General features: G+C 44.2%; 3 protein-coding genes across 3 annotated transcripts; 1 reads left to right on the top strand and 2 right to left on the bottom strand.

Annotated features, from left to right (window-relative positions):
- Positions 1-23,590: 23,590 nt before the first annotated feature.
- On the bottom strand, positions 23,591-23,983 carry LOC142663011 (histone H2A type 1-like). The gene has a single exon (XM_075841306.1). It carries the CDS (start codon positions 23,981-23,983, stop codon positions 23,591-23,593), a length of 393 nt encoding a protein of 130 aa, XP_075697421.1.
- A 1,530-nt stretch (positions 23,984-25,513) lies between these two features.
- On the bottom strand, positions 25,514-25,894 carry LOC142663786 (histone H2B 1.1). Its single transcript, XM_075842620.1, has one exon. The coding sequence runs from the start codon at positions 25,892-25,894 to the stop codon at positions 25,514-25,516; it is 381 nt and encodes a 126-aa protein (XP_075698735.1).
- Positions 25,895-51,043: 25,149 nt separating this feature from the next.
- LOC142663010 (uncharacterized) lies at positions 51,044-52,721 on the top strand. The gene is made up of 2 exons (XM_075841304.1): positions 51,044-51,239; positions 51,755-52,721. Exons 1-2 carry the CDS (start codon positions 51,044-51,046, stop codon positions 52,606-52,608), a joined length of 1,050 nt encoding a protein of 349 aa, XP_075697419.1. The 3' UTR covers positions 52,609-52,721.
- The last annotated feature ends 19,368 nt before the right edge of the window (positions 52,722-72,089 follow it).

Raw genomic sequence — 72,089 nt, 5'->3', positions numbered from 1 at the left:
GAAGGAACAGGGACAAAATGCCGGTAATATGAAGGAATAGGGACACAATGCCGGTAATAAGAAGGAACAGGGAAATAATGCCAGTAATAAGAAGGAACAGGGACATAATGCCTGTAATAAGAAGGAACAGGGACATAATGCCTGTAATATGAAGGAACAGGGACATAATGCCTGTAATAAGAAGGAATAGGGACATAATGACTGTAAGATGAAGGAATAGGGACATAATGCCTGTAAGATGAAGGAACAGGGACATAATGCCTGTAAGATGAAGGAATAGGGACATAATGCCGGTAATATGAAGGAACAGGGACATAATGCCGGTAATATGAAGGAACAGGGACATAATGCCTGTAATAAGAAGGAACAGGGACATAATGCCGGTAATATGAAGGAACAGGGAAATAATGCCTGTAATATGAAGGAACAGGGACATAATGGCTGTAAGATGAATGAACAGGGACATAATGCCGGTAATATGAAGGAATAGAGACATAATGCCGGTAATATGAAGGAACAGGGACATAATGCCGGTAATGTGAGGGAACAGGGACATAATGCCTGTAATAAGAAGGAACAGGGACATAATGCCGGTAATATGAAGGAACAGGGACATAATGCCTGTAATAAGAAGGAACAGGGACAAAATGCCGGTAATATGAAGGAATAGGGACATAAATCCTGTAATAAGAAGGAACAGGTACAAAATGCCTGTAATATAAAGGCACAGGGACATAATGCCTGTAAGATGAAGGAACAGGGACAAAATGCCGGTAATATGAAGGAATAGGGACACAATGCCGGTAATAAGAAGGAACAGGGAAATAATACCTGTAATAAGAAGGAACAGGGACATAATGCCTGTAATAAGAAGGAACAGGGACATAATGCCTGTAATATGAAAGAACAGGGACATAATGCCTGTAATAAGAAGGAATAGGGACATAATGCCTGTAAGATGAATGAACAGGGACATAATGCCTGTAAGATGAAGGAATAGGGACATAATGCCGGTAATATGAAGGAACAGGGACATAATGCCTGTAATAAGAATGAACAGGGACATAATGCCGGTAATATGAAGGAACAGGGACATAATGGCTGTAAGATGAATGAACAGGGACATAATGCCGTTAATATGAAGAAATAGAGACATAATGCCGGTAATATGAAGGAACAGGGACATAATGCCGGTAATGTGAAGGAACAGGGACATAATGCCTGTAATAAGAAGGAACAGGGACATAATGCCTGTAATAAGAAGGAACAGGGACATAATGCCTGTAAGATGAAGGAACAGGGACATAATGCATGTAAGATGAAGGAACAGGGACATAATGCCTGTAATAAGAAGGAACAGTTACAAAATGCCTGTAATAAGAAGGAACAGGGACATAATGCCTGTAAGATGAAGGAACAGGGACATAATGCCGGTAATATGAAGGAACAGGGACATAATGCCGGTAATATGAAGGAACAGGGACATAATGCCTGTAATAAGAAGGAACAGGGACATAATGCCGGTAATATGAAGGAACAGGGAAATAATGCCGGTAATATGAAGGAACAGGGACATAATGGCTGTAAGATGAATGAACAAGGACATAATGCCGGTAAGATGAAGGAACAGGGACATAATGCCGGTAATAAGAAGGAACAGGTACAAAATGCCTGTAAGATGAGGGAACAGGGACATAATGCCGGTAATATGAACGAACAGGGACAAAATTCCTGTAAGATGAAGGAACAGGGACATGATGCCGGTAATATGAAGGAACAGGGACATAATGCCTGTAAGATGAAGGAACAGGGACATAATGCCGGTAATATGAAGCAACAGGGACATAATGCCTGTAATAAGAAGGAACAGGTACAAAATGCCTGTAATATAAAGGAACAGGGACATAATGCCTGCAAGATGAAGGAACAGGGACATAATGCCTGTAATATGAAGGAACAGGGACATAATGGCTGTAAGATGAATGAACAGGGACATAATGCCGGTAATATGAAGGAATAGAGACATAATGCCGGTAATATGAAGGAACAGGGACATAATGCCGGTAATATGAAGGAACAGGGACATAATGCCTGTAAGATGAAGGAACAGGGACATAATGCCGGTAATATGAAGGAACAGGGACATAATGCCTGTAAGATGAGGGAACAGGGACATAATGCCGGTAATATGAAGGAACAGGGACATAATGCCTGTAATAAGAAGGAACAGGTACAAAATGCCTGTAATATTAAGGAACATGGACATAATGCCTGTAAGATGAAGGAACAGGGACATAATGGCTGTAAGATGAAGGAACAGGGACATAATGCCGGTAATATGAAGGAACAGGGACATAATGCCTGTAAGATGAGGGAACAGGGACATAATACTGGTAATAAGAAGGAACAGGTACAAAATGCCTGTAATATAAAGGAACAGGGACATAATGCCTGCAAGATGAAGGAACAGGGACATAATCCCATTAATATGAAGGAATAGGGACGTAATGCCGGTAAGATGAGGGAGCAGGGACATAATGCCGGTAACATGAAGGAACAGGGACATAATGCCTGTAAGATGAGGGAACAGGGACATAATGCCGGTAATATGAAGGAATAGGTACAAAATGCCTGTAATATAAAGGAACAGGGACATAATGCCTGTAAGATGAAGGAACAGGGACATAATGCCGGTAATATGAAGGAATAGGGAGGTAATGCCTGTAAGATGAGGGAGCGGGGACATAATGCCGGTAATATGAAGGAACAGGGAAATAATGCCTGTAAGATGAGGGAACAGGGACATAATGCCTGTAATATGAAGGAATAGGGACATAATGCCTGTTATATGAAGAAACAGGGACATGATGCCTGTAAGATGAGGGAACAGGGACATAATGCCTGTAATATGAAGGAATAGGGACATAATGCCTGTAAGATGAAGGAACAGGGACATAATGCCTGTAAGATGAATGAACAGGGACATAATGCTGGTAATATGAAGGAACAGGGACATAATGGCTGTAAGATGAAGGAACAGGGACATAATGCTGGTAATATGAAGGAACAGGGACATAATGCCTGTAAGATGAGGGAACAGGGACATAATGCCGGTAATATGAAGGAACAGGGACATAATGCCTGTAATAAGAAGGAACAGGTACAAAATGCCTGTAATATAAAGGAACAGGGACATAATGCCTGCAAGATGAAGGAACAGGGACATAATCCCATTAATATGTAGGAATAGGGACGTAATGTCGGTAAGATGAGGGAGCAGGGACATAATGCCGGTAATATGAAGGAACAGGGACATAATGCCTGTAAGATGAGGGAACAGGGACATAATGCCGGTAATATGAAGGAATAGGTACAAAATGCCTGTAATATAAAGGAACAGGGACATAAAGCCGGTAATATGAAGGAACAGGGACATAATGCCTGTAAGATGAAGGAACAGGGACATAATGCCGGTAATATGAAGGAATAGGGAGGTAATGGCTGTAAGATGAGGGAGCGGGGACATAATGCCGGTAATATGAAGGAACAGGGACATAATGCCTGTAAGATGAGGGAACAGGGACATAATGCCGGTAATATGAAGGAACAGGGACATAATGCCGGTAATATGAAGGAATAGGTACAAAATGCCTGTAATATAAAGGAACAGGGACATAATGCCTGTAAAATGAAGGAACAGGGACATAATGCCGGTAATATGAAGGAACAGGGACATAATGCCGGTAATATGAAGGAATAGGTACAAAATGCCTGTAATATAAAGGAACAGGGACATAATGCCTGTAAGATGAAGGAACAGGGCCATAATGCCGGTAATATGAAGGAATAGGGACATAATGCCTGTAAGATGAGGAAACAGGGACATAATGCCTGTAATATGAAGGAACAGGGACATAATGCCTGTAATAAGAAGGAACAGGTATAAAATGCCTGTAAGATGAAGGAACAGGGACATAATGGCTGTAAGATGAAGGAACAGGGACATAATGCCGGTAATATGAAGGAACAGGGACATAATGCCTGTAAGATGAGGGAACAGGGACATAATGCCGGTAATATGAAGGAACAGGGACATAATGCCTGTAATAAGAAGGAACAGGTACAAAATGCCTGTAATATAAAGGAACAGGGACATAATGCCTGCAAGATGAAGGAACAGGGACATAATCCCATTAATATGTAGGAATAGGGACGTAATGTCGGTAAGATGAGGGAGCAGGGACATAATGCCGGTAATATGAAGGAACAGGGACATAATGCCTGTAAGATGAGGGAACAGGGACATAATGCCGGTAATATGAAGGAATAGGTACAAAATGCCTGTAATATAAAGGAACAGGGACATAATGCCTGTAAGATGAAGGAACAGGGACATAATGCCGGTAATATGAAGGAATAGGGAGGTAATGCCTGTAAGATGAGGGAGCGGGGACATAATGCCGGTAATATGAAGGAACAGGGACATAATGCCTGTAAGATGAGGGAACAGGGACATAATGCCGGTAATATGAAGTAATAGGGACATAATGCCTGTTATATGAAGAAACAGGGACATGATGCCTGTAAGATGAGGGAACAGGGACATAATGCCTGTAATATGAAGGAATAGGGACATAATGCCTGTAAGATGAAGGAACAGGGACATAATGCCTGTAAGATGAAGGAATAGGGACATAATGCCGGTAATATGAAGGAACAGGGACATAATACCGGTAATATGAAGGAACAGGGACATAATGCCTGTAATAAGAAGGAACAGGGACATAATGCCTGTAATAAGAAGGAACAGGGACATAATGCCGGTAATATGAAGGAATAGGTACAAAATGCCTGTAATAAATAGGAACAGGGACATAATTCCTGTAAGATGAAGGAACAGGGACATAATGCCGGTAATATGAAGAAATAGGGACATAATGCCTGTAAGATGAGGAAACAGGGACATAATGCCTGTAATATGAAGGAACAGGGACATAATGCCTGTAATAAGAAGGAACAGGGACAAAATGCCGGTAATATGAAGGAATAGGGACATAAAGCCTGTAATAAGAAGGAACAGGTACAAAATTCCTGTAATATTAAGGAACAGGGACATAATGCCTGTAAGATGAAGGAGCAGGGACATAATGCCGGTAATATGAAGGAATAGGGACGTAATGCCGGTAAGATGAGGGAGCAAGGACATAATGCCGGAAATATGAAGGAACAGGGACATAATGCCTGTAAGATAAGGGAACAGGGACATAATGCCGGTAATATGAAGGAACAGGGACATAATGCCGGTAATATGAAGGAACAAGGACATAATGCCAGTAATAAGAAGGAACAGGGACATAATCCCAGTAATATGAAGGAATAGGGACGTAATGCCGGTAAGATGAGGGAGCAGGGACATAATGCCGGTAATATGAAGGAACAGGGACATAATGCCTGTAAGATGAAGGAACAGGGACATAATGCCGGTAATATGAAGGAATAGGGACGTAATGCCGGTAAGATGAGGGAGCAGGGACATAATGCCGGTAATATGAAGGAACAGGGACATAATGCCTGTAAGATGAGGGAACAGGGACATAATGCCGGTAATATGAAGGAGTAGGTACGAAATGCCTGTAATATAAAGGAACAGGGACATAATGCCGCTAATATGAAGGAATAGGGACATAATGCCTGTTATATGAAGAAACAGGGACATGATGCCTGTAAGATGAGGGAACAGGGACATAATGCCGGTAATAAGAAGGAACAGGGAAATAATGCCTGTAATAAGAAGGAACAGGGCCATAATGCCTGTAATAAGAAGGAACAGGGACATAATGCCTGTAATAAGAAGGAACAGGGACATAATGCCTGTAATAAGAAGGAACTGGGACATAATGCCTGTAAGATGAAGGAATAGGGACATAATGCCGGTAATATGAAGGAACAGGGACATAATGCCTGTAATAAGAAGGAACAGGGACAAAATGCCGGTGATATGAAGGAATAGGGACATAAAGCCTGTAATAAGAAGGAACAGGTACAAAATGCCTGTAATATAAAGGAACAGGGACATAATGCCTGTAAGATGAAGGAACAGGGACAAAATGCCGGTAATATGAAGGAATAGGGACACAATGCCGGTAATAAGAAGGAACAGGGAAATAATGCCAGTAATAAGAAGGAACAGGGACATAATGCCTGTAATAAGAAGGAACAGGGACATAATGCCTGTAATATGAAGGAACAGGGACATAATGCCTGTAATAAGAAGGAATAGGGACATAATGACTGTAAGATGAAGGAATAGGGACATAATGCCTGTAAGATGAAGGAACAGGGACATAATGCCTGTAAGATGAAGGAATAGGGACATAATGCCGGTAATATGAAGGAACAGGGACATAATGCCGGTAATATGAAGGAACAGGGACATAATGCCTGTAATAAGAAGGAACAGGGACATAATGCCGGTAATATGAAGGAACAGGGAAATAATGCCTGTAATATGAAGGAACAGGGACATAATGGCTGTAAGATGAATGAACAGGGACATAATGCCGGTAATATGAAGGAATAGAGACATAATGCCGGTAATATGAAGGAACAGGGACATAATGCCGGTAATGTGAGGGAACAGGGACATAATGCCTGTAATAAGAAGGAACAGGGACATAATGCCTGTAATATGAAGGAATAGGGACATAATCCCTGTAAGATGAAGGAACTGGGACATAATGCCTGTAAGATGAAGGAATAGGGACATAATGCCGGTAATATGAAGGAACAGGGACATAATGCCTGTAAGATGAGGAACAGGGACAAAATGCCGGTAATATGAAGGAATAGGGACACAATGCCGGTAATAAGAAGGAACAGGGAAATAATACCTGTAATAAGAAGGAACAGGGACATAATGCCTGTAATAAGAAGGAACAGGGACATAATGCCTGTAATATGAAAGAACAGGGACATAATGCCTGTAATAAGAAGGAATAGGGACATAATGCCTGTAAGATGAATGAACAGGGACATAATGCCTGTAAGATGAAGGAATAGGGACATAATGCCGGTAATATGAAGGAACAGGGACATAATGCCTGTAATAAGAATGAACAGGGACATAATGCCGGTAATATGAAGGAACAGGGACATAATGGCTGTAAGATGAATGAACAGGGACATAATGCCGTTAATATGAAGAAATAGAGACATAATGCCGGTAATATGAAGGAACAGGGACATAATGCCGGTAATGTGAAGGAACAGGGACATAATGCCTGTAATAAGAAGGAACAGGGACATAATGCCTGTAATAAGAAGGAACAGGGACATAATGCCTGTAAGATGAAGGAACAGGGACATAATGCATGTAAGATGAAGGAACAGGGACATAATGCCTGTAATAAGAAGGAACAGTTACAAAATGCCTGTAATAAGAAGGAACAGGGACATAATGCCTGTAAGATGAAGGAACAGGGACATAATGCCGGTAATATGAAGGAACAGGGACATAATGCCGGTAATATGAAGGAACAGGGACATAATGCCTGTAATAAGAAGGAACAGGGACATAATGCCGGTAATATGAAGGAACAGGGAAATAATGCCGGTAATATGAAGGAACAGGGACATAATGGCTGTAAGATGAATGAACAAGGACATAATGCCGGTAAGATGAAGGAACAGGGACATAATGCCGGTAATAAGAAGGAACAGGTACAAAATGCCTGTAAGATGAGGGAACAGGGACATAATGCCGGTAATATGAACGAACAGGGACAAAATTCCTGTAAGATGAAGGAACAGGGACATGATGCCGGTAATATGAAGGAACAGGGACATAATGCCTGTAAGATGAAGGAACAGGGACATAATGCCGGTAATATGAAGCAACAGGGACATAATGCCTGTAATAAGAAGGAACAGGTACAAAATGCCTGTAATATAAAGGAACAGGGACATAATGCCTGCAAGATGAAGGAACAGGGACATAATGCCTGTAATATGAAGGAACAGGGACATAATGGCTGTAAGATGAATGAACAGGGACATAATGCCGGTAATATGAAGGAATAGAGACATAATGCCGGTAATATGAAGGAACAGGGACATAATGCCGGTAATGTGAGGGAACAGGGACATAATGCCTGTAATAAGAAGGAACAGGGACATAATGCCTGTAATATGAAGGAATAGGGACATAATGCCTGTAAGATGAAGGAACTGGGACATAATGCCGGTAATAAGAAGGAACAGGTACAAAATGCCTGTAAGATGAGGGAACAGGGACATAATGCCGGTAATATGAACGAACAGGGACAAAATTCCTGTAAGATGAAGGAACAGGGACATGATGCCGGTAATATGAAGGAACAGGGACATAATGCCTGTAAGATGAAGGAACAGGGACATAATGCCGGTAATATGAAGGAACAGGGACATAATGCCTGTAAGATGAGGGAACAGGGACATAATGCCGGTAATATGAAGGAACAGGGACATAATGCCTGTAATAAGAAGGAACAGGTACAAAATGCCTGTAATATAAAGGAACAGGGACATAATGCCTGCAAGATGAAGGAACAGGGACATAATCCCAGTTACAGGGACATAATGCCTGTAATAAGAAGGAACAGGGACATAATGCCTGTAATAAGAAGGAACAGGGACATAATGCCGGTAATATGAAGGAACAGGGAAATAATGCCTGTATTAAGAAGGAACAGGGACATAATGGCTGTAAGATGAATGAACAGGGACATAATGCTGGTAATATGAAGGAATAGGGACATAATGCCTGTAAGATGAAGGAACAGGGACATAATGCCGGTAATAAGAAGGAACAGGTACAAAATGCCTGTAAGATGAGGGAAGAGGGACATAATGACGGTAATATGAACGAACAGGGACAAAATTCCTGTAAGATGAAGGAACAGGGACATAATGCCGGTAATATGAAGGAATAGGGACATAATGCCTGTAATATGAAGGAACAGGGACATAATGGCTGTATGATGAGCAAACAGGGTCATAATGCCTGTAATATGAAGGAACAGGGACATAATGCCTGTAATAAGAAGGAACAGGGACAAAATGCCGGTAATATGAAGGAATAGGGACATAAAGCCTGTAATAAGAAGGAACAGGTACAAAATGCCTGTAATATTAAGGAACAGGGACATAATGCCTGTAAGATGAAGGAGCAGGGACATAATGCCGGTAATATGAAGGAATAGGGACGTAATGCCGGTAAGATGAGGGAGCAAGGACATAATGCCGGAAATATGAAGGAACAGGGACATAATGCCTGTAAGATGAAGGAACAGGGACATAATGCCGGTAATATGAAGGAATAGGGACGTAATGCCGGTAAGATGAGGGAGCAGGGACATAATGCCGGTAATATGAAGGAACAGGGACATAATGCCTGTAAGATGAGGGAACAGAGACATAATGCCGGTAATATGAAGGAATAGGTACGAAATGCCTGTAATATAAAGGAACAGGGACATAATGCCTGTAAGATGAAGGAACAGGGACATAATGCCGCTAATATGAAGGAACAGGGACATAATGCCTGTTATATGAAGAAACAGGGATATGATGCCTGTAAGATGAGGGAACAGGGACATAATGCCGGTAATAAGAAGGAACAGGGAAATAATGCCTGTAATAAGAAGGAACAGGGCCATAATGCCTGTAATAAGAAGGAAACAGGGAAATAATGCCTGTAATAAGAAGGAACAGGGACATAATGGCTGTAATATGAAGGAATAGGGACATAATGCCTGTAAGATGAAGGAACTGGGACATGCCTGTAAGATGAAGGAATAGGGACATAATGCCGGTAATATGAAGGAACAGGGACATAATGCCTGTAATAAGAAGGAACAGGGACAAAATGCCGGTAATATGAAGGAATAGGGACATAAAGCCTGTAATAAGAAGGAACAGGTACAAAATGCTTGTAATATTAAGGAACAGGGACATAATGCCTGTAAGATGAAGGAACAGGGACATAATGCCTGTAAGATGAAGGAACAGGGACATAATGCCTGTAAGATGAGGGAACAGGGACATAATGCCTGTAAGATGAAGGAACTGGGACATAATGCCTGTAAGATGAAGGAATAGGGACATAATGCCGGTAATATGAAGGAACAGGGATATAATGCCGGTAATATGAAGGAACAGGGACATAATGCCTGTAGTTAGAAGGAACAGGGACATAATGCCGGTAATATGAAGGAACAAGGAAATAATGCCTGTAATATGAAGGAACAGGGACATAATGCCAGTAAGATGAAGGAACAGGGACATAATGCCGGTAATAAGAAGGAACAGGTACAAAATGCCTGTAAGATGAGGGAACAGGGACATAATGCCGGTAATATATAAGAACAGGGAAAAAAATTCCTGTAAGATGAAGGAACAGGGACATGATGCCGGTAATATGAAGGAACAGGGACATAATGCCGGTAATATGAAGGAATAGGTACAAAATGCCTGTAATATAAAGGAACAGGGACATAATGCCTGTAAGATGAAGGAACAGGGACATAATGCCGGTAATATGAAGGAATAGGGACATAATGCCTGTAAGATGAGGAAACAGGGACATAATGCCTGTAATATGAAGGAACAGGGACATAATGCCTGTAATAAGAAGGAACAGGTACAAAATGCCTGTAATATTAAAGAACATGGACATAATGCCTGTAAGATGAAGGAACAGGGACATAATGGCTGTAAGATGAAGGAACAGGGACATAATGCCGGTAATATGAAGGAACAGGGACATAATGCCTGTAAGATGAGGGAACAGGGACATAATGCCGGTAATATGAAGGAATAGGTACAAAATGCCTGTAATATAAAGGAACAGGGACATAATGCCTGTAAGATGAAGGAACAGGGACATAATGCCGGTAATATGAAGGAATAGGGAGGTAATGCCTGTAAGATGAGGGAGCGGGGACATAATGCCGGTAATATGAAGGAACAGGGAAATAATGCCTGTAAGATGAGGGAACAGGGACATAATGCCTGTAATATGAAGGAATAAGGACATAATGCCTGTTATATGAAGGAATAGGGACATGATGCCTGTAAGATGAGGGAACAGGGACATAATGCCTGTAATATGAAGGAATAGGGACATAATGCCTGTAAGATGAAGGAACAGGGACATAATGCCTGTAAGATGAATGAACAGGGACATAATGCTGGTAATATGAAGGAACAGGGACATAATGGCTGTAAGATGAAGGAACAGGGACATAATGCCGGTAATATGAAGGAACAGGGACATAATGCCTGTAATAAGAAGGAACAGGTACAAAATGCCTGTAATATAAAGGAACAGGGACATAATGCCTGCAAGATGAAGGAACAGGGACATAATCCCATTAATATGTAGGAATAGGGACGTAATGTCGGTAAGATGAGGGAGCAGGGACATAATGCCGGTAATATGAAGGAACAGGGACATAATGCCTTTAAGATGAGGGAACAGGGACATAATGCCGGTAATATGAAGGAATAGGTACAAAATGCCTGTAATATAAAGGAACAGGGACATAAAGCCGGTAATATGAAGGAACAGGGACAAAATGCCTGTAATATAAAGGAACAGGGACATAAAGCCGGTAATATGAAGGAACAGGGACATAATGCCTGTAAGATGAAGGAACAGGGACATAATGCCGGTAATATGAAGGAATAGGGAGGTAATGCCTGTAAGATGAGGGAACAGGGACATAATGCCGGTAATATGAAGGAATAGGGACATAATGCCTGTTATATGAAGAAACAGGGACATGATGCCTGTAAGATAAGGGAACAGGGACATAATGCCTGTAATATGAAGGAATAGGGACATAATGCCTGTAAGATGAAGGAACAGGGACATAATGCCTGTAAGATGAAGGAATAGGGACATAATGCCGGTAATATGAAGGAACAGGGACATAATACCGGTAATATGAAGGAACAGGGACATAATGCCTGTAATAAGAAGGAACAGGGACATAATGCCTGTAATAAGAAGGAACAGGGACATAATGCCGGTAATATGAAAGAACAGGGACAAAATGCCTGTAATATAAAGGAACAGGGACATAATGCCTGTAAGATGAAGGAACAGGGACATAATGCCGGTAATATGAAGGAACAGGGACATAATGCCGGTAATATGAAGGAATAGGTACAAAATGCCTGTAATATAAAGGAACAGGGACATAATGCCTGTAAGATGAAGGAACAGGGACATAATGCCGGTAATATGAAGGAACAGGGACATAATGCCGGTAATATGAAGGAATAGGTACAAAATGCCTGTAATATAAAGGAACAGGGACATAATGCCTGTAAGATGAAGGAACAGGGACATAATGCTGGTAATATGAAGGAATAGGGACATAATGCCTGTAAGATGAGGAAACAGGGACATAATGCCTGTAATATGAAGGAACAGGGACATAATGCCTGTAATAAGAAGGAACAGGTACAACATGCCTGTAATATTAAGGAACAGGGACATAATGCCTGTAAGATGAAGGAACAGGGACATAATGCTGGTAATATGAAGGAACAGGGACATAATGCCTGTAAGATGAGGGAACAGGGACATAATGCCGGTAATATGAAGGAACAGGGACATAATGCCTGTAATAAGAAGGAACAGGTACAAAATGCCTGTAATATAAAGGAACAGGGACATAATGCCTGCAAGATGAAGGAACAGGGACATAATCCCATTAATATGTAGGAATAGGGACGTAATGTCGGTAAGATGAGGGAGCAGGGACATAATGCCGGTAATATGAAGGAACAGGGACATAATGCCTGTAAGATGAGGGAACAGGGACATAATGCCGGTAATATGAAGGAATAGGTACAAAATGCCTGTAATATAAAGGAACAGGGACATAATGCCTGTAAGATGAAGGAACAGGGACATAATGCCGGTAATATGAAGGAATAGGGAGGTAATGCCTGTAAGATGAGGGAGCGGGGACATAATGCCGGTAATATGAAGGAACAGGGACATAATGCCGGTAATATGAAGGAATAGGGACATAATGCCTGTTATATGAAGAAACATGGACATGATGCCTGTAAGATGAGGGAACAGGGACATAATGCCTGTAATATGAAGGAATAGGGACATAATGCCTGTAAGATGAAGGAACAGTGACATAATGGCTGTAAGATGAATGAACAGGGACATAATGCTGGTAATATGAAGGAATAGGGACATAATGCCAGTAAGATGAAGGAACTGGGACATAATGCCGGTAATAAGAAGGAACAGGTACAAAATGCCTGTAAGATGAGGGAACAGGGACATAATGCCGGTAATATGAAAGAACAGGGACAAAATTCCTGTAAGATGAAGGAACAGGGACATGATGCCGGTAATATGAAGGAACAGGGACATAATGCCGGTAATATGAAGGAATAGGTACAAAATGCCTGTAATATAAAGGAACAGGGACATAATGCCTGTAAGATGAAGGAACAGGGACATAATGCCGGTAATATGAAGGAATAGGGACATAATGCCTGTAATATGAAGGAACAGGGACATAATGCCTGTAATATGAAGGAACAGGGACATAATGCCGGTAATATGAAGGAATAGGTACAAAATGCCTGTAATATAAAGGAACAGGGACATAATGCCTGTAAGATGAAGGAACAGGGACATAATGCCGGTAATATGAAGGAATAGGGACATAATGCCTGTAAGATGAGGAAACAGGGACATAATGCCTGTAATATGAAGGAACAGGGACATAATGCCAGTAATAAGAAGGAACAGGTACAAAATGCCTGTAATATTAAGGAACAGGGACATAATGCCTGTAAGATGAAGGAACAGGGACATAATGGCTGTAAGATGAAGGAACAGGGACATAATGCCGGTAATATGAAGGAACAGGGACATAATGCCTGTAATAAGAAGGAACAGGGACATAATGCCGGTAATATGAAAGAACAGGGACAAAATTCCTGTAAGATGAAGGAACAGGGCCATGATGCCGGTAATATGAAGGAACAGGGACATAATGCCGGTAATATGAAGGAACAGGTACAAAATGCCTGTAATATAAAGGAACAGGGACATAATGCCTGTAAGATGAAGGAACAGGGACATAATGCCGGTAATATGAAGGAACAGGGACATAATGCCGGTAATATGAAGGAATAGGTACAAAATGCCTGTAATATAAAGGAACAGGGACATAATGCCTGTAAGATGAAGGAACAGGGACATAATTCCGGTAATATGAAGGAATAGGGACATAATGCCTGTAAGATGAGGAAACAGGGACATAATGCCTGTAATATGAAGGAACAGGGACATAATGCCTGTAATAAGAAGGAACAGGTACAACATGCCTGTAATATTAAGGAACAGGGACATAATGCCTGTAAGATGAAGGAACAGGGACATAATGGCTGTAAGATGAAGGAACAGGGACATAATGCTGGTAATATGAAGGAACAGGGACATAATGCCTGTAAGATGAGGGAACAGGGACATAATGCCGGTAATATGAAGTAACAGGGACATAATGCCTGTAATAAGAAGGAACAGGTACAAAATGCCTGTAATATAAAGGAACAGGGACATAATGCCTGCAAGATGAAGGAACAGGGACATAATCCCATTAATATGTAGGAATAGGGACGTAATGTCGGTAAGATGAGGGAGCAGGGACATAATGCCGGTAATATGAAGGAACAGGGACATAATGCCTGTAAGATGAGGGAACAGGGACATAATGCCGGTAATATGAAGGAATAGGGAGGTAATGCCTGTAAGATGAGGGAGCGGGGACATAATGCCGGTAATATGAAGGAACAGGGACATAATGCCTGTAAGATGAGGGAACAGGGACATAATGCCGGTAATATGAAGGAATAGGGACATAATGCCTGTTATATGAAGAAACAGGGACATGATGCCTGTAAGATGAGGGAACAGGGACATAATGGCTGTAAGATGAATGAACAGGGACATAATGCTGGTAATATGAAGGAATAGGGACATAATGCCAGTAAGATGAAGGAACTGGGACATAATGCCGGTAATAAGAAGGAACAGGTACAAAATGCCTGTAAGATGAGGGAACAGGGACATAATGCCGGTAATATGAAAGAACAGGGACAAAATTCCTGTAAGATGAAGGAACAGGGACATGATGCCGGTAATATGAAGGAACAGGGACATAATGCCGGTAATATGAAGGAATAGGTACAAAATGCCTGTAATATAAAGGGAACAGGGACATAATGCCTGTAAGATGAAGGAACAGGGACATAATGCCGGTAATATGAAGAATAGGGACATAATGCCTGTAAGATGAGGAACAGGGACATAATGCCTGTAATATGAAGGAACAGGGACATAATGCCGGTAATATGAAGGAATAGGTACAAATGCCTGTAATATAAAGGAACAGGACATAATGCCTGTAAGATGAAGGAACAGGACATAATGCCGGTAATATGAAGGAATAGGGACATAATGCCTGTAAGAAGAGGAAACAGGGACATAATGCCTGTAATATGAAGGAACAGGGACATAATGCCAGTAATAAGAAGGAACAGGTACAAATGCCTGTAATATTAAGGAACAGGGACATAATGCCTGTAAGATGAAGGAACAGGGACATAATGGCTGTAAGATGAAGGAACAGGGACATAATGCCGGTAATATGAAGGAACAGGGACATAATGCCTGTAAGATGAGGGAACAGGGACATAATGCCGGTAATATGAAGGAACAGGGACATAATGCCTGTAATAAGAAGGAAAGGGTACAAAATGCCTGTAATATAAAGGAACAGGGACATAATGCCTGCAAGATGAAGGAACAGGACATAATCCCATTAATATGAAGGAATAGGGACGTAATGCCGTAAGATGAGGGAGCAGGGACATAATGCCGGTAATATGAAGGAACAGGGACATAATGCCTGTAAGATGAGGGAACAGGGACATAATGCCGGTAATATGAAGGAATAGTTACAAAATGCCTGTAATATAAAGGAACAGGGACATAATGCCTGTAAGATGAAGGAACAGGGACATAATGCCGGTAATATGAAGGAATAGGGAGGTAATGCCTGTAAGATGAGGGAGCGGGGACATAATGCCGGTAATATGAAGGAATAGGGACATAATGCCTGTTATATGAAGAAACAGGGACATGATGCCTGTAAGATGAGGGAACAGGGACATAATGCCTGTAATATGAAGGAATAGGGACATAATGCCTGTAAGATGAAGGAACAGGGACATAATGCCTGTAAGATGAAGGAATAGGGACATAATGCCGGTAATATGAAGGAACAGGGACATAATACCGGTAATATGAAGGATTAGGGACATAATGCCTGTAATAAGAAGGAACAGGGACATAATGCCGGTAATATGAAGGAACAGGGAAATAATGCCTGTAATATGAAGGAACAGGGACATAATGGCTGAAGGAACAGGGACATAATGCTTGTAAGATGAAGGAACAGGTACAAAATGGCTGTAATAAGAAGGAACAGGGACATAATGCCTTTAATAAGAAGGAACAGGGACATAATGCCTGTAAGATGAAGGAACAGGGACATAATGCCGGTAATATGAAGGAATAGGTACAAAATGCCTGTAATATAAAGGAACAGGGACATAATGCCTGTAAGATGAAGGAACAGGGACAAAATGCCGGTAATATGAAGGAATAGGGACACAATGCCGGTATTATGAAGGAACAGGGACATAATGCCTGTAATAAGAAGGAACAGGGACATAATGCCGGTAATATGAAGGAACAGGGAAATAATGCCTGTAATATGAAGGAACAGGGACATAATGGCTGTAAGATGAATGAACAGGGACATAATGCTGGTAATATGAAGGAATAGGGACATAATGCCTGTAAGATGAAGGAACAGGGACACAATGCCTGTAAGATGAAGGAACAGGGACATAATGCCGGTAATAAGAAGGAACAGGTACAAAATGCCTGTAAGATGAGGGAACAGGGACATAATGTCTGTAATATGAAGGAGCAGGGACATAATGCCGATAATATGAAGGAGCAGGGACGTAATGCCGATAATATGAAGGAACAGGGACGTAATGCCGATAATATGAAGGAACAGGGACATAATGCAGGTAATATGAAGGAACAGGGACGTAATGCCGGTAATATGAAGGAACAGGGACGTAATGCCGATAATATGAAGAAACAGGCACATAATGCCGGTAAGATGAGGGAAAAGGGACATAATGCCGGTAAGATGAGGGAACAGGGACTAAATGTGGGTAAGATGAAGGAACAGGGACAAAATGCCGGTAAGATGAGGGAACAGGGACGTAATGCCGATAATATGAAGGAGCAGGGACATAATGCCAATAATATGAAGGAACAGGGACGTAATGCCGATAATATGAAGGAACAGGCACATAATGCCGGTTCAAACGAGGGAACAGGGACATAATGCCGGTAAGATGAGGGGAAAGGGAATTAATGCCGGTTATATGAAGGAACAGGGACATGTTGCCGGTAATATGAAGGAATAGGGACATGATGCCGGTAATATTAAGGAACAGGGAGATAATGCCTGTAAGATGAAGAAACAGGGACATAATGCCTCAAAGATGAGGGAACAGGGACATATTACCGGCATTATGTCCCTGTGCCCTCCTACACGGGACATAATGCTAGTAATATGAGGGGACAGGGAAATCATGTCTGTAATATGAAGGAGCAGGGACATAATGCCGATAATATGAAGGAACAGGGACTTAATGCCGATAATAGGAAGGAGCAGGGACGTAATGCAGTTAATATGAAGGAACAGAGACGTAATGCCGATAATATGAAGAACAGAGACGTAATGCCGATAATATGAAGGAACAGGGACATAATGCCGATAATATGAGGGAACAGGGAAATAATGCGGTAATATGAAGCAAGAGGGACATAATGCCTGTAATATGAAGGAACAGGGAAATAATGGCGGTAATATGAAGCAAGAGGGACATAATGCCTGTAATATGAAGGAACAGGGAAATAATGCCTGTATATGAAGGAACAGGGAACATAATGCCGGTAATATGAAAGAAGAAGGACATAATGCCTGTAATATTAAGAGACACAGGGACAAAATACCTGTAATATGAAGGAAACAGGACATAATGCTGGTAACAGGGACATAATGCCGGTAATATGAAGGAATAGGGACGCAATTCTGGTAATATGAAGGAACAGGGACGTAATGCTGGTAATATGAAGAAACAGGGACGTATGCCGATAATATGAAGGAGCAGGGACGTAATGCCGGTAATATGAGGGAACAGGGACATAATGCCGGTAATATGAAGGAACAGGGACGTATTGCCGGTAATATGAAGGAACAGGGACGTAATGCCGGTAATATGAAGGAATAAGGACGTAATTCCGGTAATATGAAGGAACAGGAACGTAAAGTCGGTAATATGAAGGAACAGGGACATAATGCTGGTAAGATGAGGGAACAGGGGCATAATGCCTGTAATATGAAGGAACAGGGACATAATGCCTGTAATATGAAGGAACAGGGAAATAATGCCGGTAATATAAAGGAACAGGGACATAATTCCGATAATATGAAGGAACAGGGACATAATGCCGATAATATGGAGGAACAGGGAAATAATGCCGGTAATATAAAGGAACAGGGACATAATGCCGATAATATGGAGGAACAGGGACATAATGCTTGTAATATGAAGGAACAGGGACATAATGCCGGTAAAATGAGGGAACTGGGACAAAATGCCGGTGAGATGAGGGAACAGGGACATAATGCCAGTAAGATGAGGGAACAGGGACAAAATGCCGGTAAGATGAGGGAAAAGGAACTTAATGCAGATAATATGAAGGAACAGGGACGTAATGCCGATAATATGAAGGAACAGGGACATAATGCCGATAATATGAAGGAACAGAGACGTAATGCCAATAATATGAAGGAACAGGGACGTAATGTCGATAATATGAAGGAGCAGGGACATAATGCCGATAATATGAAGGAACAGAGACGTAATGCCAATAATATGAAGGAACAGGGACATAATGCCTGTAATATGAAGGAACAGGACATAATGCTGGTAATATGAAGGAACAGGGTCATAATGCCGGTAATATGAAGGAATAGGGACGCAATTCTGGTAATATGAAGAAAACAGGGACGTAATGCCGATAATATGAAGGAGCAGGGACGTAATGCCGGTAATATGAGGGAACAGGGACATATTACCGGCATTATGTCCCTGTACCCTCCTGCCGTGGACATAATGGCAGTAATATGAAGTAACAGGGAAATAATGCCGGTAATATGAAGGAACAGGGACATAATGCCTGTAATATGAAGGAACAGGGACGTATTGTGGTAATATGAAGGAATAGGGACGTAATTCCGGTAATATGGAGGAACAGGAACGTAATGCAGGTAAGATGAAGGAACAGGGACATAATGCCAAAAAGATGAGGGAACAGGGACAAATGCCGGTAAGATGAGGGAACAGGGACATAATCTCGGTAGTATGAAGGAAAAGGGACGTAACACCGGTAATATGAAGGAACAGTGACGTAATGCCGGTAAGATGAAGGAACAGGACATAATGCCGGTAAGATGAGGGAACAGGGACATAATGCCGGTAAGATGAGGGAACAGGGACTTAATGCCGGCTATATGAAGGAACAGGGACATAATGCCGATAATATGAAAGAACAAGGACATAATGCCTATAATATGAAGGAACAGGGACAAAATGCCTGTAATATGAAGGAACAGAGACATAATGCCGGTAATATGAAGGAATAGGGACGCAATTCTGGTAATATGAAAGAACAGGGACGTAATGCCGGTAAGATAAAGGAACAGGGACATAATGCCGGTAAGATGAGGGAACAGGGACAAAATGCCGGTAAGATGAGGGAACAGGGACGTAATGACGGTAGAATGAAGGAACAGGGACGTAATGCCGGTAATATGAAGGAACAGTGACGTAATGCCGGTAAGATAAGGGAACAGGGACATAATGCCTTTAATATGAAGGAACAGGGACGTAATGCCGGTAAGATGAGGGAACAGGGACATAATGCCGGTAAGATGAGGGAACAGGGACTTAATGCCGGCTATATGAAGGAACAGGGACATAATGCCGATAATATGAAAGAACAAGGACATAATGCCTATAATATGAAGGAACAGGGACACAAAAAGCCTGTAATATGTAGGAACAGGGACGTAATGCCTGTTATATGAAGGAACAGGGACATAATGCCTGTAATATGAAGGCACAGGGACATAATGCCGGTAAGATAAGGGAATAGGGACATAATGCCGGTAATATGAAAGTACAAGGACATAATGTGGGTAAGATGAAGGAACAGGGACAAAATGCCGGTAAGATGAGGGAACAGGGACGTAATGCAGATAATATGAAGGAGCAGGGACATAATGCAGATAATATGAAGGAACAGGGACGTAATGCCGATAATATGAAGGAACAGGGACGTAATGCCGATAATATGAACGAACAGGGACATAATGCCGATAATATGAAGGAACGGGGACGTAATGCCGATAATATGAAGGAACAGGGACGTAATGCCGATAATATGAAGGAACGGGGACGTAATGCCGATAATATGAAGGAGCAGGGACATAATGCCGGTAATTAGAAGGAACACGCACATAATGCCGGTTCAAATGAGGGAACAGGGACATAATGCCGGTAAGATGAGGGAACAGGGACATAATGCCAGTAAGATGAAGGTACAGGGACTTAATGCCGGTTATATGAAGGAACAGGGACATAATGCCGGTAATATGAAAGAACAAGGACATAATGCCTGTAATATAAAGGAACAGGGACAAAATGCCTGTAATATGAAGGAACAGGACAAAATGCTGGTAATATGAAGGAACAGGGACATAATGCCAGTAATATGAAGGAATAGGGACGCAATGCTGGTAATATGAAGGAACAGGGACGTAATGCTGGTGATATGAAGAAACAGGGACTTAATGCCGATAATATGAAGGAGCAGGGACGTAATGCCGGTAATATGAGGGAACAGGGACGTAATGCCGGTAATATGAAGGAATAGGGACGTAATGCCGGTAATATGAAGGAATAGGGACGTAGTTCCGGTAATATGGAGGAACAGGAACGTAATGCCGGTAAGATGAAGGAACAGGGACATAATGCCAAAAAGATGAGTGAACAGGGACAAAATGGCGGTAAGATGAGGGAACAGGGACATAATCTCATTATGAAGGAACAGGGACCTAATGCCGGTAAGATGAAGGAACAGGCACATAATGCCGGTTCAAATGAGGGAGCAGGGACGTAATGCCGGTAATATGAGGGAACAGGGACATAATACCTGTAATATGAAGGAACAGGGACATAATGCCTGTAATATGAAGGAACAGGGACGTATTGCCGGTAATATGAAGGAACAGGGACGTAATGCCGGTAATATGAAGGAATAGGGACGTAATTCCTGTAATATGGACGAACAGGAACGTAATGCCGGTAAGATGAAGGAACAGGGACAAAATGCCGGTAAGATGAGGGAACAGGGACATAATCTCGGTAGTATGAAGGAACAGTGACGTAATGCCGGTAAGATCTAGGAACAGGCACATAATGCCGTTTCAGATGAGGGAACAGTGAAATAATGCCGGTAAGATGAGGGAACAGGGACATAATGCCGGTAAGATGAAGGAACAGGGACATAATGCCTGTAATATGAAGGAACAAGGACATTATGCCGGTAATATGAAAGAACAAGGACAAAATGCCTGTAATATGAAGGAACAGGGACAAAATGCCTGTAATATGAAGGAACAGGGACATAATGCTGGTAATATGAAGAAACAGGGACGTAATGCCGGTAATATGAGGGAACTGGGACATAATGTCTGTAATATTAAGGAACAGGGACATAATGCCTGTAAGATGAGGAACAGGGACATATTACCGGCATTATGTCCCTGTACCCTCCTACAGTGAACATAATGCCGGTTATATGAAGGAACAGGGACGTATTGCCGGTAATATGAAGGAACAGGGACGTAATGCAGGTAATATAGAGGAACAGGCAGATAATTCCGGTTCAAATGAGGGAACAGGGACATAATGCCGGTAAGGTGAGGGAACAGGGACATAATAGCGTCCTAGAAGCAGCAGACTGAATTGGGTCTTAGACCAGGGAATGTTAATCTGAAGGGAAAGAGTACCTTAGTGCTATACTTGCTGCCGAGTGATCCTCCGGCAGGAAAACACATCCTCGTAGCGGCGCTGTCGGACGCGGTTTGTGCCGATGCCTGCACGTACACGAGTGGCAGAAACTCACCGCTGAATATCCGCTCAGTTGCTCATAGCGCTGTATATCCGCACGAGCAGTGGATCAAACAGCTGACTTGCGGTGTTGCTTCTTCGGCGTCCAGCTTGCTGCTGGGCAACGTGCTTTCCGCAATCCTTGGAGAGAGGGCCAGTGTTTTCTTAGCTGCTGTCACTGCTACTAATGTTACCAGATTCTTACAACAAACAATAAATCTGTTACTGGGACCAACTTTGACACAAGTATCGGCTCGGCTCGTATCTCATTCTGCCGGACGGCTGGGATTAATAAGGCTGCTGGCAATAAATCTGTTCACCTCTAGTACTAATAATGACTCTGTCTGCTGTCCCTATATAGGACTCACTTTATTACAGTAACGCGTGCAGTTTCTTGCAGAGCAACATTTAGTGAGACGCATTCAATGAATGAAAAAGGACAAAACTGATGCAGCTGATACGGCATTTTACAAGAGCAAAACCCAATGTTGGAGGGGCCGTGTTTTCCAAGCTGCTCTCATTGCTACAAATGTTACGAGATTTTCAAAACAAACTAGCAATTTGTAGCACCAAGTTCCACATAAGTATGGACTTGCATTGTCTTGTATGTCACTTTGCCAGACTGCTGGTATAATCGCGCTGCTGGCAATACAATGACAGGAAACAGAATGCACCTATTTCTACTTCGTACTAACACTGTGCGTTGTCTATACTTAGGACTCCCCTCATCCCACTAACGCATGAAGTTGCTGCAGAGTAACATTTACTGAGACGCATTCGAAGAATCCAGTGAGACTGGAAGATATAATTTAAGACACTATGTAGTCGGGGGCGGGTTGTAGATCATGAACATGAATCACTGGAGTAGTTGTACTATTAATGTGTCCTGTACAGTATAGTTAGTGCACCAATGAGGACAGCGCCACCATCTGCACGAGGCAGTAGTGAATGTATAGGTCATGAGTAACGCGGTTCTACACCCACCCACCGTACGGCTTCCTCTTCAATGTGAAACCCCGCGGTATATGAATTCATATGGGTAGGTCTCTGTACAAGCAGAGCCACTTATCTGGCGCAGAACGTTTACATATCGGAGATCAGCGGTGAGCTCTGTTCTAAGGACCATGTGGGCGGCTCTTAAAAGAGCCTTTGTGGTTAAATGTGGGATAAGCGGCGCTCACTTGCTCTTGGCGCTTTTGCTGCTCTCGGTCTTCTTGGGCAGCAGAACGGCCTGGATGTTGGGCAGGACGCCTCCCTGAGCGATGGTCACACCACCCAGCAGCTTGTTGAGCTCCTCGTCATTGCGCACGGCCAGCTGCAGGTGACGGGGGATGATTCGGGTCTTCTTGTTGTCCCGGGCGGCATTTCCGGCCAGTTCCAGGATCTCAGCGGTCAGATATTCCAGCACAGCGGCCATGTAAACCGGAGCGCCGGCACCCACCCTCTGAGCGTAGTTGCCCTTGCGGAGAAGTCTGTGCACACGACCGACAGGAAACTGAAGTCCTGCCCGGGATGAGCGGGTCTTGGCTTTAGCCCGCACTTTGCCTCCTTGCTTTCCTCTTCCAGACATGTCTATTATCTGATCAGATCTAACGGCTGCGCTCCGACCGTCACTTCTTATACCCAGATGGAGCAGAGAGCTTCTTCTCTGATTGGCCGCATCTAAAACTGATATTCAACGCCAGACACTGTAGCCAATGAGGAAGTAGAATATTTCTATAGACTCGCAGATAACACCACGCCCCCTCCTCCGTCTCTACCAATAGGAACATCTCCCGCCTGAACTTGAATGGAGCAGGAATAAAGCAGCAGCAGCGGCGGCGGATTCTTCTCATTAGGCGCCAAGTAATGTGCCCCGTCCCTGCAGGAAGGACCCAAAGGCTCTTCTAAGAGCCCCCCACCAAGTCTACAACAGAGCTGCCGCCTCCATCTTGTGCTTATTCGTGCGCATGTCTTTATTCCCGCTGGTCTCCCATGTCTGGAAGAGTCGTTCAGTCCGTGCAGCCGCTCCTTCATGCTGCAGGATATGGGGGGACATTCCCGGGTGTGATAGCGCAGAGCTGCTGCTGCATTAGGGTCTTGTTATCTGCGGGCTGCACGGGCTGATTCTTCTCTATCCAACGATACCGTGAAACGCACAATTCCAACGTACCAATCTCCAGTATAAAGGGGGTGACGTACAAACATGTAACACGTCTTTATTACATCCGTATCGTTCCCGAATTACCGGCATTATGTCCGTTCCCTAATATTAGTGCCATTATGTCCCCTGTAGGAGGGTACAGGGACACAATGCCGGTAACATGTCCCTGTTACCTTATCTTCCAGACATTATGTCCTTGTTACTTATTATTACCGGCATTACGTCCCTGTTCCTTCCCATTACCGCCATTACGTCCCTGTTCCTACTTATTACCGGCATTATGTCCCTGTTCCTTCATATTACCGCATTATGTCCCTATTCTATTACAACGTGTAGAAGAAACCAGAGACTGCTCCAATAACCAGGCATAGACACCAGAGTCTGCTCCACCTGTATTAAAAGAAGCCCTCACAGACAAGAAATAGAGGCTGTTCCACCTGTATTACAATACCCGGCACAGACGAGACACCAGAGTCTGCTCCACTTGTATTACAATACCCGGCACAGAGGATACACCAGTCTGCTCCGCCTGTATTACAATAACCACCCTTTATCCAGTCCTCGCCAGTGTGATTGCTTGTTCTCTATCGTCGACTAGCAGTCTCCCTGGCATCGGTTATAAATCGGACTACTACCCTCATCATTGTTATTTACAGATGTCCCATGCTTCCTTCCGTCTCCTAATGTACAATGTTCCGTTTCTTCTGGACAGTGTGATATTGGGACGGGTCATCTGCCCGCAGGATCCGTGTCCCGGCTTCCTCACACGCGGCAATGTCCCTCCCTGTCCGGCAGCCACATAATGTATGAAGCAGCATCTGCACCGACACGAGAGCGGCCGCACATAGAACAGGGAGACTAGCGGGAGGCCAGACAATAGCAGGCACAGCTCTGTTGTAGACAAGGTGGGTGGCTCTTAGAAGAGCCTTTGTGTTCTTACTGCAGGGACGGGGCACATTACTTGGCGCTGGTGTACTTGGTGACGGCCTTGGTGCCCTCGGACACGGCGTGCTTGGCCAGCTCTCCAGGCAGCAGCAGGCGCACGGCAGTCTGGATCTCCCGGGAGGTGATGGTGGAGCGCTTGTTGTAGTGAGCCAGGCGGGAGGCTTCCCCTGCGATGCGCTCGAAGATGTCATTGACGAAGGAGTTCATGATGCCCATGGCCTTGGACGAGATACCGGTGTCAGGGTGGACCTGCTTGAGCACCTTGTACACGTAAATGGCGTAACTCTCCTTCCTGCTCTTTCTCCGCTTCTTGCCGTCCTTCTTCTGTGTCTTGGTCACGGCTTTCTTGGAGCCCTTCTTGGGCGCCGGGGCAGACTTGGCGGGCTCAGGCATGATACACTACGATCTGCTGACAACTGAGATAATGGAATGCTTTACCCTCCCACCGCTGCTTGTATTTATACACGGGCTATGCAAATGAGCATCGTCATAAGCCACTCCCAGTGCAGCTAATTGGTGGTTCCCACGAGTCTGTTCTCTGTTGGTGGATTTAAATCTATCCGATCACAGGAGCTGGTGAGCGGTGCAGTAGTCAACTACTGCCTCGTGTAGATGGTGGCGCAGTCCTCATTGATGCACTAACTATACTGTACAGAACACATTAATAGTACAACTACTCCAGTGATTCGTGTTCATGATCTACAACTCGCCCCCGACTACATAGTGTCTTAAATTCTATCTTCCAGTCTCAAGAGCTTTGTCACAATTCGGTCCCCCTGAAGTATAACCACCATCATCCCAGGTGTTTAGGTAAGATTCCATCCCCGCGTCATGTACGGATAAGAGCAGTTCCTAAACTACAAAGGAGAAGTCCTACGAGGGGTCTGCGGCAATGCTTTATATATACAGGAGACGCTATTAGGGTAACAAACCCTTCCTCTCAAGGACTCTCATTGCTTCTAATTCTGCCCTGGTGTACACCACCAACTAAATTTAAACAAATGAAAAAGAGAGGGGAAGAGAAGGGCAAGAAGCACACGGATCAAAGGATCTCTTGAATTAAGAAAAAATATCGATCAATAAAACAACGAGCTTAGAGGTATATTCTACCTAACAGGGAAGGGGTGAACGGTCCCTGTGTAGAGAACACCCCATTTAATGAACAAATCCCATTCAGCATTGTGACTTAACGTAGATGAAGGGGAATAAAAGGGAAAGGTACATAAATCAAATATCAAAAGTGGGGGCATAAAGGGGACAAACTGGGCTGTAATGTTCGTCTCCCTCAAGTACCGCACTATTGGAGCTCTGATATTAGATGTTACTTCTGAATAGAGCTGCATCAATTTGTCCTTTTCATTCTCTGAATGCGTCTCAGTAAATGTTACTCTGCAGCAACTTCATGCGTTAGTGGGATGAGGTCAGTCCTAAGTATAGACAACGCACAGTGTTAGTACGAAGTAGAAATAGGTGCATTCTGTTTCTGTCATTGTATTGCCAGCAGCGCGATTATACCAGCAGTCTGGCAAAGTGACATACAAGACAATGCAAGTCCATACTTATGTGGAACTTGGTGCTACAAATTGCTAGTTTGTTTTGAAAATCTCGTAACATTTGTAGCAATGAGAGCAGCTTGGAAAACACGGCCCCTCCAACATTGGGTTTTGCTCCTGAAAAATGCCGTATCGGCTGCATCAGTTTCTCATTTTTCATTCATTGAATGCGTCTCACTAAATGTTGCTCTGCAAGAAACTGCACGCGTTACTGTAATAAAGGGAGTCCTATATAAGGACCACAGACAGAGTCATTATTAGTACTAGAGGTTAACAGATTTATTGCCAGCAGCCTTATTAATCCCAGCCGTCCGGCAGAATGAGATACGGGCCGAGCCGATACTTGTGTCAAAGTTGGTCCCAGTAACAGATTTATTGTTTGTTGTAAGAATCTGGTAACATTAGTAGCAGTGACAGCAGCTAAGAAAACACTGGCCCTCTCTCCAAGGATTGCGGAAAGCACGTTGGCCAGCAGCAAGCTGGACGCCGAAGAAGCAACACAGCAAGTCCGCTGTTTGATCCACTGCTCGTGCGCTTATACAGCGCTATGAGCAACTGAGCGGATATTCAGCGGTGAGTTTCTGCCACTCGTGTACGTGCAGGCATCGGCACAAACCGCGTCCGGCAGCGCCGCTACGAGGATGTGTTTTCCTGCCTGAGTACCTTACTGCTATACTTGCTGGCGAGTGATCCTCTTTCCCTTCAGATTAACATTCCCTGGTCTAAGACCCAATTCAGTCAGCTGCTTCTAGGACGCGATTAGGGGACACACTGCAGTCCACATATCCGGCACCTCACTGGAAGACCGACGTGATACTGAAGCCCCTACCCCCGTGTATATAGAATTAGAAGATCACTGCCTGTAATAAGAAGGAACAGGTACAAAATGCCTGTAATATAAAGGAACAGGGACATAATGCCTGTAAGATGAGGGAACAGGGACATAATGCCTGTAATATGAAGGAACAGGGACGTAATGCCGGTAATATGAAGGAACAGGGACGTAATGCCGATAATATGAAGGAACAGGGACGTAATGCCGGTAATATGAAGGAACAGGGACGTAATGCCGATAATATGAAGGAACAGGGACGTAATGCCGGTAATATGAAGGAATAGGGACATAATGCCTGTAAGATGAGGGAACAGGGACATAATGCCGATAAGATGAGGGAACAGGGACATAATGCCGGTAATATGAAGGGACACTGATATAATGCCTGTAATATGAAGGAACAAGGACATAATGCCTGTAATATGAAGGAACAGGGACATAATGCCGGTAATATGAGGGAACAGGGACATTATGCCGTGTCCCTGTCTCCTGACCGTCTCTTGGCAATCGGCTGTCCCTGACTCATGTCCGTCTCTCTGCACTTGCCTGTTCCTGTCTCCTGACCAACTCTCTGCCCTCGGCTGTCCCTGGCTCCTGACCGTCTCTCTGCACTCGGCTGTCCCTGGCTCCTGACCGTTTCTCTGCACTCGGCTATCCCTGGCTCCTGACCGTCTCTCTGTTTCCGGCTGTCCCTGTCTGCTGACCGTCTCTCTGCACTTGGCTGTCCCTGGCTCCTGACGGTCTCTCTGCACTCGGCTGTCCCTGGCTCCTGATCGTCTCTCTATACTCGGCTTTCCCTGACTCCTGACAGTCTCTCTATACTCGGCTGTCCCTGACTCCTGACCATCTCTCTATACTTGGCTGTCCCTGGCTCCTGACCATCTCTCTGCACTCGGCTGTCCCTGACTCCTGACCGTCTCTCTGCACTCGGCTGTCCCTGGCTACTGACCGTCTCTCTGCACTCGGCTGTCCCTGGCTACTGACCGTCTCTCTGATTCCGGCTGTCCCTGTCCTGTACTGTATGTGCTGGGACTTGGTTTCTTGTAATACAGGTGGAGCGTACTCTAATGTCTTGTCTGTTACAGTACACTAGAATATGTTCCATCTGTAATACATCAATACGTATGTGCTGGGTTTTATTTATACAGGTGAAGTAGACTCTGGTGTCTATTCTGTGCGGGGTTATTGTATTACATGTGAATCAAACTATAGTTGCTTGTCTTTTCCGGATTATTATAATACAGGTGGACAGTGGCGGATTAAGTAGACCATGGGCCCTGGGCTGTTACCCAAACTTGGGCCCCCCTTCCTCACCGCCGCCCTGCCGTAACTATTTTTGACACTACTTTTTTGGGCAAGCATTAACAGTGTTACGATTTCCCTTGTCACAGGGCTGTGTCCCTACATACTGACAGGATCACACTGTGCAGGGACACAACCTCCTGACAAGGGGAATTGTCTATCAGTCCTGGACTGCAGAAATACTTTTTGTGAAATACAAGGATTTCCTATAATAAACATGTCAGGAGAGGTGACAGATTCTCTATAAATCTAGTGACTCACAGGTGACGACGTCTCAGATTCTAGTAGTTTTTTTCCTCTTTTCTTCTCCATCCGGTCCAGCGCTCATGACGACTTCTCCCGGCCATGACTCATTTCTGCAGAATTTGCCACTCAGACGTCTCCTCACTTTTCCAACATTTCCACACCTATAAACGAAAATAAAGTTATCATGGTGCCACATACTGTGCCCCTAAATATAATAGCACCAAACACTGCGTGCCTGAATATAATAATACCACACACTGTAAAACACCACATACACACAGCCCCCTGTACATAGTGCCACACACAGCCCTGTAGATATTACACACCCCCATAGATATCGTCATACACAGCCCCCTCTATATATCACACATCCTCCCCGTAGAGAGCGTTACACACAGCCCCATATAGATAGTGCCATACAGCCCCCTGTAGAGAGCGCCACACAACCCTCCCCCTCTTGTAAATAGCACCAAAAAGCCCCCCCCTATAAAGAGCGCCACACACATACCACTGTGGATAGCACTACACAGCCCCCCCTTGTATATATTGCCACACAGCGCTCCCCTTGTATATAGTGCCACACAGCGCTCCCCCTTGTATATATTGCCACACAGCGCTCCCCCTTGTATATAGTGCCACACAGCGCTCCCCCTTGTATATAGTGGCACACAGCGCTCCCCCTTGTATATAGTGGCACACAGCGCTCCCCCTTGTATATAGTGGCACACAGCGCTCCCCCTTGTATATAGTGCCACACAGCGCTCCCCCTTGTATATAGTGGCACACAGCGCTCCCCCTTGTATATAGTGCCACACAGCGCTCCCCCTTGTATATAGTGCCTCACAGCGCTCCCCCTTGTATATAGTGCCACAAGGTTATGTACACATTTAAAAACTTAATATCATAATTTTATATATATTACCCAATTACCCTAATATAGACATGTAATATATAACAATTTACGGTAAACAATGACGATTACAAATAAAAGGTCTATTTTAGGGTAAAACTATGTTATTACCAAAAAAAATAGCTGAAACGTAAAAAAGCTTTTTTGTTTACTATTATTTTCAAACTTTATGAATAAAAATTGTAAAATAGCAAAAAAGGTGTGTATAAAAACGATAAAAAACGAAACCTGCATTGTCTACGGAAAAAACGTCGCAAAAATCACGTCGTTTTTATTTCTTTTTTATAAAAATGTGTGTTTGGTGCAACTTTGTAATTACGTTTTATTAAAAAATATTTTCACTTTTTGAGATACAGCTGCTTTGTATCCTGTATCCGTCAGGTCAGCAGGACTGACAGGATCAGTGACACGCAGGATCCACCTCAAATCTATCACATCTAAGATTATAATTTAGCGCAGGGCCCGTTTCACTGATCCCGTCAGTCCTGCTGACCTGACGGATACAGGATACAAAGTAGCTGTTTCTCAAAAAGTGAAAATATTTTTTAATAAAACGTAATTACAAAGTTGCAGCAAACACACATTTTTATAAAAAATAAATAAAAACGACGTGATTTTTGCGACGTTTTTTCCGTAGATAATGCAGGTTTCTTTTTTTTTATCGTTTTTATACGCACCTTTTTGCTATTTTAGAATTTTTATTCATAAAGTTTGAAAATAATAATAAAAAAATAAGCTTTTTTACGTTTCAGCTATTTTTTTTGGTAATAACATAGTTTTACCCTAAAATAGACCTTTTATTTGTAATCGTCATTGTTTTCCGTAAATCTTTTATATATTACATGTCTATATTAGGGTAATTGGGTCAGCGCTAGCGTTACAACAATGATTGGCGGGGGGGGACGACGGTTTTTATTGGGGTGGGTATTTTATGTGTATTTATTATTTCATTTTTTTTTGCACTTTACTTTCCTATTTTTTTATTACTGTGGTCTGTTCCTCAAAGGTCAAAAAAGACCTTTGGGGAACTTTATATATTTTTTTTCTTTCTTTTACACCATGTTTTTCCCCTGTAACTGGAGCTGCACAGCAGCCCCAGTTACAGGGGAAATCAGCCCTCTCATAGTGACGATTGTCACTAATAGGGCTGTGCTGGGTCTTGTTAGACCCAGCAGCAGTCTGCCACTAACGGCACCCGGCGATCATGTGACCAGTCACATGATCACCGGGAGGAATAGAGACAGCGCCGCTGCTGCTGCTGTCTCTATTCCTATACACAGCGTTCATTGAACGCTGTGTAAGAAGACATCGGAGAAGACAGAAGCAGCGAAAGCTGCTTCTGTCTTCTCCTCAGGGTCCCCGGCAGTCACTGACAGCCGGAGACCCGACATTCAGCTGCCCGATCGCGCGGGCAGCAAGTTAAAACCCGAGCCGTAGAAAGTCTATGGCTCGGGTTTTAAGGACCCGTCCCTGACCGCTGGCCGTAAAAATACAGCCAGCGGTCGGGAACCAGTTGGGCAGGAGGATAAGCCTGCTGTACTGACCTGAGCGCCGGTGACCGACCGCCCGGCTCTTGTCTTGCAGATTCGGAGTAACAGAACAGCCGTCCGTCGCTGTTCTGTTACTCAATGGCGGCGGCCCGCACTTGTCAGGGAGGCGTGTCCTACCCCTTTCCCGGCCAATTCCCTGCTCCTCCCCTCCTCATCTTCGTTAGTTAGCAGCGCTAGCGCGCTGAATAGGTGCCTTTGCAAGATGATGTGCGGTTCGGGCTGCCATGGGCCCCCTGGGAGCCTCGGGCCCCGGGCGGCCGCCCGAATCGCCCATATGATAATCCGCCACTGCAGGTGGAGCAGACTATAGCTTCTTGTCTGTGCCGGGTTATTGTATTACAGGTGAAGTAGACTAGAGTTGCTAGTCTGTTCCGTGTTATTGTAATACAGGTGGAGCAGACTATAGTTGCTAGTCTGTTCCGGGTTATGGTAATACAGGTGGAGCAGACTATAGCTTCTTGTCTGTGCCGGGTTATTGTATTACAGGTGAAGTAGACTAGAGTTGCTAGTCTGCTCCGTGTTTTTGTAATACAGGTGGAGCAGACTATAGTTGCTAGTCTGTTCTGGGTTATTGTAATACAAACTCTGTTGTTTCTTTTTTTGGTGCAAGGTTATTGTAGCCGCAAACTCTAGTGTGTTTAGTCGTTATTGTAATTGCCTGGTTATTGGAGGAGCAGTCTCTGGTTTCTTCTACACGCTGTAATAGAATGGGGACATAATGCGGTAATAGGAGGGAACAGGGACATAATGCCGGTAATAAGTAGGAACAGGGACATAATGCCGGTAAGTTGAGGGAACAGGGACGTAATGCCGGTAAGATGAGGGAGCAGGGACATAATGCCGGTAATATGAAGGAACAGGGACATAATGCCTGTAAGATGAGGGAACAGGGACATAATGCCTGTAATATGAAGGAACAGGGACGTAATGCCGGTAATATGAAGGAACAGGGACGTAATGCCGATAATATGAAGGAACAGGGACGTAATGCCGGTAATATGAAGGAATAGGGACATAATGCCGGTAATATGAAGGGACACGGATATAATGCCTGTAATATGAAGGAACAAGGACATAATGCCTGTAATATGAAGGAACAGGGACATAATGCCTGTAAGATGAGGGAACATGGACATAATGCCGGTAATATGAGGGAACAGGGACATTATGCCGTGTCCCTGTCTCCTGACCGTCTCTTGGCAATCGGCTGTCCCTGACTCATGTCCGTCTCTCTGCACTTGTCTGTTCCTGTCTCCTGACCAACTCTCTGCCCTCGGCTGTCCCTGGCTCCTGACCGTCTCTCTGCACTCGGCTGTCCCTGGCTCCTGACCGTTTCTCTGCACTCGGCTATCCCTGGCTCCTAACCGTCTCTCTGTTTCCGGCTGTCCCTGTCTGCTGACCGTCTCTCTGCTCTCGGCTGTCCCTGGCTCCTGACGGTCTCTCTGCACTCGGCTGTCCCTGGCTCCTGATCATCTCTCTATACTCGGCTTTCCCTGACTCCTGACAGTCTCTCTATACTCGGCTGTCCCTGACTCCTGACCATCTCTCTGCACTCGGCTGTCCCGGACTTCTGACCGTTTCTCTGCATTTGGCTGTCCCAGGCTCCTGACCGTCTCTCTATACTCGGCTGTCCCTGACTCCTGATCGTCTCTCTATACTCGGCTGTCCCGGACTCCTGACCGTTTCTCTGCACTTGGCTGTCCCAGGCTCCTGACCGTCTCTCTATACTCGGCTGTCCCTGACTCCTGACCATCTCTCTATACTTGGCTGTCCCTGGCTCCTGACCGTCTCTCTGCACTCGGCTGTCCCTGACTCCTGACCGTCTCTCTGCACTCGGCTGTCCCGGACTCCTGACCGTTTCTCTGCACTTGGCTGTCCCAGGCTCCTGACGGTCTCTCTGCACTTGGCTGTCCCAGGCTCCTGACGGTCTCTCTATACTCGGCTGTCCCTGGCTACTGACCGTCTCTCTGCACTCGGCTGTCCCTGTCTCCTGACCGTCTCTCTGCACTCGGCTGTCCCTGGCTACTGACCGTCTCTCTGATTCCGGCTGTCCCTGTCCTGTACTGTATGTGCTTGGACTTGGTTTCTTGTAATACAGGTGGAGCGTACTCTAATGTCTTGTCTGTTACAGTACACTAGAATCTGTTCCATCTGTAATACATCAATACGTATGTGCTGGGTTTTATTTATACAGGTGAAGTAGACTCTGGTGTCTATTCTGTGCGGGGTTATTGTATTACATGTGAATCAAACTATAGTTGCTTGTCTTTTCCGGATTATTATAATACAGGTGGAGCAGACTATAGCTTCTTGTCTGTGCCGGGTTATTGTATTACAGTTGAAGTAGACTATAGTTGCTAGTCTGTTCCGGGTTATTGTAATACAGGTGGAGCAGACTATAGCTTCTTGTCTGTGCCGGGTTATTGTATTGCAGGTGAAGTAGACTAGAGTTGCTAGTCTGTTCCGTGTTATTGTAATACAGGTGGAGCAGACTATAGTTGCTAGTCTGTTCTGGGTTATTGTAATACAAACTTTGTTGTTTCTTTTTTTGGTGCAAGGTTATTGTAGCCGCAAACTCTAGTGTGTTTAGTAGTTATTGTAATTGCCTGGTTATTGGAGGAGCAGTCTCTGGTTTCTTCTACACGCTGTAATAGAATAGGGACATAATGCGGTAATAGGAGGGAACAGGGACATAATGCCGGTAAGTTGAGGGAAAAGGGACATAAAGCCTGTAATATGAAGAAACAGGGACACAATGGCTGTAATATGAAGGAATAGGGACGTAATGCCGGTAATATGAAGGAACAGGGACATAATGCCTGTAATATGAATGAACAGGGATATAATGCTGCTAATATGAAGGAACAGGGACGTAACGCCAATAATATGAAGGAACAGGGACATAATGCCTCGAAGATGAGGGAACAGGGACATATTACCGGCATTATGTCCCTGTGCCCTCCTACACTGGACATAATGCCAGTAATATGAAGGGACAGGGACAAAATGCCGGTAAGATGAGGGAACAGGGACGTAATGCCGGTAATATGAAGGAACCAGGGACGTAATGCCAATATTATGAAGGAATAGAGATATAATGCCGGTAAGATGAAGGAACAGGGACATAATGCCAGTTCAGATGAGGGAACAGGGACATAATACCGGTAACATGAGGGAACAAGGACATAATGCCGGTAATATTAAGGAACAAGGACATAATGCCTCTAATATGAAGGAACAGGGACATAATGCCCGTAATATGAAGGAACAGGGACATAATGCCGGTAATATGTGGGAACAGGGACATAATGCCGGTAAGATGAGGGAACAGGGACGTAATGCCGATAATATGAAGGAGCCGGGACGTAATGCTGGTAATATGAAGAAACCGGGACGTAATGGCGGTAATACGAAGGAACAGGCACATAATTCCGGTTCAGATGAGGGAACAGGGACATAATGCCGGTAAGATGAAGTAACAGGGACATAATGGCTGTAATATGAAGGAACAAGGACATGTTGCCGGTAATATGAAGGAACAGGGACAAAATGCCTGCAATATGAAGGAACAGGGACATAATGTTGGTAATATGAAGGAACAGGGACATAATGCCGGTAATTTGAAGAAATAGGGACGTAATTCCGGTAATATGAAGGAGCAGGGACGTAATGCCGGTAATATGAGGGAACAGGGACATAATGTCTGTAATATGAAGGAACAGGGACATGTCCCTGTTTCCTCATCTTACAGGCATTATATCCCTGTTCCTTCATATTACCGGGTTTATGTCCCTGTTCCCTCATATTACAGACATTATATTACCGGCATTATGTCCCAGTACCCTCCTAGAGGGGATATAATGCCAGGAATATGAGGGAACAGGGACATTATGCCGGTAATATGAGGGAACAGGGACATAATGCCGTTATTATGAAGGAACAGGGACATCATGCCTGTAAGATGAGGGAACAGGGAGATAATGCCTGTAATATGAAGGAACAGGGACATAATGCCGGTAATATGATGGAACAGGGACATAATACCTGTAATATGAAGGAACAGGGAGGTAATGCCGATAATATGAAGGAACAGGGGTATAATGCCGGTAAGATGAGGGAACAGGGACATTATGTCCTTGTACTTTCATATTACTGGCATTATGTCCTTGTACTTTCATATTACCGGCATGATGTCGGTAAGATGAAGGAACAGGGACATAATGCCGGTAAGATGAGGGAACAGGGACATAATGCCGGTAAGATGAGGGAACAGGGACGTAATGCCGATAATATGAAGAAACCGGAACGTAATGCCGGTCGAAGTAACAGGGACCTAATGCCGATAATATGAAGGAACAGGGACATAATACCGATAATATGAAGGAACAGGGACATAATGCCGGTAAGATGAAAGAACAGGCACATCATTTCGGTTCAGATGAGGGAACAGGGACATAATGCCGGTAAGATGAAGTAACAGGGACATAATGCCTGTAATATGAAGGAACAAGGACATAATACCGGTAATATGAAAGAACAATGACATAATGCCGGTAATATGAAGGAGCAGGGACAAAATGCCTGTAATATGAAGGAACAGGGACATAATGTTGGTAATATGAGGGAACAGGGACTTAAAGCCGGTAATATGAAGGAACAGGGACATGTCCCTGTTTCCTCATCTTACAGGTATTATATCCCTGTTCCTTCATATTACCGGCTTTATGTCCCTGTTCCTTCATATTACAGGCATTTTGTCCCTGTTCCTTCATATTACCGGCATTATGTCCATTTTCCCTCCTACATATGGCATAATGCCTGTAATATGAGGGAAAAGGGACATAAAGCCTGTAATATGAAGGAATAGGGACGTAATGCCGGTAATATGAAGGAACAGGGACATAATGCCTGTAATATGAAGGAACAGGGATATAATGCTGCTATTATGTAGGAATAGGGACGTAACGCCAATAATATGAAGGAACAGGGACATAATGCTCGAAGATGAGGGAACAGGGACATATTACCGGCATTATGTCCCTGTGCCCTCCTACACTGGACATAATGCCAGTAATATGAGGGGACAGGGACATTATGCCGGTAATATGAGAGGACATTGACATAATGCCTGTAATATGAACAAAGAGGGACATGAAGCCTGTAATATGAAGGATCAGGGACGTAATGCCTGTTATATGAAGGAACAGGGAGGTAATGCCGGTAAGATGAGGGAACAGGGAAATAATGGCGGTAATATGAAAGTACAAGGACATAATGTCGGTAAGATGAAGGAACAGGGACATAATGCCGGTAAGATGAGGGAACAGGGACAAAATGCCGGTAAGATGAGGGAACAGGGACGTAATGCCGATAATATAAAGGAGGCGGGACGTAATGTCGGTAATATGAAGAAACAGGGACGTAATGCCGGTAATATGAAGGAACAGGCACATAATGCCGGTTCAGATGAGGGAACAGGGACATAATGCCGGTAATATGAAGAAACCGGGACATAATGCCTGTCTCGAAGGAACAGGGATATAATGCTGCTAATATGAAGGACCAGGGACGTAACCAGTAATATGAAGTAACAGGGACATAATGCCTCGAAGAAGAGGGAACAGGGACATATTACCGGCATTATGTCCCTGTGCCCTCCTACACTGGACATAATGCCAGTAATATGAGGGGACAGGGACATAATGCCGGTAAGATGAGGGAGCAGGGACAAAATGCCGGTAAGATGAGGGAACAGGGACGTAATGCCGATAATATGAAGGAGGCGGGACGTAATGTCGGTAATATGAAGAAACAGGGACGTAATGCCGGTAATATGAAGGAATAGAGATATAATTCCGGTAAGATGAAGGAACAGGCACATAATGCCGGTTCAGATGAGGGAACAGGGACATAATGCCTGTAATATGAAGGAACAGGGACATAATACCGGTAACATGAAAGAACAAGGACATAATGCCGGTAATATGAAGGAACAGGGAAAAAATGCCTGTAATATGAAGGAACAGGGACATAATGCCGGTAATATGAAGGAACAGGGACATAATGCCGGTAATATGAAGGAACAGGGAAATAATGCCGGTAATTAGAAGGAACAGGGAGATAATGGCAGTAAGATGAGGGAACAGGGACATAATGTCTGTAAAATGAGGAAGCAGGGACATAAAGCTGGTAATATGAAGGAACAGGGACATAATGCCTGTAAGATGAGGAAACAGGGACATATTACCGGCATTATGTCCCTGTACCCTCCTACAGGGGACATAATGCCAGTAATGAGGGAACAGGGACATTATGCCGGTACTATGAGTGAACAGGGACATAATGCCGGTATTATGAAGGTACAGGGACATAATGCCGGTATTATGAAGGAACAGGGACATAAAGCCTGTAATGTGAAGGAACAGGGACATAAAGCCTGTAATATGAAGGAACAGGGACATAATGCCTGTAATATGAGGGAACAGGGGCATAATGCCTGGTAGATGAGGGAACAGGGACATAAAGCCGGTAATATGAAGGAACAGGGACATAATGCCTCGAAGATGAGGGAACAGGGACATATTACCGGCATTGTGTCCCTGTACCCTCCTACAGGGGACATAATGGCAGTAATATGAGGGGACAGGGACAATACTACGGTGTCTTGTCTTTTGCCGGCTTAATGTAGTACGAGAGGAACACACAGTGTCTGTTCCCTCCTCTGTGCTATAGTTATACAGGTGGAGAAGTCTCTAGTGTCCTGTCTGTGTCCGGGTAATGTACTGCTGGAGGAGCAGGTTTTGGGGTCTGGCCTGTGTCAGGTTAGTTTAGTAAAGGAGGAGCAGACTTGTGTCTTTTATGTGCTGGGAAGTTGTAATACAGGTGGAGCAGGCGCTGGTGTCTTGCCTGTGACGACTTATTGTAACATAGGTAGAGCAAACTCTGGTGTTTCCTCTGTGCTGGGTTATTGTAACACAGGTGGAGCAGTTTCTGGTGTCTCCTCTGTGCCAAGTTACAGTGAGGGTATGTTCACACGGCCTATTTACGGACGTAATTCGGGCGTTTTTGCCCCGATTTACGTCTGAAAATAGCGCCTCAATAGCGCTGACAAACATCTGCCCATTAAAAGCAATGGGCAGACGTTTGTCTGTTCACACGAGGCGTATATTTACGCGCCGCTGTCAAATGACGGCGCGTAAATAGACGCCCGCGTAGAAGAAGTGACCTGTCACTTCTTTGGCCGTAATTGGAGCCGCTATTCATTGACTCCAATGAATAGCAGCGCTAATTACGGCCGTAATTGACGCTGCGTTCAAGCGCCTGCACATGCCGGTACGGCTGAAATTACGGGGATGTTTTCAGGCTGAAACATCACCGTAATTTCAGCCGTTACGGACGCCCTCGTGTGAACATACCCTAACATTTACTGAGACGCATTCGAAGAATCCAGTGAGACTGGAAGATATAATTTAAGATACTATGTAGTCGGGGGCGGGTTGTAGATCGTACAATCCCGGTAATATGAAGGAACAGGGACATAATGCCTGTAATATGAAGGAACAGGGACATAATGCCTGTAATATGAAGGAATAGGGACATAATGGCTGTAATATGAAGGAACAGGGACATAATGCCTGTAATATGAAGGAACAGGGACAAAATGCCTGTAATATGAAGGAACAGGGACATAATGCCTGTAATATGAAGGAACAGGGACATAATGCCGGTAAGATGAGGGGACAGGGACATAATGGCTGTAATATGAGGGAACAGGGACATAATGCCTGTAATATGAAGGAACGGGGACATAATGCCAGTAAAATGAAGGAACAGGGACGTAATGCAGATAATATGAAGGAGCAGGGACATAAAGCCGATAATATGAAGGAACAGGGACGTAATGCCGATAATATGAAGGAACAGGGACGTAATGCCGATATTATGAAGGAGCAGGGACGTAATGCCGGTAATATGAAGGAATAGGGACGTAATGCCGATAATATGAAGGAACAGGCACATAATGCCGGTTCAAATGAGGGAACAGGGACATAATGCCGGTAAGATGAGGGAACAGGGACATAATGCAGTTAATATGAAGGAACAGTCACGTAATGCCGGTAAGATAAGGGAACAGGGACACAATTCCAGTAAGATGAGGGAACAGGGACATAATGCCGATAATATGAAGGACCAGGGACGTAATGTCTGTAATATGAAGAAAAAGGGACATATTGTAGGTAATAAGAAGGAACAGGGACGTAATGCCGGTAATATGAAGGAATAGGGACGTAATTCCGGTAATATGGAGGAACAGGGACATAATGCCAAAAAGATGAGGGAACAGGGACAAAATGGCGGTAAGATGAGGGAACAGGGACATAATCTCGGTAGTTTGAAGGAACAGGGACGTAATGCCGGTAATATGAAGGAAAAGGCACATAATGCCGGTTCAAATGAGGGAACAGGGACATAGTGCCGGTAAGATGTGAGAACAGGGACATAATCTCGGTAGTATGAAGGAACAGGGACATAATGCCTGTAATATGAAGGAACAAGGACATTATGCCGGTATTATGAAAGAACAAGGACATAATGCCTGTAATATGAAGGAACAGGGACAAAATGCCTGTAACATGAAGGAACAGGGACATAATGCTGGTAATATGAAGGAACAGGGACATAATGGCAGTAATATGAAGGAATAGGGACGCAATTTCGGTAATATGAAGTAACAGTGACGTAATGCTGGTAATCTGAAGGAACAGGTACATAATGCCGGTAATATGAAGGAATAGGGACCTAATGCCGGTAATATGAAGGAACAGGGACGTAATGCCAGTAATATGAAGGAATAGGGACGTAATGCCGGTAATATGAAGGAATAGGGACGTAATGCCGATAAGATGAAGGAACAGGGACATAATGCCGGTAAGATGAGGGAACAGGGACACAATTCCGGTAAGATGAGGGAACAGGGACATAATGCCAAAAATATGAAGGAACATGGATGTAATTCCGGTAAGATATGCTAACAGGGACATAATGCCATTAATATGCAGGAACAGGGACGTAATGCCGGTAATATGAAGGAACAGGGACGTAATGCCGGTAAGATGAGGGAACAGGGGCATAATGCCGGTAAGATGAGCGAACAGGGACTTAATGCCGGTTATATGAAGGAACAGGGACATAATGCCTGTAATATGAAGGAACAAGGACATAATGGCGGTAATATGAAAGAACAAGGACATAATGCCTGTAATATGAAGGAACAGGGACAAAATGCCTGTAATATGAAGAAACAGGGACATAATGCTGGTAATATGAAGGAACAGGGACATAAAGCCGGTAATATGAAGGAATAGGGACGCAATTCTGGTATTATGAAGAAACAAGGACGTAATGCCGGTAATATGAAGGAACAAGGACATAATGCTTGTAAGATGAGGGAACAGGGACATATTACCGGCATTAAGTCCCTGTACCCTCCTTCAGTAGACATAATGGCAGTAATATAAAGGAACAGGAAAATAATGCCGGTAATATGTAGTAACAGGGAAATAATGCCGGTAATATAAAGGAACAGGGACATAATGCCAGTAAGATGATGGAACAGTGACACAATGGCGGTAAGATATGGGAACAGGGACATAATACAATTAATATGAAGGAACAGGGATGTAATGCCGGTAAGATGACGGAACAGGCACATAATGCCGGTTCAGATGAGGGAACAGGGACATAATGCCTGTAATATGAAGGAACAAGGACATTATGCCGGTAATATGAAAGAACAAGGACAAAATGCCTGTAACATGAAGGAACAGGGACATAATGCTGGTAATATGAAGGAACAGGGACGTAATGCCAGTAATATGAAGGAACAGGGACGTAATGCCGGTAATATGAAGGAATAGGGACGTAATGGCGATAAGATGAAGGAACAGGGACATAATGCCGGTAAGATGAGGGAACAGGGAAATAATGCAAAAAATATGAAGGAACATGGACGTAATGCCGGTAAGATGAGGGAACAGGGACGTAATGCCGGTAAGATGAGGGAACAGGGACACAATGGCGGTAAGATGAGGGAACAGGGACATAATACAATTAATATGAAGGAACATGGACGTAATGCCAGTAAGATATGGGAACAGGGACATAATACAATTAATATGAAGAAACAGGGATGTAATGCCGGTAAGATGACGGAACAGGCACATAATGCCGGTTCAGATGAGGGAACAGGGACATAATGCCGGTAAGATGAGGGAACAGGGGCATAATGCCGGTAAGATGAGCGAACAGGGACTTAATGCCGGTTATATGAAGGAACAGGGACATAATGCCTGTAATATGAAGGAACAGGGACATAATGCCGGTAATATGAAGGAACAAGGACGTAATGCCGAGAATATTAAGAAACAGGGACCTAATGCCGGTAATATGAAGGAACAGGGACGTTATGCCGGTAATATGAAGGAATAGGAACGTAATTCCGGTAATATGGAGGAACAAGGAGATAATGCCTGTAATATGAAGGAACAGGGACATAATGGCGGTAAGATGAGGAAACAGGGACATAATGCCGGTAAGATGAGGGAACAGGGGCATAATGCCGGTAAGATGAGCGAACATGGACTTAAGGTCTGCGGCTCCATGACGGCTTGTGCATACATTCTATTAGATCTAGTGGCATTTTTCTTGTTCTGTTCTGTATTTTGGAGCAGCATGTTTGTATGTCCTTATTAGTATGTATATCATATAGAAGTATATAGCAGATATATAGAGATGCTGCCCTATAGCATGTACATACCAGGTATCATATACCCCCCACAGCTCCCCATAACTGTAATAGCTGCGGTGTCCCCATAACTGTAATAGCTGCAGTGCCCCCATAACTGTAATAGCTGCGGTGTCCCCATAACTGTAATAGCTGTGGTGCCCACATAACTGTAATAGCTGCGGTGTCCCCATAACTATAATAGCTGCGGTGCCCCCAAAACTGTAATAGCTGCGGTGCCCCCATAACTGTAATAGCTGCGGTGCCCCCAAAACTGTAATAGCTGCGGTGCCCCCAAAACTGTAATAGCTGCGGTGCCCCCATAACTGTAATAGCTGTGCTCGCATAACTGTAATAGCTGTGGTGTCCCCATAACTATAATAGCTGCGGTGCCCCCATAACTGTAATAGCTGCGGTGCCCTCATAACTGTAATAGCTGCGGTGCCCTCATAACTGTAATAGCTGCGGTGCCCCATAACTATAATAGCTGCGGTGCCCCATAACTATAATAGCTGTGCTGCCCCCATAACCGAAATAGCTGCTGTGCCCGCATAACTGTAATAGCTGTGGTGTCCCCATAACTATAATAGCTGCGGTGCCCCCAAAACTGTAATAGCTGTGGTGCCCCCATAACTGTAATAGCTGCGGTGCACCCACAACTAATAGCTGTGGTATCCCCATAACCGAAATAGCTGTGGTGCCCCCATAACCAAAATAGCTGTGGTGCCCCCATAACTGTAAAAGTGACAGTGTCCCCATAACTATAATAGCTGTGGTGTCCCCATAACTATAATAGCTGTGGTGCCCCCATAACTGTAAAAGTGACAGTGTCCCCATAACTATAATAGCTGTGGTGTCCCCATAACCAAAATAGCTGTGGTGCCCCCATAACTGTAAAAGTGACAGTGTCCCCATAATAGTGACACACAGTGCCTACTTGAAAGTGACAACAACAGTTCTCCCATAACAGTAACAACTACCTGCAAAAGTGTCCCCATAACAGTGATAGTCATAGTGTCCCAGTAACATTCTCAATGCCCCCATTACAGTCACATTCAAAGTATATGCATAATAATAACAGCCACATCACCACCGTGACAGTAATAGCCATGGTACAGCCACAGAGCCCCCATAACAATGACAGTAATAGCCATGGTACAGCCACAGAACCCCCATAACAATGACAGTAATAGCCATGGTACAGCCACAGAGCCCCCATAACAATGACAGTAATAGCCATGGTACAGCCACAGAGCCCCCATAACAATGACAGTAATAGCCACGGTACAGCCACAGAGCCCCCATAACAATGACAGTAATAGCCATGGTACAGCCATAGAGCCCCCATAACAATGACAGTAATAGCCATGGTACAGCCACAGAGCCCCCATAACAATGACAGTAATAGCCATGGTACAGCCACAGAGCCCCCATAACAATGAAGAAAGTAAATAGGAGGGAACCTCCAGCTCACCTTGAGGCAGAAGAAATGCAGGTGCCTGATGCGCACGGATCCTCGTGTCGGCACACGCTGATGAAATTGTAACAGAGGAAAAAGTTGAGATCCAGCGCACGAATATGTTAAAATGGAATCCAGTTCCAATTTTATTGAATAAACAGCATAAAACAGGGAGTCTTATTCCCCAGTGGGTAGGGTGGATGTAGATAGAAGAAAAAATGAATGCGTAGCCTACGCGTTTCAGACGATAGCCTCGTCCTTAGTCATGGCTGAGAATGAAAGATTTGACAGCTGAGGTTGGAGCTATATCCTGTTCCCGACACGTGAAAATAGATTGCGGCTCAACACACAAGTCGTGTGGAACGCAAAACGTATGATTGGACTGATGATACTGTTTATCCAACATTGATTTTTACATCTGGGAATACGATGGAATAGTCTACCACTTAAGAATCATTTAATGGTAGGTAAATAATTACAATATGTGTCAGTTGCCGACAAATTAATAACCAGGGACGCGCGAGTGCCAGGGAACATGACAACGCGATCAACTCCTGGTGAGTAGATGGTTAATTTGTATGTTAATTCCCACAGTGTTTTGGTATCAATTTCAGTCCGGGGAGAAAAATACGTAATGAATGATGATATTTACTAGTCTTGCACTAGAGATAGCTCCTGTCGACAAATCTCAGCTTGTCAAAATTATGCTGAAAGGAAAGAAAATGAAAAGGTGCTTGTAATACAGAGTAAAGAAAAATAGTAGAAATAGATAAAAAGTGACAAACATTAATTTAAATGCTTATAATGGACTGCTGAATATATATACACCTTGTCACTTGAAAAATAACTGTGTATATGTGTTTATGTATATCACAGGAACTAGAACACCAATGTTGTTACTATATTATTTCCTGAGACGAACAATGAATGTAAAATGATATATTGTAAATGTGACAAATGTTTCAATATGAGACTACCAGGCAAAAAAATTGGAAAATGTTACTTTACACTAATGGATTGAGTGAAGACAAATATTTCTAGAAATAGATGAAAGAGGGAGCCCAAATATGATTTTCCGATATATAGCAAATTATTAGTTAATCTATTTTAATTATGTATATTGAATGGTCTATGTAATCAAGGCCTGTTTATTAACTATAGACTAATTTTCTGTTTAATTATTTTATAATATGTTTCAAGAAAACAAGCTATTTTAGTAATGGAACATGAGTTCTTTCCTTAAATTTAACCCGTGAGGGTGTCTCGTTTTAAGACGGAAAATCCAAAAGGCTTCCCTTCCTAAAATTTTGTGCTTCAAATTACCTCCCCGTTTGGGTGAAAATACCTTTTCAATTGCATAGCATTTAAGGGAATCAGTAGATCTATTATGATGTTTTATAAAATGCTTGGCTGCATTAGATGTATTTAAAATATTTGGATTCCTGATATATCCCAAATGTTCCAAAAATCTTTGTTTGAACCTGCGACTAGTGCAGCCAATATATTTCAAATTGCATGCCGAGCATTCAAGAATATAAATCACTGACTCACTATTGCAATTAATGTAGTTTTTGATGGGAAAACTATGGGTATCTGAAGAGTCGAAAAAGGTTTTTTTGGGGGAAGCGTAAGTACAAGTTTTACATGGATGTGTACCGCATCTATAAAAACCATTTTGTTCTATCCACGTACTTGTGCGTATCTCTGGTCGCAGCATAGATGGAGCTAATGCATTACCTAAGGTAGAAGCTTTACGTGCAACTATATTGCAGCCTTTTTTCAGAATCTGATCTAATATTGGGTCCTCCTTGAGGATTGATATATGATTCAAAACAATGTTTTTAATTGCCGCAAATTGATTGCTATACTGAAGGATAATTACTGGTTTGTTGGTATCTGTTGTTATATGTTTGTTGGTATTAGTGAGCATATCTTCTCTACTTTTTTTAGATACAATTTCAGAGGCTCTTTTTAATGTCCAATTTGGATAGCTTCTATTGTGTAGTCTCTGGCATATAATGTTTTGTTCCGCCATAAAATTCCCATCCGTATTACAGTTTCGTCTGGCCCTATGCATTTCCCCAACTGGGATAGATGTGATCGTTTGCTTGGGATGACTGCTTTTAGCGTGGAGAATGGTGTTCCCCGAAATAAGTTTGCGATGTGTTTTAGTGCAGATGATTTCGCCTGCAGTCCCTTTCAATTGCAAATCCAAAAAGATTGTATTGTTGGGATGAAACGTATGAGTAAATTTAAGATTGGCAATATTGGAATTGAGGTAAATGTTTGTCACTTTTTATCTATTTCTACTATTTTTCTTTACTCTGTATTACAAGCACCTTTTCATTTTCTTTCCTTTCAGCATAATTTTGACAAGCTGAGATTTGTCGACAGGAGCTATCTCTAGTGCAAGACTAGTAAATATCATCATTCATTACGTATTTTTCTCCCCGGACTGAAATTGATACCAAAACACTGTGGGAATTAACATACAAATTAACCATCTACTCACCAGGAGTTGATCGCGTTGTCATGTTCCCTGGCACTCGCGCGTCCCTGGTTATTAATTTGTCGGCAACTGACACATATTGTAATTATTTACCTACCATTAAATGATTCTTAAGTGGTAGACTATTCCATCGTATTCCCAGATGTAAAAATCAATGTTGGATAAACAGTATCATCAGTCCAATCATACGTTTTGCGTTCCACACGACTTGTGTGTTGAGCCGCAATCTATTTTCACGTGTCGGGAACAGGATATAGCTCCAACCTCAGCTGTCAAATCTTTCATTCTCAGCCATGACTAAGGACGAGGCTATCGTCTGAAACGCGTAGGCTACGCATTCATTTTTTCTTCTATCTACATCCACCCTACCCGCTGGGGAATAAGACTCCCTGTTTTATGCTGTTTATTCAATAAAATTGGAACTGGATTCCATTTTAACATATTCGTGCGCTGGATCTCAACTTTTTCCTCTGTTACACCCCCATAACAATGACAGTAATAGCCATGGTACAGCCACAGAGCCCCCATAACAATGACAGTAATAGCCATGGTACAGCCACAGAGCCCCCATAACAATGACAGTAATAGCCATGGTAGTCACAGAGCCCCCATAACAATGACAGTAATAGCCATGGTACAGCCACAGAGCCCCCATAACAATGACAGTAATTGCCATGGTACGGCCACAGAGCCCCCATAACAATGACAGTAACGGTGTCCTCACATAATTAATGTACAGAGTGCTCCCATATCAGACACAGTGCCCCATAATAGTAATAGCTCAGTGACATCCACAGTTCCCCCATAACAGTGACAGCCATATTTTCCCTACAATTGTGACAGCCACAGTGCCCTCGTAACCGGGACAACCACAGTGTTTCCTCTACCAGGACACTTGGGAGCCACGCGCTTGTTAGAGAATTGGGGTCAGTTCACACGTAGCGTCAATACTGCGGAGAGACCGCGGCGAATTACATTAGCAGCAAAGTGGATGAGAAAGAACAAATCCACCGAAAACCCTTCATAGACTGACCGGCGGTGCGTTTTTAAGCCGTAGTTTGTCCATTTATGCTGCGGAATCGCTGCTTTTCTGGTGCAGGTTTTCCCCATTGAATTTAAAGGGAAGATGAGCCATGCGTTGCTGCGGAAACCCTGCGATTCCACCGCAAATATCGCAAATGAGAAAAAAGGTTTTTGAGTTAAAATGAAGAAAACAGTTTATACTTACCCTCCGGCGTTGTCATGGCGACACGTCTCCGTCTTCTGAGCGTAGCCCGGCCTCCTGGGATAACGTTTCAACCCATGTGGCTGCAGCAGCCAATCAAAGGCTGCAGCGGTCACATGGACTACAGCGTCATCCCAGGAGGCCGGGCGACGCTCAGAAGGGGGAGACGTGTCGCCATGACAACGCCGGAGGGTAAGTATAAACTGTTTGTTTTTTTTTTAGATTTTCTGCAGCGGACATTTTTGCCTGATAACCCTGCACCACAATTTGGTGTGTTTTTTTCGGGTGGTGGGATTCCCTGCGGCTTCCAGAACTAATACTTTGTGTACTTTCCTGTGTGTTCGCAGGACAAATCCCATTCTCTGGCGACCTGGTTCCGCTCCCTGCACTTTATACACTCAGCAGCTGGGGGCACCAATCTGGTCCCGGGGCTGAAGTTGATCACAGAGCGCTCCTGCGGGGCCGAGTGCCCACAGCGGAGGGGTATGCATCGTGGCTGTGACTACTGAGAAGAAGAGCTGGAGGGAGTGGGGGGCCTGCTGTGACTATTGGGAGGGTGGAGGGAGTGGGGGGGCCTGCTGTGACTATTGGGTGGGTGGAGGGAGTGGGGGGCCTGCTGTGACTATTGGGAGGGTGGAGGGAGTGGGGGCCTGCTGTGACTATTGGGAGGGAGTGGGGGGCCTGCCGTGACTATTGGGAGGGTGGAGGGAGTGGGGGACCTGCTGTGACTATTGGGAGGGTGGAGGGAGTGGGGGGCCTGCTGTGACTATTGGGAGGGTGGAGGGAGTGGGGGGCCTGCTGTGACTATTGGGAGGGTGGAGGGAGTGGGGGGCCTGCTGTGACTATTGGGAGGGTGGAGGGAGTGGGGGGGCCTGCTGTGACTATTGGGAGGGTGGAGGGAGTGGGGGGCCTGCTGTGACTATTGGGGGGGGTGGAGGGAGTGTGGGGCCTGCTGTGACTATTGGGAGGGTGGAGGGAGTGGGGGGCCTGCTGTGACTATTGGGAGGGTGGAGGGGTGCTTCTGTAACTACTGGGGAAACGGCGGACGGCCAAGCTGGACACAAGCTTTAGGGTATCTTCACTGCATCATGGCATATCGGCATGGAATTAAATGCAGATTTTGTGGCAATCATGGCAAAACTGCACAAAAAATACTGCCCGGTGTGAATGTGCGCTTACTACTAGAGGGGGGAGCAGATAGAAAATTGTTGGTTCAGGCTTGAAATGACTTTTTTCTCTTTCTGTAGATGGTTGCCCGATTGTGTTTATATTAGGTCCATTAATTGTGTCATCATGATGGGTAAAGGAATCCGTCATAAGAATGAGAGAATACTAAACCTCACTCTGGAGATCATCTACCTGCTAACGGGAGAGGTGAGGGATGCTGGGAGTTATGTCACATGACGTCTCTCTAATCTATATTAATATACTACGAGTATGAGGGATTGAAAGAATGTGTATCGGGACATGTATCAGTGTCTCCCCATACACAGGACTACGCTGTCCTGAAGAAAACATGTGATGAGGGTGTGACCTCCGGCGGCCGTTCCCGTGTGTCAGGAGGAGGGAGCAGGACCCACAGCCCCATCACAGGACCTCTACCTCACTCACTGATACATGAGCAGAAGATCCTAGACCTCACCAACAAGATCATTCATCTGCTGACCGGAGAGGTGAGGACCACCGGGAATGCTGGGACATTATATAGTAACGCTATGAAGGTGTCGGGATGATGACTGTCTCGTGTGTCAGGTTCCTATAAGGTGTCAGGATGTCACCGTCTATTTCTCCATGGAGGAGTGGGAGTATATATACAAGGATCTGTACAAGGACGTCATGGTGGAGGACCAGCAGCCCCTCACATCACCGGGTAAGAGGGATCCGTGCAGGGACGTCATGATGGAGGACCACCAGACCCCATCACCGGGTAAGAGGGATCTGTACAAGGATGTCATGATGGAGGACCACCGGAACCGCACATCACCAGGTAAGAGGGATCTGTACAAGGACGTCATGATGGAGGACCAACTGAACCGCACATCACCGGGTAAGAGGGATCTGTACTGGGACGTCATGATGGAGGACCACCGGAACCACACATCACCGGGTAAGAGGGATCTGTACAAGGACGTCATGATGGAGGACCACCGCCCCTCACATCACCGGGTAAGAGGGATCTGTACAAGGATGTCATGATGGAGGAGCACCGAAACCACACATCACCGGGTAAGAGGGATCTGTACAGGGACATCATGATGGAGGACCATCGGCCCCGCACATCACCGGGTAAGAGGAGACTTCCATTATAGGGGTTATGCGGGGTCCAAAACTTATTATCCCTGCAGTATGTGAGTACATTCGCTAATATACATTCCGGTCCCCTTCTTTGATGACGATTCTTTGTCATGTGACTGAGCCCGTTGTACTCTATGTAATCGCTGTTCTATTTCTCCTGCTTGTACATAGAGTAAAGCGGGGCCGTCACATGACAAAGAGTCATATCGTCATCAAAGAAGACTGTGCAACTAGACTTCCGGTCCCCCGGCAGCGCTATAAAAATCTATTAAAGCTCATAATCCGCGCCACCGGGGACCGGAATGTATATTAGCGAGTGTACTCACATGCTGCACAGACTACACCGCTAATACATTTTGGTCCCCGCATAACCCCTTAAGAAGAGAACAGTTTTGAGGGTCACCTATCTGTCACCCCACCATCTTTTCATCAAATATACACTATGTATTCAGTCACTGTCCACGTGTTTCCTATAGATGGATCCAGCAGGAAATGGCCAGCAGGGAGATGTGCCAGTCCAGTGAACCCCAAGGATAGACCAGAGAAAAATCACAATGTCCGACAGAGTCATCAGGTATATAGGAAATATCTTAGAAACGACATTGTGACCTGTGGAACCTCTACACATATTGAACGTTATTATGTTTGATTTGTACGTTTAGATTTTTTTGTCTTTCTTGATTTATTTCTTTTTTTAGGCTGAAGAACTGGTTATTATTAAAGTTGAAGAGGTGGAAGGGCTAGAGGAAGAAGGATAGACATTTATCTGGCATGATTGGCAGAATACAGAAAAGAGGAACATATTGCCCATGTTTAACCCCTTCGTCAGTCTCGTATTCTGCCATCTTCTCTGCCAATGTAAACTAGTGAGGAAAATGCATTTGCCAAATGAGAGGTGGGAAGGAGGAGCCTTCAGTGACATGCACACGCTGCGTATTACGTGCGGAGTTGCCGTGCAGGTTTTCCTGCAGCAAATCCGCAGCGTAATTCAGTACCGGCGAAGGCAAATCAGGTTTCAACTAATCTCATCTACACAAAGCAGAATTTTTCCTGCACATAAATCGCCCTGCGGTGCGTATTTTATAATCTACAGCATGTCAATTTATCTTGTGTTTCTGCCTCACAATTGTATCTGACAAAATTGGAAAAAAAACGCAGCAAAATGTAAAAACCGACCTAAAAACGCATAAAAGAACGGTGCGGATTTGACCTGCCTGTCTTTACCTACCGTTTTGATTCAGATTTCCTGCATCAAATTACGCAATAGCCTAGGCAATTGCTTCCGGCAAAACTACGGGTCCGATGCACAACAGAGAAAATCGGAAACCATGGGCACCGGATCCGTCACCATTGAAATCAATGGCGATGGAAACGGAAACCTCTGGTTTACGTCAGTTTGTGTCTGTTCCTGGTCCCGTTCTGACGGAAACCTCAAACGGAACGTCAGAATGGGACCCCAACACAGATGTGAACGAGGCCTTAGCCTTGATCCTTTCAATAATAGTGATTTAGAAATATTTGCTTGTTATTGTAAGATGTTTCTGTAGTAAACTTTAATGATTAAAGATTTTATTTTTCTCGTGCAGATGGATCAATGATCAAGAATACACTGGAGAAATGTCTCATGTTGTCTTCTGATTGTAACATAGACAATGACAAGCCCGCACACAATTCTCCAGGACATTACCCCATTTCTCACAATATAACAGACTCCCATAATGGTAGAATAGCCCATGGAAGTGGTGACAAGTATCAGTGCTCTGAATGCGGGAAATCTTTTACCCAAAACGGGTCTCTTAACGTCCATAAAAGAATCCACAAAGGAGAGAAACCCTTCTCTTGTTCAGAATGCGGAAAATTGTTTATGCGTAAATCTGACCTGGTTAGACATTACCGAGTTCACACTGGAGAAAAGCCATTTGTATGTTCAGAGTGTGGGAAGAGTTTCAGTCAAAAGTCAAAGCTGGTAAGTCATCAACGTACCCACAGGGGCGAAATCCTCTTCCCATGTCCCGAGTGTGGAAGATGTTTTACAAATCGAGCTATACTTGCAACACATCTGAAATTTCACTCAGGAGAGAACCCATTTCAGTGTTCCGATTGTGGGACGTGTTTTCAGTACAAATCGTATCTTGTTAAACATCAAATAACTCACACCAAGACAAAACCCTTTTCTTGTTCGGAGTGTGGAAAATATTTGACCAACAAGGGCGCCCTCATCTATCACTTGAGGACACACACAGGGGAGAAACCTTTCTCCTGTTGTGAATGTGGGCGATGTTTTACAAGTAAAGGACACCTTGTCACTCATAAGCGGACCCACACAGGGGAGAAGCCATTTTCACGTGCAAAATGTGGGAAACGTTTTGCCCGTAAGGCAGACATGGCGATACATCAAATCATGCACTCAATCGAGGAGCCGTTTTCATGCTCCAACTGATGAGGAATATTACAGAAATGTCAATCAGAAAATGACTCCTAAGGCATCAATTCTATTTTTGGAACCTGTAATGCATAAAAAAAACTAAATAAAACTCATCTTAATTTATTACACACATGTGGATGTGAATCCATTTTTATCTTGCAACTAATAGTGTTTTTCTTCTCCAGTTTTTCTTCTCCAAATTTAAAGAGGACCCGTCACTTGGTCATATAAGTTGAGCCAGTCTACTGACCTGATTAGCGCTGTCTCTGATTCCAGCAATGTTTTTCTTTTTTTCCTGGACCCCCACATTCCAGAGATATGGCCACTGTTGTGTTGGCTCCCTATATGCTGTAGTTAGCCAACAAGGCGTGAACTACCCTCAAGCTGCCTCGCGCTGGTTGGTCAGTATCACAGGAAGGGAAGCTAGCCCCACCCCCTTGACTAACTACAGCAAATTAGCATATAGGGAGCCAACACAACAGTGGGTCATATCTCTATATCAGGAAAAAAAGAAAAACAGCGCTGGAATCAGGGAGACAGCGCTATTCAGGTCAGTAGACCAGTTCACATTATATGACCAGTGACAGGTCCTCTTTAAAGCATCAGCGTGTTAGTATTACAGACCATTTTTGAAAAAAATCTTTTCTATCTTTATGGTCACCGATAGGGTCCTGATCCACCATCATAATTTAGTCTGCCCATAGTAGTTTTTAGTCCTTTGGAAAAACTTCTTTGCATTGGTCAATAGAGGTCTGCACACATTCGGTAAGATTCATGAAAAGTAGTACAAAAGAAAAGTACAGTAGTCGCCCAGAGCCACCAATCAGATTTTAGTTTTCCAAAGATCCTCTGGAATAGGAGAGATGGAATCTGATTGGTTACTGAAGGAAACGACTCCACTTTTCCTCTGCACTACTTTTCATAAACCTCCCCAATTGAATTTGAAGCTTCCAACTTTGATCAATTTTAATGTCCATTTTTTTTCCAAAGGATATTCCGTGGCGAGATTTATTAAGACTGGCGTTTTATACGCCAGCCTTAATAAAGAGTTTACAGGATGTGACACACTTATTAGGAGGTGAACGTCTCTTAATGAATGTTTAGCCTGATTGGAGAGGGGGAAGGTCCGGGGTCCGGTATGGGCCTCTACCTTGTTACGCCTCACAGAGTGAACTCTACGCCAGCCAGGAGCCTTATTCCGCTATCATTTACGCCAGCTTCTGGGGTCAATTATAGTAAATAATTCCCCATATACAAAAATAATTCCCCACCATGTAACTCTGCTACCGGTCAACTGAAAAGTCATCCACAAGAGGGAAAAATGTTTCCCAATGGCGAAAAACCAGAAAGAGTCACTTGGGAATTACACATGACGGGGGAATTTTTTTCCCTCTGACAGATGACTTTTGAGTTGACAGGTAGCAGAGTTACATGATGGAGAATTATTGACCTTTTTTTTTTTTTTTGCAGCGCAGGGGAGAAAATAGAAGACGGAAGAATACTGTATGTGCCTATATGTTTTTTTTATTTTTTATACTGCTCATTTATTTGTATTTTTTTCAGGTGTAGCTGGACCCTTTGGACTTTGTCGTAGATTTGTTGGACTATTGCGATAATCTATGTTTTAAAAAAAAAAAAAAAACATGAAAATTAAAAGGGCTGCGTGGTGGAGTTTTTATTTACATTTTTTTTTCTAATGTCTGTGTTTTATATTGCATTACGCCTTAGTAAAGGCCACTGTCTGGTTGACAGCATCCATTACTAAGGCCGGGCTTAGTGTTACCCAGTAAAAAGGATGCAAATAACCCCCATTATTACCCCGGTACCCATCACCACCATGGGTACAGGGAAGAGCCGGGTACAATCCAGTACCCGACCATCTGAAGCGATGGCTGGGCAATGGGGCAGCCGCAGGTTGGTATCATCGGGCTAGAAAGGGCCAGGAAACTGTATCAACTGTATCCTGGGTCTCCTAAGTGGCCCATCGATGCAGCACTATCAGCCAGTGGAGCTGCTAAGGTCTTAGAACATCAGGGGCACAAGCCCCAAGACATGTTTTACCCCCCAGAAAATGTATATTTGACAGCATATCTATAGGACTATGACCCCTATAGCTATGCCACTGGATAGGGTTATATACAGGGCCCAGCAGACAGTATCACACGTGATAAGATTGGATACAGCGGCTCTGCAGACAGTATCACACATGATAGGCTGAGATAAAGGGAACAGCAGACAGTATCACACATGATAAGATTGGATACAGCCGCTCTGCAGACAGTATCACACATGATAGGCTGAGATAAAGGGAACAGCAGACAGTATCACACATGATAAGATTGGATACAGCGGCTCAGCAGACAGTATCACACATGATAGGCTTGGATATCTGGCCCAACTGACAGTATCACACATGATAAGATTGGATACAGCGGCTCTGCAGACAGTATTACACATAATAGGCTTAGATACAGAGGACAGTATCACACATGATAGGCTTATATACAGTACATGGCCCAAGCAGACAGTATAGCACAGGGTAGTAGGCTGTGTTCAGACTGAGTTTTTTGCAGGAGGAAAATTCCTCCTGCATTAACTGCTCCAGACGTTTTTTGCACAGTGGTTTGACAAAAACTCGTCAAGGTGTTTTTTTTACCCTTTCTGACTGATTGAAATGGGGTTTTGGAGGCGGAAACCGCCTAAGGATGGGTCATGTCGCTTCTTTTTACCGCGATGCAGTTTCTTTACTCGCGGTAAAAAACCTTGTCTAACTCCCATTGAAATTCAATGGAAGGCATTTTCGGGAGTTTTTTGACGAGTTTTGCGGAGCGGTTTCCGCGCCAAAAAACTCTGTGTGAACAAGGCCTTAGATACAGGGCCCCAGCAGGTATCTGTGAGTTATTCACTAGCATTTGGTGACATCCACTCAAGCCATTTTGCCTGGCACAGGTCTTTACAGATGTATCTCCATATGACGGCCTCCTGGATACCAACCGGCCACCTGGTATATTGATGACTGTACACAGGAAGGTGTCATCACCCTCTGAACTACGGACATCTGCAGAAAGCGGCTACAACCAGTGAACTGCTCACATCTGTGACCAACAACCCCTTCTACGTAGACTCCACCAGGAGTTCCCTTATCCATTAGATGTTACTCCCACTGGCTGGTTCCAGAATACAACAGCGACTGTAGCAGCAGCATCGTTCCGCTGAGCTCCTCCGAGTTGCCTTCTTTCTTCCACATCTGGTGAGCACAGGTCCCTTGTGGCCCTCACATCCCCTTCTTTCTAACTAACCACCTCAGGAGAGTTTTACTGCGTCTCTTTTTTAGAATCGGTCACACAACGGCCTCCCAAAACCAGGGTGTAGTTTAACCTACAGGTATTTCCAAGCCAGGCCTATAGAGACTACTAGTAGGTGCGCTCCTTTAGTGGTGCTTACACCGAACATTTTGCACTAACATTATACAGTGCGCTGAAAAAACTATTTGCTCCTTACTTGAATTCTATTTTTTTTTATAATCTGTCTCATGTAAATGTTTCACATCATCCAACCTATTTTAATTCCATTCCATTTAATGAGAATAATTCAAAATCTATTTTGCCCATGTGATCAAGTAATTGCCCCCCTAAAGCGAACTGGTTGCGCCAGCCTTGGTGGTAACAACTGCAATCAAACGTTTGCGATAACTTGCGATGAGTCTTTTACATCTCTGTGGAGGAATTTTGGCGTGCTCGTCTTTGCAGAATTGTTTTTATTTGGTTACATTGGAGGGTTTTCGAGCATGAAGTGCCAATTTAAGGTTTTGCCACAGCATCTCAATGGGATTCAAGTCAGGACTTTGACTCGGCCACCTCAAATTCTTAATTTAGTTTCTGTTGACCCATTCAGACGTGGACTGTCTTGTGGACTTCGGATCTTTGTCCTGCCCCTTGGTGCTGCAGCTAATCTGTGCTCCTTGGGGAGAGGCTCTAAGCAAAACTATTCTCCTTCCTACTCTGGCAGCTGACAACAGTGCCTTATTTTCACAGCAGAAGGAGTCTCCAAAGCTATACCGACATGGAACTGCAGAGGCTCCGCTCCTTTCCTGACAAGCAGGAATGAAAGCTATTTCTATTGGCTGATCTGCAGGTATCAGAAGATTACAATGCAGAGACAAGGTTGTGGGGAGAGTGACTGTGCATGCATGTCCACCAGCATTGAGCTCAGTAGGTGGACGTGCACATTGCTATACACTTTGAACACCCGGAGGCACCATAAATATGTAAGGTAAATTTCATAAATCTCCACTGGATCATTTTTTTTTTTAACAGTAAATGGAAAACATAATTTTTTTTAATGATCTTTACAATGTATATGATATTTAATAATGGGACCACTACGTTAAGGGGCTAAAAGTAGTCATGGCGACGTGTCCCTCTATTGTCCAGCAGCCCGGCCTCCTGGGTTGACGTTTCATCTCATGTGACTGCTGCAGCCTGTGATTGGCGTCATGAAACGTCATCCGAGGAGGCCGGCCTGGATGGAGAAGTATATAAAACGGGTAAGTTTAAGCTTTTCTTTTGTTTCAGCTATTCTGTCGCAAAAAAACGCAACATTTGAGATTTGTCGCAAGTTTTACCTCCGCATTGAATTAAATGGGGAAAACCTGCAAGAAAAAAACAGCAATTTCACAGCATAATGCTGCGGATTCATATAAATCCGATTGTTCAAATCTCATTCCCTCTGCCTCATGCACATGGACTTCTATTGGCCACGGGAACCTTCCCGTTTACTTACAGGAAGGTGCCCGAGAAGTTGAATAATATAGAACATGTCCTATTTCGGGCTGTAATAACAGCATGGGCAGCCCATAGAAGTCTATGGGGCTCCCTTAATTACGGGTGGCTACGTGTGTGCAATCACGGGAGCGTTGCTAGGCGACATCAGGGGATAGTCACTGTCCAGGGTGCTGAAAGAGTTAACTGATCGGCAGTAACTCTTTCAGCACCCGGGATAGTGACTACAGGAGTTAATAGTATTAAAAGTTAACTTACCCAGAACTCCCTGCTGCTTGCTCCAGTCCGGCCTCCCGGGATGACGTTTCATCCCTTGTGACTGCTGCAGCCAATCACAGGCCAATCACAGGCTGCAGCGGTCACATGGACTGCCGCGTCATCCAGGGAGGACGAAGTGGATGTCAAAAGAGGGACGCGTCACCAAGACAACGGTAAGTATGAACTTCTTTTACTTTCAATCGCTGCGGAAACTCTGCCCAAAAGGCAGCACTGATAGAGAGAAGGGGCTGCCGATTAGTGCAGAGAAAACGGATCTGTAAATACGGGTGGAATATGAGTCAAATACGTGTAACAAAGGACCCGTATTTACGCCAGTATTTACGGGAGGAAAAAAATATGTTCGTGTGCATGAGGCCTTAGGCTGCAGATTTTACGCAATGAAATACGTTGCGAAAAATCTGCAGTATTTATTCTACTAAATGTCTATCCTCAATAGACCGAGATGTGATCCTTAAAAAGTTGTGGTGTAAAGGGGAAATTCGCGTAATAAAGTAAAAAAAATATGTTATTCTCAGACTGTAAAAGAGATCAAAAGCTGAGAGGGTCTTTTTGGAGGTAAAAAGATAACAAAAACGTTGAGTTTTCACTTATATACCCGACGAAGCTAAGAATTATCCATAGAGGTCAGACAGTCGTCTTAGGAGATCCAGTCCTTAGTTACAGCTTGTGACTAATATTTTTGAAACATACATCGAATAATAGCTGGTTTCTGCCGGACAGCCGCCTCCTGTAATGTCCGTGGCTGCGGGCTGTCAGTGCCAACCTCCCCCTGACAGCCGCAGCCACGAGTCGACAAGCGCTGGCCCCAGCCTCCTCCTCAGGAGACGCCAGCTCTTGCATCCACTCACCTCTGCCGTCCCGTAGGGTGCGCGCGCATGCTCGTGCCCGCTCTTAAAGGGGCAGCGCGCGCACCGAACCTCAAGGACGAACTTTGACCCGTGAGTACCCTGGACTATAAGAGGGGTCCAGCCCCCTAGTTCTATGCCTGAGCGTTGTTGTGTTCCCTAGTTTGTTTATGTGATGGCCTCCTAGTGTGTTTCCTGTTCCAGTCCCTGTCCCTATACCCATTTCCAGTTCGTGTTCCTAGCAATCCATACCTTCCTGGTCTAGCACTGAGCTGTGCCAAAGTCATGCTGTGCTGCATCCACGTCTGATTTGCTTCACCTCGCCTGACGTTCGCCTGCTACCCAAGTCCCAGCCGAGCCTGCCCTGCTGCTGTCTGAGATGCCACAAGTACCTATAGAACTATAGACCCTCACCTGCTCCCTGTTGGCCAGCTGCCTTACCGCCAAGGCGGTACAGCCCAGTGGGTCCACAGACCCTTCGTGACACCTCCATTGTAATGAATGGAAATCCTAAGAGAAGGGGCTTTGCCTTCTAAACTCTCATGGGCGGTTTTGTGGGTGCATCTACTTAGTGACGGAGTGCCCTCCACTTTGCACTAATCAAAGTAGGCACAAGTAGGTATCGTAGGTATTAATACCCAGACTGACAAGGGAAGAGTTTGTGTATTTCGTATATGTCTATTTTTAGTGAACAGAAAAATAATATTTCTCGCCCCAAAAAATCTGAACACGTGATTACAAGTTTTCTATAACCCCTTAACACAGAATGACGTCCATACAGCTACGTCGACGGAAAAATAAAAATGTTATGGCTCTTGGAATGCAACGATGGAAGAACCAAAAACAATGCTTGGTCCGTAAAGGGGTTGTCCGGGCACGGGGCGGTTTTTAATACGGAGGACCTATGGTCCACAGGATAGGTCCTCAGGATAGGCATGGACATCCGGTGCTTGGAATCAGCCGGAGCAGCTGATCGGTGCCGGGTCTTTATTTATAAAATCTGTTTCCATCTAAGGACGGTGATTTGTCAATTTCCCGTTTAGAGAACATAATCATTCTTTACATCAATGTTCTCCCACAATTGAACATGTCATTTTTGTCTCACTTTTGTGGGATTTTTGATGTATATTAAGACTTGTTTTCTGTGCAAAACATTTTCCACAATCTGAGCAGAAAAAACGGCTTCTCTCCAGTGTGCGTCCTTTGATGGATGGTCAGATACGTCTTCAATGAAAAACATTTCCCACATTCGGTGCAAGAGAATGGCTTCTCACCTGTGTGGGTTTTCCCATGGTTGACGAGACTTAGTTTATGAGCAAAGAGCTTCCCGCAATCAGCACATGGATATGGTTTCTCCCCTGTGTGAACCCTCTGGTGTCTTCTAAGTTTTGATCCACTTCGAAAGCATTTTCCGCATTGTCCACATTGGAACGGCTTATCCTCGGTGTGAGTTTTCTTATGTTTATTCAGATAGGATTTTAGTGGAAAATATTTCCCACACTCAGAACATGAACACATATTATTGTCCTTACAATCTGTACTAGGTGAATTGACGCTCAATCTAATAGAAGAACATTCCTGGTGGTCAGAAGAATCGGATGATAAACCTGCATTAACAACCCTTGGAGAAGTGACATTTTCTCCTGGAGAACCTTGAGTGACGTTGCCGTTGTCCAGTATACAGTCTGGAGATAAAAAGAGACATCCTTCCAAAATATTTTTGCTGTCCTCTCCATCTGTGGGAGCAAATGTAAAGATGTTAAATGTAAAGATCTCTTATCAAAGTGTCAGAGTAGAAAGTTATGACAATGATGATAGATGTCACAGCATTTCCAAGGATGGCAGGAGTCCAAAAGATGATGTTGGCTCCTCGTAGCCCCTACTGGACACTTCACACATATCAAGGCTACCTGATCATGATTGTTTGTATTTGCGTCCTGCAAACAATGGATCCATTGTCCGTTTTTTTGCGGTACGACAGTGTGTCCTCCGCATCCGTCCCATTTGTTCCATAGGTTTGACTTGAATGGGCGAGACCGAGCCACAAATACTGACAGGAACAGGACCTGCTCTGAGTTATGTGGCCCGGTCCCACTCAAGGATCTGTGAAGAACATGGCAGTGTGCACGGAGCCATAGAAATGAAGGGGTCAGTCTGCCGTCCGTTACAATACGGATAGCACACTGACGAGAAGAACGGTCGTCTGCATGTAGCCAAGGAGAGTTCATAAAAAGAGATTGTTTTAGTCACTGAACAGTTTGTGGTTGTCGCTCACCTGGGTAGATGTTGTTAGAAGTTTCTTCCTTATTGCACTTTTGATCCTCCCACACATACGCCTTGTATCCTCCGTCTACATTCTCAACTTTAACCCCTTCCCGACATTTGACGTACATGTACGTCATGGAAAGCATTGACTTCCCGCAAAATGCCGTACATGTACGTCAAACGTTTGGCACCGGCTCAGAAGCTGAGTCGGTGCCATCATCGTCGGATCTCAGCTGTATCTTACAGCTGACATCCGACTGTAACGGCGGGGACCGAAATTAGCTTCGATCCCCGCCATTAACCCCTTAAGTGCAGCGCTCAAACGCGATCGCTGCACTTAAGGTGTTTGCAGCTCATCGGAGCCCCAGCAATGAAATTGCCGGGGTTCCGGTGGCTGCAATGGCAACCGGAGGCCTAATACTGGCCTCCCGGTCTGCCTAGCACCGAAGCCGGTCAAGATCCGCCCGGCGGCGGAGCCTGATCGGCTTCCGTAGCTGCCGGCAAGATGGTGCCGGGTCAGGAGCTGATCCGGCGTCATCAGCGGTGGAGGTCAGCTGTACTATACAGCTGACATCCACCTGTAACGGCAGGAACCGGAGCTAGCTCCGATCCCTGCCATTAACCCCTTCGATGCAGCAATCGAAAGCGATTGCTGCATCGTAGCGGTTACTAGCAGATCGCCAGCCCTGATAGGCAATCGGGACTGGCGACTGCTGTTATGGCAACAGGAGACACAATGGTCTCCTGCTCTGCTATTACGGAAGCCGATTTAGGCCCCGCCGGGAGGCGAAGCCTAAACGGCTTGCTGTCAGTGAATGACTGATAGATCTAATACATTGCACTACATAGGTAGTGCAATGTATTAGAAAAAAAAAAATCTGACCATTGGACCTTCAAGTCCCCTAGTGGGACTTGAGAAAAAGTGTAAAAAAAAGTATAAAAAAGTATAAAAAAGTGTAAAAAAAAGTGCAAAAAATAAAAGTTTGAAAACAATAAAAGTTTCAAGTAATCAAATAACACACAATCCCCCTTTTACTCTTATCAAGTCCTTTATTATTGAAAAATAATAATAAACCATATGTATTTGGTATCGCCACGACCGTAACGACCTGAGGTATCAAAATATTATATTATTTATTGCACGCGGTGAACAGCGTAAAAAAAACCCGTAAAAAACTTTACCAGAGTTTGTTTTTTGGTCACTTTGCCCTACAAATATTACAATAAAAAGTGATCAAAAAGTCGCACGTATCCAAAAATAGTACCTATAAAAACTATAGCTCGTCCCGCAAAAAACAAGCCCTCATACACCTCCGTCGACAAAAAAATTAAAAAGTTATGGTTCTCACAACTTGGCGACAGAAAAAATACATTCTTTTTACAAAAGTAATTTTATTGTGAAAAAAGTTGTAAAACATAAAAAAGTGCTATAAATTAGGTATCGCCGGAATCGTACTGACCCGCAGAATAAAGGTAACATGTAGTTTATAATGCGTGGTGAACGCTGTATAAAAAAAAACAAAAAAAGCTGTGCCAGAATTGCGTTTTTTTGTTTACCTGGCATCCCAAAAAATAGGATAAAAGGTGATCAAAAAGTCGCATGTACCCCAAAATGGTACCAATAATAACTACAGCTCATCCCGCAACAAACCAGCCCTCATACCGCTACGTCTATGAAAAATAAAATTAGTTATGGCTCCAATAAGTCAGGAAATAAAAAAATATGCAGTTGTGCCCGAGGGGAACATTTCTTCAGTTTCAAGAGGCGATTTATCAAGGACCTAAAATTAGGGAACCAGGAAAGGGAGGGCCCAAACATAACCGCTGGAAGCGACGGTGCCCGTATTATACCAGGACAACACTTCCCAGCAAAATTCCCCAAACTACAAAGGCGCGGAGTGTGGACCAAAAGGGGGATAAGAAATGACACCATTTATCAGTGCGACACCGGCCTGTGCAGAAAGGATTGCTTCACAGCGTAACACACATCTATGGATTATTTTTATTTTTTTATACCACCTGACTATGCCCCTTATATACTCCGCCCCGCTTACATGTACCCCCACATTATAAAACACCAGCAATACTCAAACAAATATAGTACCAAGCAAAATCCGCTCTCCAAAAGCCAAATGGTGCTCCCTCGGCCCTGAACCCTACAGCGTCCCCAAACAGCAGTTTCCTTCAACATATATGGCATCGTCATACCCGGGAGAACCCTTTTAACAATTTTTGGGGTGTGTGTCTCCAGTGTCATAAGCTGGGCATGACATATTTGCCACTGAATGACATATCTAGGGAAAAATATTAATTTTTAACTTGCACCATCCGCAGCGCATTCATTTATGGAAAAGACCTGTGGGGTGAAAATGCTCACTACACCCCTTAATTAATGCCTTGAGGGGTGCAGTTCCATAGTGGGGGTCACTTATCAGGGGTTTCTTTTTATTATTTCACATCTGAGCCTCTGCAGTTGTGAACCAATACTTTGTAAATCGCCAAATTAGGCCTCCACTCCGCATGGTACTCTTCACTTCTGAGCCCTGTCATATGTCCAGACAAAAGATTAGTGCCCCATGTAGGGTGTTTCTAAAACCGGGAAACACCGCATAATAATTAGAGAGCTGTCTTGTTATGGTGGCACAAGCCGGGCACCACATATTGCATATCTATGGAAAAAAATCCCATTTTCACTCTGCAACATTGAGCGCACACTAATTTCTACAAAACACCTGCAGGGTTAAAATGCTTACTACACCCCTTGGTAAATGCATTGAGGTGTGTAGTTTCCAAAATGGGGTCACTTCTGGGGGGTTTCCACTGTTTTGGGCCCACAGGTGCCCAGAAACCAATCCAGCAACATCTGCACTCCAAATGGCGGTCCTTCCCATCTGAGCCCTGCGGTTTGCCCAAACAGCAGTTTATGACCACATATGGGGTATTGCCGTACTCGGGAGAAATAGCTTTACAAATGTTGGGTTCTTTTTTTCCTTTATTTGTTGAGAAAATGAAAAAATTTGCGCTAAAGCTACGTCTTATTGAAGAAAAAGGACTGTTTTTATTTTCACTGCCTAATTCTAATAAATTCTATGAAACATCTGTGGGGTCAAAATGCTCACTACACCCCTAGATGAATTCCTCAAGAGGTGTAGTTTCCTAAATGGAGTCCCTTTTTGGGCGTTTTCATTGTTTTGTCCCCTCAGGGGCTTTGCAAATGTGACCTGGCCTCCGCAGATCATTCCTGCTTAATGTGATCTCAAAAAGCCAAATAGCGCTCTTTCCCTTCTAAGCCCTGCCGTGTGTCCAAACAGCCGTTTATTACCACATGTGGGGTATTGTTTTACTCGGGAGAAATTGCTTTACAAATTTTGTGGTGCTTTTTCTCCTTCAGTCCTTCTGGAAATGAGAAAAAATTAGCTAAACCTACATTTTCTTTGAAAAAATGTAGATTATTATTTTCAGGGCCTACTTCCAATAATTTCTGCAAAAAAACTGTGGTGTCAAATCGTTCACTATACCCCTAGATAATTTCCTCAATGGGTGTAGTTTCCAAAATGGGGTCACTTGTGGGGGGTTTCCACTGTTTTATCCCCTCAGGGGCTTTGTAAATGTGACATGGCCTCCGCAAACCATTCCTGCTAAATTTGAGTTCCAAAAGCCAAATGGCGCTCTTTCCCTTCTCAGCCTCGCCGTGTGTCCAAACAGCCGTTTATTACCACATGTGGGGTATTGTTTTACTCGGGAGAAATTTCTTTACAAATTTTATGGTGCTTTTTCTCCTTTAGTCCTTGTGGAAATGAAAAAAAATTAGCTAAACCTACATTTTATTTGAAAAAATGTAGATTTTCATTTTCACAGCCTACTTGCAAAAATTTCTGCAAAAAACCTGTGGGGTCAAAATGCTCACTATACCCCTAGATAATTTCCTTGAGGTGTCTAGTTTCCCAGATGGGGTCACTTTTGGGGGGATTTTGACTATTTTGGCACCGCAAGAGCCCTTCAAACCTGACATGGTGCCTAAAATATATTCTAACAAAAATAAGGCCCCAAAATCCACTAGGTGCTCCTTTGCTTCTGAGGCCAGTGCTTCATTCCAGTAGCACGCTACGGCCACATGTGGGATATTTCCTAAAACTGCAGAAACTGGGCAACAAATATTGAGTTGCATTTCTCTGGTAAAACCTTCTGTGTTATAAAAAAAATTGTATAAAAATGTATTTCTGCAGAAAAATATGAAATTTGTAAATTTCACCTCTACTTTGCTTTAATTCCTGTGAAATGTGTAAAGGGTTAAGACATTTTCTAAATGCTGTTTTGAATACTTTGAGGGGTGAAGTTTTTAAAATGGGGTGACTTTTTTGGGGTTTCTAATATATAAGGCCCTCAAAGCCACTTCACAACTGAACTGGCCCCTGTAAAAATAGCCTTTTGAAATTTTCTTGAAAATGTGAGAAATTGCTGCTAAAGTTCTAAGCCTTGTGAGGTCATAGAAAAATAAAAGGATGTTCAAAAAACGATGCCAATCTAAAGTAGACATATGGGTGATGTTAATTAGCAACAATTTTGTGTGGTATAACTGCCTGTCTTACAAGCAGATACATTTAAATTGAGAAAAATGCTAATTTTTGCAATTTTTCGCTAATTTTTGGTGTTTTTCACAATTAAATACTGAACATATGGAGCAAATTTTGCCAGTAACATAAAGTCCAATGTGTCACGAGAAAACAATCTCAGAATCGCTTGGATAGGTGAAAGCATTCCGGAGTTATTACCACATAAAGTGACACATGTCAGATTTGAAAAATGAGGCTCTGTCAGGAAGGTCAAAAGTGGCTAAAGAGGGAAGGGGTTAATATGAATATTTCCCTAAACACTCACATAAAATATTAAAAATTATTTCCTCAGTTAATGAGCTGAAATGTAACAAATTATTAGGTAATATTGGCAAAGCATGAAGTGCACATTCACCTTTATGGGATTTGACGAGACTTTGGTTCCACCTACGTGATGACCCTCTGGGACGTTGTGATATTCCTGTGGACAATCCCAGGAAAACACAGAACTGGGACATCTCTCTGATGGATTTCTCTTACTGTATATACCTGTAGGAGACACATACAGTGGAAGACATTGTTTATATGTAGTTATCAGGTGATGGGTGCATCTTGTGGACTGTCAAAAATGCTCTCCTCTTACCCGGTGATGGGGTCTGGTGGTCCTCCATCATGACATCCCTGTACAGATCCCTCTTACCCGGTGATGAGGGGCTGGTGGTCCTCCATCATGACGCCCTTGTACAGATCCCTCTTACCCGGTGATGTGAGGGGCCGGTGGTCCTCCATCGTGACGTCCCTGTACAGATCCCTCTTACCCGGTGATGTGAGGGGCTGGTGATCCTCCATCATGACGTCCCTGTACAGATCCCTCTTACCCGGTGATGTGAGGGGTTGGTGGTCTTCCATCATGACGTCCTTGTACAGATCCCTCTTACCCGGTGATGTGAGGGGCCGGTGGTCCTCCATCATGACGTCCCTGTACAGATCCCTCTTACCCGGTGGTGCACGGTTCCGGTGGTCCTCCATCATCACGTCCTTGTACAGATCCCTCTTACCCGGTGATGTGAGGGGCTGGTGGTCCTCCATCATGGCGTCCCTGTACAGATCCTTGTGTTCTTCTATATACTCCCACTCCTCCATGGAGAAATAGACGGTGACATCCTGACACCTTATAGGAACCTGACACACAATGAGACAGTCATCATCCCGACACCTTCATAGCGTTACTATATAATGTCCCAGCATTCCCGGTAGTCCTCACCTCTCCAGTCAGCAGATGAATGATCTTGTTGGTGAGTTCTAGGATCTTCTGCTCGTTGTTTCTCTTAGGTATCTGTGAAGGCTCCGTGATGGTACTGGTCCATCCTCCAGACATGTAGGGACATCTTTAACCAAACAAAGAAAGGATCATGGAGTCTATAAGTCAAAATGTATAAATATCTAATCTTTTTATTGCACAACAAAATTATACAGGTAGTAAATATAAGTTTCTAAAAATGAATCACAAATAAAAGCATGGCCGCCAAACAATCAATTATTAACAGTCAATTATTCACCAAAAGAAGTCATATTGTTATGAACTTATTGGATTACACCTCAAGACGAAAATGCATATAGCATGGTGTGAATATGGTAAGATATACTGGCTACGAAATGAGGTGTTCTACTGTTTAGGAATGGATAGGAAGGATGTTAGTACCATACATTGGAATTAAAGTTGTAACAAGACCAATGAGGAATATTGTATCCGAAATAGAGCTCATACATTAGTAAATACTAAGTGTGATTAATATATATAGAGCAACAAGAACAGCGAGCGATGAATAACAGAGTACTAACCCATGTGGCTGAGACTCAGAGAATGGCGACCGGCCCCAACGCGTTTCGGCTTCCGCCTATCTATCAGAAGTTTAGTCCAGATGGGCCTGAGCTGTCTATACGTGTCTGCAGGAACATGATCAAAAGATGGTCTCTTGGTTATGGCCATGTCAACTTCCAGCAGACGGTGAGTAATGGTCATTACATTGTGATATGTACCCGGTAATGTAATAAGGGGCGCTCTTCCACACCTCTGGGTCACACTCAATCTCCCATACATGGGTAAGTGCATCTATCGGACCTTACTTGGCTTTATGCCGTTTTTCCAAGGCACCAATCACTTAGAGTTGTTACAGGCCTTTTGAGTTAGGCATTTTGTCCATCCTTGCACTGCTTACATTTCAATTTACTCCTATTTGATGCACCCTGTGTTGGAGCTACATTAACTGTGCATACCATTTGTGTATTGTATATATGTACTGCTATCAATGTATACATCTGTGATCCGTACAAGGATTTATTTTAGATTCTCTGTCTATGTCATTTAGTGTATTTTATGTTATCAATAAAGATGTTTAATTCTTTCATATGTTGATATGTATGGACTCTTTTTTTCTCTTGTTTATCATGTATTGTTAGAGTCCTTATCTCTAATTATTTATATGGGTGGTTGAGATTTGTCTCCCACCTTGAAACGCATTTGTCCTGTGAGACTTCTTGTCTAATTAATAGTGCTTCATACACTGTATAGCGGCCGTGCGGCAGAACTGCAGCTCCAGTCACATTCACGGCCGCTATATGGTGAGCCATCTGCTTCCGGAACGGACCCCCATCAATGATATACCGATGACCTATCCTATAGAAAGGTCATCAGTATGAAAAACCGCCCCCTGCCCGGACAACCCCTTTAATTCTGGAGCACTGAACTCTCTTTAGCCATGGGAACCTTCCAGTATTACACTTAGAGATCTCTGACCAAAAATGGAGCCAACTCAGCGTTCTGTAAACAAGTCAACTTTATGGTCCAGTCAGGTAATGTCCTTGTCAGAGGTTATAATGTTGTCGGTCATTATAATGCCTGAACTGAAGTGTCCACATCTCACCTGACCCAGCTCCTCTCCAGACACTGATACCTTCAACATGCTCAGAACTGACGCTGTGCCGAGAAAATCCTGACAATCCACCAAAAACTTTCACCAAATATTTGTTATCAATGCCAGATTAGGGGCCGTTCACATATGACCGTTGCTCCTGTCAGTTTCCCTCCATCGTGTTGCAGAACAGCCGGAGTGAAACTGATGCTAGAACGGATCCCATAGCTTTCTATGGGATCTGTCCTGGCACAGGGAACACCAGTTGTGGCTCCGTACAGTGATAGACCAGTGCAGGAACCAGGATGCAAAAACGTTACCTGCAGTGTTTTTTGGTCTGGCTCCCAGGATGTCCGGCGCCGTATCCAATCTATTTTAACAGTGGCCGGATGAACGCCAGGTGCTGCCGCATCCACCTACCAGCAGCACCTGGCGGAAAGGTGGCCGGGGGTATGTCCCGCTGTCAACTGTATCTGCATCCTCAGGACGCAGATAGAGTTGAACCCAATTCTGAAGAACCATCAGCTCCCTGCTTCAGAATTAGTTCAGAGCGGAGAAGCAGAGGGAGCTCCTCCGCTTGCTGAGGACTCTCTGGCCACAGCGCTACCTACGGGGAAGCCCTTGACGTCACTGTCCATATATGGACAGTGACGTCAGTGGCTACTAATTGTCCGGAATCCCCATTGCCGATGATCTTGGCTCCAAGAGGAAACCCCTGAGGTTAATGTCCACAGATTCCGCTCCAGGAGGAGATCCCTGACGTCAGAGTCGGCAAGGGGATTCCACTCAAGGAGTAGACACTGACGTCACTGTCCATATATGGACAGTGGCGTCAGGGGGTCCTTCTTGAGGCAATCCCCGGCCACAGCATTGGTAATGCTGCGGCCGGGGATTCCGTTTAGGGAGTAACCCCTGACTCCACTGTCCATGTATGCTAGAGGGAGTGTGGTGGCCCGTGGGTGGCAGGGAATGCAGGAACCCAAAATGGTGGATACTGGGCTCTCTGTCTTGTGTCACGGTGGTATTTTGCCTTGCAGGCCTTCCCACCTCCCAGGGACACACACACACAGTGATGAGGGGGTTGCACAAGATGATGATGATGACTGTTGTTTCCCCCGGGGCACTCCCTTGGTGGCTGACTCCTGTCTGGTGTTATTTGGGGTGCCCTTGGTGTAGAGTGCAAATAGAAGACAGGAGACGGTGGTGGCAGTTAATCAGGAGAGCTTGCAGCACACTTTTACTTTTCAAGATGGAGATTGTACAATACAAATATGTCATCCAAATTCAGCTCAATCAGTGTAGCCCAATGCTAAATGCAGGAGTGCTATTATCTCTCTACTCACAGTCTCTCTTTCTGGACTCTTCTGGCTCCTTGAGCTGTTATTCCAATAAATCTCTTTAGGCCTGTCTTTCTCTGTAATCCGCAAATGGCTGAACTCAGGAGCACCTTCACTGTGCTTCCTGCTGCATCCCCTCCTAGCTCACCACTCTCCCCACTCCCTAATTAACTCCTCCCAGCTTCTGTTACATTATAGAAAAACACTCCGCATAGGCTGAAACACAATGTCATAACATTTCTGAACCTGTAGATGGCAGCATAACACAACACATGAAGACAAACATAGTTTTCATAGTAGTGCTCCTGTGGGACACTACAGGAGCTTGAGTGGCGCTATCTACAGGAGAAGGGGGGTAGTGCTATATGTATCCGGTGCTATCTACAGGGGGGCGCTGTGTGGCACAATCTACAGTGGGCGCTGTGTGGTGTTATCTACAGGGGGGTGTGGCATTATCTACAGGAGGGGTGTGACATTTTCAGACCCTAGATGACCTTTTTGGTGGACCATTGTGGTAAAAACTGATGTTAAAAACGGATGACAACTAACGACAACTGATGGTTTTGTAGTGAAAATTGTGAAAAAGTCTGATGCAACTGATACATTTTTTAAATCGGTTTTTGCATCAGTTGTAATCACTTGAGACAAAAAAACTGATGATGATGCAATTGATAAATGTGAACGCACCCTTAGATGGAATTTCAAACAATGTAACAGTGGCCATCAGTGACTGTTGCTGTTATGTGGGCACTGTGACTGTCACTGTTAGGGGAGCACTATGGCTGTCACTTTCCTGGGGGAGAGTTGGTTGTCCCTGTTATGGAGGACTTTGACAGTTACAGTGCCCACATAACAGCAACAGTCAAAGTCCTCCATAACAGGGACAACCAACTCTCCCCAGAACAGTGACAGCCATAGTGCTCCCATAATAGTAACAGTCAGGCTGGATTCACACGAGCACATTACGTCCGTAATGGACGGAATGTATTTCGGCCACTAATCCCGGACCGAACACACTGCAGGGAGCCGGGCTCCTAGCATCATAGTTATGTACGACGCTAGGAGTCCCTGCCTCGCTGCGGGACAACTGTCCCATACTGTAATCATGTTTTCAGTACAGGACAGTAGTTCCACGGAGAGGCAGGGACTCCTAGCATCGTACATAACTATGATGCTAGGAGCCTGGCTCCCTGCAGTGTGTTCGGTCCGGGATTAGCGCCCGAATTACGTTCCGTCCATTACGGACGTAATGTGCTCATGTGAATCCAGCCTCACAGTGCCCACATAACAGCAACAGTCAATGTTATGGGAGCACTATGGCTGTCACTGTTCTGGGGGCCCTTGACTGTTGCTGTCATGTGGGCACTGTGACCGTCACTGTAAGGGTATGTGCACACGACCTATTTTCACATGTAATGGAGCCGTTTTATGCCTCGAATTACGGCTGAAAAGACGGCTCCAATACGTCGGCAGATGTTTGTAGGCGTAATGGAGCCGCTTTTTCAGGCGTAAGTCGAGGCGTAAGGCTGGGTTCACACAGAGTTTTTTGCAGGCGGAATTTCTGCCTCAAAATTCCGTTTGGAAGTTTGAGGCAGATTTACCTCTCCCTGCACGCCGATTTTCGCAGCATTTTTCGCCCGCAGCCATTGAGCGCCGCGGCCATATAACGCCGCAAAATACGCTTTCTCTGCCTCCCATTGAAGTCAAAAATAGGGCATGTCGCTTCTGTTTCCCGGGAGGCGGTTTTACCGCTGGCGGGAAAAAGACGCCTCCGCCTCCCATTGAAATCAATGGGAGGCATTTTCGAGCCGTTTTTGACGAGTTTTTTGGCGCGGTTTCCGGAAAAAAACCTCTGTGTGAACATAGCCTAAAACGCCTGAATTACATCTGAATTTTGTGTGAACAGACCCTTGTGGCTACACTGGTGTTAACACGGTTACATAGGAGAGGGGGGTGTCACAGGGGCTCTGAAAAAAGATCAAATATCTGTTTTATATCTCCAAAAAGTGTGAGGTTTGATTCTGGAACATGTAAATGGTAATAATATAATAATGCTATGTCACAGCGCCACCTGGTGGCCATAGTACAGATTGCGTTCATCATCCGCCTGATAAGCATTTTAGTAAAAATCTCACATGCAAAGAAGCTGAATATGTTTATACTACGCGCATCATGCGTCACACACTGACACGTAATAAACGGACAGGAAAGATTCTGACTGTAAATACCTGAATGATTGCCTCGCTTCACCCAGAAGTCATAAACGTCACTTCCTGTTTGTGTGTTCCAGTCATTTTTCTTCCGGGTACTCTGTGGCAACTGTCTTGGTAGGCCATCTGTGACCACACGAGGCCGCCGTTGCTACTGCACATCTTTTGTGCTCTCTGCATCATATAAAACTAGGTCTATAAATTCCCTGCAGTATTGCTATATTATTCATTAATATATACCATATCGGAATAATTTGAAAGTAAAAAGTTCCCTGCAGTGACCACACGATGGCGCTCTGCTGCTCCTTGTATCA

Source organism: Rhinoderma darwinii, chromosome 11 (assembly GCF_050947455.1).
Source record: "Rhinoderma darwinii isolate aRhiDar2 chromosome 11, aRhiDar2.hap1, whole genome shotgun sequence".
NCBI lineage: Eukaryota > Metazoa > Chordata > Amphibia > Anura > Rhinodermatidae > Rhinoderma > Rhinoderma darwinii.
This window is presented reverse-complemented; position numbering and strand designations above follow the sequence as displayed.

Excerpts from the sequence above, each read along its gene's own strand:
- LOC142663010 (XM_075841304.1), top strand. The coding sequence starts at position 51,044 with ATGCATTTGCCAAATGAGAGGTGGGAAGGAGGAGCCTTCAGTGACATG. Across the intron at positions 51,240-51,754 it reads TGCACATAAATCGCCCTGCG|ATGGATCAATGATCAAGAAT; the intron begins GTGCGTATTTTA and ends TTTCTCGTGCAG.
- LOC142663786 (XM_075842620.1), bottom strand. The coding sequence starts at position 25,894 with ATGCCTGAGCCCGCCAAGTCTGCCCCGGCGCCCAAGAAGGGCTCCAAG.
- LOC142663011 (XM_075841306.1), bottom strand. The coding sequence starts at position 23,983 with ATGTCTGGAAGAGGAAAGCAAGGAGGCAAAGTGCGGGCTAAAGCCAAG.